This window comes from Pezoporus flaviventris, unplaced genomic scaffold (genome assembly GCF_033815535.1).
Source record: "Pezoporus flaviventris isolate CSIRO_AGI_PZ_B2104156 unplaced genomic scaffold, CSIRO_AGI_Pfla_v1 ptg000031l, whole genome shotgun sequence".
NCBI lineage: Eukaryota > Metazoa > Chordata > Aves > Psittaciformes > Psittacidae > Pezoporus > Pezoporus flaviventris.
The window spans coordinates 51,163,424-51,224,371 of NW_026892579.1; the positions used below are offsets into that span (position 1 = coordinate 51,163,424).

The 60,948-nt window shown below is 41.5% G+C and overlaps 2 protein-coding genes and 1 long non-coding RNA gene across 4 annotated transcripts in view; 1 reads left to right on the forward strand and 2 right to left on the reverse strand.

Annotated features, from left to right (window-relative positions):
* LOC133273472 (uncharacterized) overlaps positions 1 to 2,733 on the forward strand; it is a 6,272-nt gene extending 3,539 nt beyond the window's left edge. Inside the window, exons 2-3 of the long non-coding RNA XR_009744829.1 lie at positions 1,340 to 1,386; positions 2,553 to 2,733. This is a non-coding gene — a long non-coding RNA (uncharacterized LOC133273472). The remainder of the gene's footprint in view (positions 1 to 1,339; positions 1,387 to 2,552) is intronic.
* Positions 2,734 to 18,631: 15,898 nt separating this feature from the next.
* CDC5L (cell division cycle 5 like) lies at positions 18,632 to 52,704 on the reverse strand. 2 transcript variants are annotated; one of them, XM_061460977.1, is made up of 16 exons: positions 52,520 to 52,704; positions 49,959 to 50,062; positions 48,739 to 48,900; positions 47,825 to 47,952; positions 45,912 to 46,011; positions 45,438 to 45,656; positions 44,122 to 44,266; positions 43,809 to 43,997; positions 42,042 to 42,190; positions 39,699 to 39,858; positions 38,166 to 38,330; positions 36,528 to 36,608; positions 35,928 to 36,173; positions 33,142 to 33,339; positions 20,772 to 20,984; positions 18,632 to 19,099 (listed from the first exon to the last, which is right to left on the reverse strand). In XM_061460977.1, exons 1-16 carry the CDS (start codon positions 52,562 to 52,564, stop codon positions 18,995 to 18,997), a joined length of 2,409 nt encoding a protein of 802 aa, XP_061316961.1. In that variant the 5' UTR covers positions 52,565 to 52,704; the 3' UTR covers positions 18,632 to 18,994. The 2 variants fall into 2 exon arrangements, with proteins under 2 accessions (XP_061316961.1, XP_061316962.1); XM_061460978.1 differs by lacking the exon at positions 33,142 to 33,339.
* A 2,653-nt stretch (positions 52,705 to 55,357) lies between these two features.
* Positions 55,358 to 60,563, reverse strand: LOC133273395 (zinc finger protein 493-like). Its single transcript, XM_061461789.1, has 3 exons — positions 60,521 to 60,563; positions 59,196 to 59,801; positions 55,358 to 58,201 (listed from the first exon to the last, which is right to left on the reverse strand). The coding sequence occupies exons 1-3, from the start codon at positions 60,561 to 60,563 to the stop codon at positions 55,557 to 55,559; spliced, it is 3,294 nt and encodes a 1,097-aa protein (XP_061317773.1). The 3' UTR covers positions 55,358 to 55,556.
* Positions 60,564 to 60,948: the final 385 nt, after the last annotated feature.

Below are 60,948 nucleotides of genomic sequence, written 5' to 3' on the forward strand. Positions count from 1 at the left end.
GCTACCAAACCATTATGCTGACTGCTTTCCAGATTGAATCTTTCTTTTTTTTCTCTTTCTTTTGGTTGCTTTAATTTAGTAGAGGAAGTGAAGGCAAATAGTTTAATCATAACCATCCCTAGGGGCAATTTAGAATCATTTTCTCATTAGTGCATATAATACGCAGTATAAGTAATGTTCAATCAGATGGTTGCTACAAAGGCCTGTGCAGACACTGAAATGAAATGCAGTCCAATGCTATGAATAGTTGAATAAGAATAATCTCATCTTCTTGTATCTTGCTTCTTTGTTGGTGGGTGAATAGGACTTTCCCCCCTCCTTTCTTCTCTCTCTTTTTTTTTGTGGGGGGGGAAGGGATAATCAAACTTTCTTCTAAATAGTAAAATCACGTTATAAAAGTGGAGGGATTCCAGGACTGTAAAGGCTCCAGGGAATTCAATCACAGACAGCCAAAGCCAGGAAGTATTTGAAGAGGGAGAAGAAAACTAAAACACGAGCAGGAAATATGTGCTCCATAAAGTTGACTTAACTGGAAGACATGTGTCACACATTGGAACTAGATGATCTTAAGGTCCTTTCCACCCTAACTATTCCACGATTCTGTGATCTACAAGAGGGTCCAACAGTAGTACCCGTGGGTATTTTGGGAGAGGCAGTAGCTCCAAGGGCTTCTTCATCCCAAAAAGCCGCTCAACTTATGATGCATTTAACTGCTCCCCAGTTTCATCACACAAGCTTGTATGGGTCAGGCTTAAAGTCAGATCACTGAAATTACATCAGTTAAAAAGCAAGCTATGAAGATCCAAGATGGTGGAGCAGGAAGTTCTTGCACCATCTCTTCTGCGAGAGCTGGCACACATTGGATTACACCCCAGGGTGTAGATGGGTAGATAATTAAAAGTAAAATACCTAGTGTTTGGATGGCCAGGCAGCTCAGTGACTGCCGTCGCGCTCCCATCAGCTAGAGTGGGCTGCTCAGTGACAGCTATGACAGCTGGCATATCATGGATCATCCTGATTACGATGGGAAGCACAGAGACCACTGCTTGTGATTTCAGCACAAGCTGGGAACTGAGGAAGGTGACACTTTTGTATTGGTAGAGAAAGAAGTTAGCAGGACCTCTAGTTGTCTGCGTTTCTCTGTATTTCTCAGTAGGCTCATGGCATGCTCAGAGTGGTACCCACTGGTTTTGATGGATCCTATCTGGGAGAATGGTGAACTCCAGGATTTCCTACTTTCCAGTTGGCCCCAGGGTGGTGACTGGGATTGGATGTTGTCTCTTGGATATCTAAGTCTCTGCATAAAAATGCAGTGGCTTCACTTGCCTTTTTTTTATAGGTTGGAAGAGATGCGAATGCTGCTCCCAGCATCCACAGAGATCAAAGGTATGAAATACTACTCCATAGCAAGGGGTTTTGCAGATCATTTTTCAGGATCATTTAATGAGGGCTTGAACCTCCCAAGTTTCACTTAATTCTTCATAACTGAATAAACCCAAAAATTCAAAGTGAAACTCAACCCAGAAATCCACGTTCAGCTTGGTTTTGGATGGAAACCAAAGGAAATCATTTAATCCCAACATGGTTTCCACCAGAAGCTCTGTATTGGTTTGGGTTTGGTTGAAACTCAGCTTTTGCTTCCCTTTGCTGAACAGCTCATGTAAACTATGGGGTAAGAAGAAACAAATTCAGGAAATACTTGTGTATTTTCCTGTAACAGTTCAAAAATATCTTCTGAACTCTATCAAACACATCAGTTCCATGAAACTCCAGGAAACACACCAGTCCAAATTCTCTGTAAATTGGAAATAAGATAAATTTGTCACTGTTTATCTTCAACACAAACACAGATATCCCAGCACTGGAAGAACTCTGAATATGTGGCATGAAAGCTTTTCCCATAGGTAGAAAGAAAAAGGCAACTCAAAAATAGATTCTTTGTTTTGATAGACAAAAATGAAAGGCCTGGACAATGCTATAAACTAGTTTTTCCTCTCACTTTTACAAAGTTTGACAGAAGCAAAAGCATCACACTTACTGCTGTAACAGACTTGGAGGATTTTTTTCTGAGATCTTAAAAATCATGGAGTTATACTAATGTCCTGTTGTGCAACAGACTTTGAGCAATTAAGGACAAGTCTACTTATTGATTTATGGGTCCTTGCAAGAAAAGCTTAATAATAAGGATAAAGGTGACAGGATAGTTCAGATAGTATCTTAGTTGTGAGCAGTGGGTATTGAAAATGGACATTTCTTATTTTAGGATATGCTTGTAGAAGTCCCATGAGAGACTGTCATAAAATATCAAGTTTACTAGACAGGCTTGTCTAACTCATATCCGTTAGACCATGAGAACATGGTGTTTCATATGAAGGGACAAGAAACCATAATTTATGCTTATGGGATGAGCAGTTCTGTGCAGAAGTATTTTGCTACCCCAACAATTAGGGGTAACCTGAACTCAAAGGATGAAGTACTTGGTCCTTTCAGCTTACAGATGAGTTGCCATCAGTAGCTCTGGACTGCTACTGTAAATTGGTATTTCCCTTTAGGCATGCTGGGTGGCAAAAATACTTGTTTCCAGAGTTTCTGGTACGGTCATTACTCCATAGGGAGCTCTGGGCATCTGCAAGCTGTGTACAAGGCAAACACACACCCTGGAGATATTTCATGGAAATCCCACTCACTGACTTTTTGGTTGTTTCTCCTCAAATGCCTCATTAATATATTCTCCACTAATAAATCTTTAAATTGCTCAACCAGTTCTGTAGAAAAACAAAAGTACAGTTGGGGGAGTGCTTGCTTGCAACATATTTTTCTGTAGAAATAATTATTAGCTAATAAAGTTGGAAGGATCTTGGCAGAGTTAAATCCTCCACTGGGATTGGGTGCTTCCTCTTTGGATCCTCTTGAAAAGACTCAAATTAATTTTGCTTTTGTTATAATTTGATTAGTCCTTGTTTCACAAGTGGTTGAGCTTCAAAACAAAGATTTATATCTGTGCAGCTAACCTGCGTAATAGCGCTTGTTGCTTCTTTTGACTTTCTTTAATACATTCAGTACAGTACATAAGCATATTTTAAAGACATGTGGAAATACAAACATAAAGAAAAGACTCGAATACCAAACCGCATGCATGATGTTGTTGTGCTTCTCTCCTTACTTCGTCTGTATTCAAGAACATAATGTGTTTCGGCCAGGCCATTGTCAAAACAGACAGAGATTAATTGCTGCAGCCATTTGTTCTGTTACAAGAAAGATAAAAATAACTCATGACTCATGACAACAGTGAATATTGTGGAGCCAAACCCTGCATCCTATTTGCCATTTTCTAGCCTCAGCGTAGAAGCAAAAATGTGATTTTGAGAAATGATCTGATGCTATATTTAGTACCTCTGCAGTATTTATGCAGCTAGGGAAGTAGGTGTCTGGCATTGTCTTAAAGGACACACAGATGTGGTTCAGGAGGCTGTGGATATGGGGCTTGAAATGGCTTGTGTATATTGGTAGGTATGGCTGCAGGGCAGAGACATAATCTTACAACACATCAGGAATCAGAAATCAGGGAAACCCCATAGTTTTGCTCAAGCTGTCCTTCAGCATGCACATGGCATTTACTAACGTGTTCACGGGACATTGACCATGTGCTTAGGCTCTATGTGGAGGGGACCCTCAGTCTTAGAGTGAGGCTTGGAAGCTTGAATTTCACTGCACCGTGTGGGACATGTTCCCCATGTAAGGGGCATGCACATGAGTATCTTTGCCCATTTCCTCATATACCCTTAGCATTCTGAGGTTTCCAGCCCTTGGATTATTAGCTTGGACAAAGAGATGAACTTCACCTCTGAAGCATTTTCATGGCTTTAGATGACCAGTCAATCTCACCTCTGTGCCTGGCAAAATCTTGGAGCAGATTCTCCTGGAAGGCATGCTAAGGCACATGAAAATCAACAAGGTGCTTGGTGACAGCCAGTACGGCTTCACTAAGGGGAAATCCTGCCTGAGCAATTTGGTGGCCTTTATGATGGGGCTACAGAACTGATGGACAGGGGTAGAGCAGTTGATGTCATCTACCTGGACTTGTGCAAAGCGTTCAACACTGTCCCACACAACATCCTTGTCTCTAAATTGGAGAGACATCAATTTGATGGTGTCGTGGTTTAAACCCAGTCAGGTAACTTGTTTGCTCACTTCCCCCCCTTTCTTGCCCTCCCCCTGCTCTCGAAGGGACAGAGAGGAGAATAGAAAAGAATGCAACTCCCACGGGTTGAGATAAGAACAGTTTAGTAACTAAGGTATAACACAGATCACTACTGCTACCACCAGTGATAATAATGATGAAGGAAATAACAAGGGAAGAGAATACAACACCTCACCACCAGCCGACTGATAACTCGCCTCCCAAGCCCGACCAAGCACCGACCCATACCTCCTCCAACCCTGCAGTCTCCCAGCCCTTCCGGCTCACTCCCAGTTACATCCTGGGCATGATGTGCTGTGGTATGGAATAGCTCTTTGGTCAGTTTGGGTCAGGTGTCCTGTCTCTGCTTCCTCCCGGCTTCCCCGCCTCCCTGGCAGAGCATGAGGCTCACAAAGTCCTTGGCCAAACCAAAACATCTCTATCAGCTCTGTTCCCGAGCCGAAAGTCAAAACACTGCACTGCACCAGCTACCAAGGAGGAGAAACATGACTGCTACTGCTGAACCCAGGACAGATGGATGGACCACTCAGTGAATAAAGAACTGGCTGGATGGCCGCACACAAAGAGTTGTGGTCAATGGCTCAATGTCCGGCTGGAGACCAGTAACAAGTGGTGTCCCTCAGGGATCAGTGTTGGGACCGGTCTTGTTCAACATCTTTGTTGCTGACATGGACAGTGGGATTGAGTGCACCCTCAGCAAGTTTGCCGATGACACCAAGCTGTGTGGTTCGGTTGATACGCTGGAGGGAAGGAATGCCATCCAGAGGGACCTTGACACACTTGTGAGGTGGGCTGATGCCAACCTTATGAAGTTGAACCATGCCAAGTGCAAGGTCCTACACCTGGGTCAGAGCAATCCCAGGCACAGCTACAGGTTGGGCAGAGAAGAGATTCAGAGCAGCCCTGTGCTGAAGGACTTGGGGGTGTTGGTCGATGAGAAACTGAACATGAGTCGGCTTCAGTGTGCACTTGCAGCCCAGAAAGCCAACCCTATCCTGGGCTGCATTAAAAGGAGCATGACCAGCAGGTCAAAGGAGGTGATCCTGCCCCTCTACTCTACTCTTGTGAGACCTCACCTGGAGTATTGTGTGCAGTTCTGGTGTCCTCAACATAAAAAGGACATGGAACTGTTGGAACAAGTCCAGAGAAGGGCCAAGAGGCTGATCAGGAGACTGGAGCACCTCCTCTATGAAGACAGGCTGAGAAAGTTGGAGCTGTTCAGTCTGGAGAAGAGAAGGCTGAGTGGAGACCTCCTAGCAGCCTTCCAGTATCTGAAGGGGGCCTATAGGGATGCTGGAGAGGGACTCTTCATTAGGGACTATAGTGATAGGACAAGGGCTAATGGGTTAAAACTTAAACAGGGGAAGTTTAGATTGGATATAAGGAGGAAATTCTTTCCTGTTAGGGTGGTGAGGCACTGGAATAGGTTGCCCAGGGAAGTTGTGAATGCTCCATCCCTGGCAGTGTTCAAGACCAGATTGGACAGAGCCTTTGGTGGCATGGTTTAGTGTGAGGTGTCCCTGCCCATAGCAGGGGGTTGAAACTAGCTGATTTTAAAGTCCTTTCCAACCCTAAATATTCTATGATTCTATGAACAACTTTGCATGGGAAAGAGGCCACTGTAGTCTCAGAGGAAGTGTTGTCACCATCTTCATGCAGTCTGAGAGCTTCAAATGCAGCAGTGATGCTGGCCACTGGAATACCACAGAAATATCAGCTAACGGGTCTGTGTCCCTGTGCCACAGGCCTCAAATAATGATACAGAAGGAAGGAGGATCTTGAAGCTTAGCCCCAGGGGAGTCCTTGGCAAATGGCGGGCTTACAAAAACTAGCACCGGTAGTTTAAGTAAGTCCCATCTCCACTCCTGCAGGAGAGAAGGAACCTGCTGGTTCCAAATCTTGGAATATTCTATTAATGAAGACTTTGGTGCAGGGGGAAATAAATTAGTCAGCTCTCAGGGTGAGAGTCTTAAGGAAACAGGTTGATAGTATTGAGAGAAAAAAAGGAACATTTTAAAATGTGAGTTAGATATGCTCGAAACCATCTAAAGCCTTTAAACCATGTCAGAAAAATGTCACTGCACTCCTTTGCTTCAACAGTTGCAGCTGTTTCACTATGGTAAAAAATCATCTTTTAAAAGAGATGAGTCTATCATGAATTAATCATGCTATCCTACCTGACAGCATTACGCTGTATCCATGCCAGCATCTGATGAGGTGGTCAGGGACTGCTGATGGCTGTTTCTTCATCAAGGAAGCGCAAGCCAGCCCAGGGAGGATGGGTTTGGGTCTGTACATTCTGGAAGCCATGGCAGTGAGATGTGTAATGTGGTTCTGCATCCCACAGGGTAGGATGTTCAGCCTCAAAAGAGGGTCCCGTCACCTTGTCACTTTTGGGGTGAGAGAGCAGCTCTTTCTTGCCTACTTTCCATTAAGCAGTTGCAGCACAGGGCCACAAGTGCTGGACCCAGTGATCTCTATTGTCCATCTGGTAGGATGCTCCCTTTGAGACATCAATTCTCAAGCTTTCCTCAGATATCAGCAGAGATCAGGACCAATTACTAACATAGTTATCATACTGGGAGAAAGAATTTAATAAGGGCATAGCCATACCCCACCTTAGGGACAAGGACAGGAGTGGTTTAGTTTTCTGGCACCGATGTGGTCATGCACTGCAAGGAGGACTCTGTAACCCCAGTGGGGCAGGCAGCAAGCAGCAAGCAGGTCCAAGGACTGCTCAGATAGTTTTAGTTTATCAGTGAGTGGATATAGTAAACATAGACAAAACCGACCAGAGTCTTCTAACCTCTTCCTTGAAGTGCTCCTGCCTGCCTGGTGTGGAGAAGGGAGAAGAGGATCTGAGTACCTTGTTGCTACAGTGCAAAACTGGGCAGCTCCTGGTCCAGGCATTGCTTCCCAGCAGAGAGCTATGGGGATACTCTCTTTCAGCTGCAGCTGCTCCTCCTCTTGGTTTTTACTGGGCCAAGTACTCTGTTGAGGAGCTTGAGCCAGCAATGGCCAAGGACCAAATACGTCACCCGAGTCCCATCATCTCTGGAGTGCAGTGATGCCAGAGAGAAGGCATTTGAGGTCAGCCCTGCACGTGTGACAGGAGCAGAAAACCATCAGGACACACTTTTTTTTGTTTTTTTTTTTCCTGAATTTTGCTGGCACACATCTCATGTGTCAGGTCATCCCTTCACACATACACATGTGTGCGCTTCATTACAGCTCCTTGTCTCCCTCCTTTCCTTCGCTTTGCCCCACTTCCCTGCTGTATCCTCCTTCCACCCTGGGGCTTGGAAGCTTCTTTGAGCCTCTGCAAGAAAACTGCTTCCAGCTGTGGGCTGTGACAGGCTCTCAGCCGCTATGCAGCTGTTCTCAGGCTTCTGCTCCCTAAACCAGCAGGACCGGTGGGGAAAGACTGATCCTTGCTGCTGACTGTCTTCACAAGCAGTTACATGAGCCTGCGTTAGAAGGTTGCCTTTGGACATTGCCAGCAATAGGCACAGGACCCTTCCAACAAGCTAAATCAACGAGCAGGGCTACAAGAGCTAAAGGAAGATCTCAGCAGGTGGGTCATAGCAATCTGATGTCATCCACACCATTAACGCAGGAAGGGTCTAATGGATTCTTGGGAAATTTAGCCTTCTTGAAGCAAATTTGGCAAAAAAGGATCTTGTATGTGCTGTGGCAGGCAGCTCTGTCTGTGGCATGTGTTTTTCCCCATGTGGTTACCTATCGACCTGTTACTGATTCAGTCTGGTTGGATGTCAAATATCATCAAATTCTGAAGGAAGTTGTTCAAGCCTCCTTAAAGCACTCCCTCTGGCTTTGACCTTGGTTACTTGGGCCACCGAAGATCAGATTTATGAAAGGTTAAAATTCCTGTGAAGCATTTCAGCTAGTTTCCTAAGGTAACTTTCCTTTTGTGCCAAAGGCTCTCCTCAGTAGTGTCCAGACAGATTTCTCCTTGAAACCAATGGGACAGAGGTGCTGAATTTGTGTTCCTGAAGACAGCAGAAATAGCCCATGTACACTGGTTGCTCCAAGAGGAAAACCTAAGTGCTTGCAAATGGACCTTGCAAATAATTTAGCTAGTTTGGCCCCAAAAGCTATCTACAGTCATTAGGCCCCCTCATTTCTTTGTCACAAACATGTCACAGAACTGGCCCAGGCTGGAGGCTCCTTTCTAGTCTAAACAGCCACCATGGCTTGCAGAAGCCAAAGTGTCCCCAGAAGTGCCAGGTACAGTATAACCCAACCCCAGTTTGCAGTGTAAGTGGCTGTGACTACATTCATCCTTATGCTTCAAGACTTTGGAGGTACCACACAGTATCTGTGATCCAAAGGCAAAGTCCTTTAGAGAAATCTGCCTCTTACAATACCAGAGGGCTGGCAACCTGCTGTCCTGCTGGAAAGGACTTCCTAGTAGGTAAGTAGATGCCTCCCAACCAACCGGCATCTCTTGACCTCTCCTGGACAAGTCTTCATCATTATTTGTGATTATCTTTTTCTTGGTGTTCGTAGGACATGTGTCTGCCTGGCTCAAGCTTCGGCTGCAAACCCTTGTTATTCTGTCTGAGTTGGCAGTTTCCTCAATCACTGTCACAACCGCCCCTTGCGTGGCTGCATTGGCTTGGCTGTGCTCCTGGGATCACTCATTGCTGCTGGAACAGGGGAAGGCAGGCAGACGCTTGTGCATTCTCTGGTGATGCACAATCTGTGTCCTGTGGTCACTGGGTAACTGTAAAATTAAAACAGATCCTTGCTGTTAACCAAGAGGCATTTGCCATAAAAGGAAGTTAAATATAGTGCTGGAGGGGTTTGTTTGCTGTCAACAATACTTTACAGGACCTGATAGGAAGCTGGATTCACTGCTCTATCCTCAGTCCCATGATTAAGTTCATCCCCAGTTTAATGTGATTTCGAGTTAGGTGGGATTTTTTTGTGCTAATAGTAGGTTGAAGGACTTTTTTGATTTTTGCCTGGACATTGTTAGCATTGCCATTGTTAAGAATGAGAGAATAAAATCCACAGAATGTGCTACAGCAAGCATGAAATGTACAAAATACAGTCCTTGAGCCTCCTTTTCTCTCTGTACAATCCTTTCATGAGGTAGAGGATGGCCACCTACTCCCACCTTCCTATCTAGAAACCAGGCAAGAGGCCAGGGCCAAAAAATTCTGCCTTCACTGGAATTTGGATGTTTTTCAGGCAATATGGTGATGTCAGATGGTTGATCTCTGTTACCTAAAGTCTGGACCTTCATACTCCTAACGGTGCTGAAGGTTTGGCATGTCCTCTGGAAAGGCACTTCGTCACACAGAAATGACACACTTGTGTGATTAAATATCTGCTACAGGTACAGAAACTGGTTAGGGCCCTCTAAAGCAATGTTTCTGTAACACCAGAAAGCCCAAGGCTGGGTTTAGACGCGAAGATGCACCACAAAGCAATACCTTTGGGATTTAGCCCACAGAACTGGGACCTCAGAGTGATTTCTGAGGCACATGGGATCCATCGAACTCTGAGAGCTGGGCACATAAGTATTAAAGGAACTATCTCCTCTTTTACCACTGCTCTAGGTTTGGGTTGGAAGAGACTTTAAAGCTCATCCAGCTCCAACTCCCTGTCACAGCAGGGGCACCTTCCACTAGACCAGGGTGCTCCAAGCCCTGTCCAGCCTGGCCTTGAACACTGCCAGGGATGGGGCAGCCACAACTTCTCTTGACAACCTGTGCCAGCACCTCAGCACCCTCACAGGGTAGAATTTCTTCCTTACATCAATCTATTATGTACCCTCTGTCAGTTTAAAGCCATTTCACTTTGTCCTGTGTCGTGGTTTAAACCCAGCCAGACAGCTCGTTCACTCACTTCCCCTCTTCTTGCCCTCCCCCTACTCCCGGAGAGACGGAGAGGAGAATCGAAAAGAATGCAACTCCCACGGGTTGAGATAAGAACAGTTTAGTAACTAAGGTATAACACAAATCACTACTGCTACCACCAATGATAATAATGATAAAGGAAATAACAAGGGAAGAAAATACAACACCTCATCACCTCCTGACTGATAACTCGCCCCCCCCAGCCCAACCAAGCACTGACTGATACCTTCTCCAACCCTGCACTGTGCTAGCCCGTCCGGGTAACTCTCAGTTACATCACACAGTATCACAGTATCACAGTATCACAGTATGCTAGAGATTGGAAGGGACCTCAAAAGATCATCTAGTCCAATCCCCCTGCTGGAGCAGGAACACCTAGATAATGTTACACAGGAATGTGTCCAGGCGGGTTTTGAATGTCTCCAGGGAAGGAGACTCCACAACCTCCCTGGGCAGCCTGTTCCAGTGTTCTGTCACCCTCACTGAGAAGAAGTTTCTTCTCAAGTTTGAGTGGAACCTCTTGTGTTCCAGTTTGCACCCATTACCCCTTGTCCTATCATTGTTTGCCACTGAGTAGAGCCTGGCTCCATCCTCGTGACACTCCCCCTTTATATATTTACATACACTAATAAGGTCACCCCTCAGTCTCCTCTTCTCCAAATTATAGAGACCCAGCTCCCTCAGTCTTTCCTCATAAGGGAGATGCTCCACTCCCTTAATCATCTTCGTTGCCCTGCGCTGGACTCTCTCCAGCAGCTCCCTGTCCTTCTTGAACTGAGGGGCCCAGAACTGGACACAATATTCCAGATGGGGTCTCACCAGGGCAGAGCAGAGGGGAAGGAGGACCTCTCTCGACCTACTAACCACCCCCCTTCTAATACACCCCAGGATGCCATTGGCCTTCTTAGCCACAAGGGCACAGTGTTGGCTCATGGTCATCCTGTCGTCCACTAGGACCCCCAGGTCCCTCTCCCCTACACTGCTCTCTAACAGGTCGTTCCCCAACCTATACTGGAACCTGGGGTTGTTCCTGCCCAGATGCAGGACTCTACACTTTCCCTTGTTATATTTCATCAAGTTATTCCCTGCCCATTTCTCCAGCCTGTCCAGGTCTCGCTGGATGGCAGCACAGCCTTCTGGCGTGTCAGCCACTCCTCCCAGCTTAGTGTCATCAGCAAACTTGCTGATAGTACACTCAATTCCCTCATCTAAATCATTGATGAATATATTAAATAATACTGGTCCCAGTACTGACCCTTGAGGCACTCCACTAGTTACAGGGTTCCAACTAGACTCTGCCCCATAGACTACAACTCTCTGGCTTCTCTCCTTCAGCCAGTTCGCAGTCCACCTCACTACCTGATCATCCAGACCACACTTCCTCAATTTAGCTGTGAGGATGCTGTGGGAGACTGTGCATCCTGGCCATGACGTGCTGTGGTATGGGATATCTCTTTGGCTAGCTTGGGTCAGGTGTCCTGTCTCTGCTTCTTACAGCTTGTCACTACAGGCCCTTGTCAAAAGCCCCTCTCCAGCTTTCTTATCAGCCCCTTTAGGCACTGGAAGCTGCTCTCAGGTCTCCCTGGAGCTTTCTCTTCTCCAGGCCGAACAAGCCTAGCTCTCTCACCCTGTCTCCAGAGCAGAGGTGCTCCAGCCCTCAGAACACCTTTTTGGCCCCCTCTGGGTTTACTCCAAGAGCTCCATGTCCTCCTTATGTTGGGTGATCCAGAGCTGTATGCTCTAAATTTAAAACAAGAAGACCAGTATTGTTTCTTTTTAAGTAAAACACCAGCACAAAAGTTAATAAAAGTATCTGAGGTCCCTGTTGTAACCAGGATGAGCTAAGGACATAGAAGCAGCATGATTTGAAGGGAGAACATCATTCAGTAAAACAGCTGGAAAAGGGAGATGAGATTCTAGTTTCAGAGTTCAAGACTTCATGTATAGCTGTGCTCACCTGAATGGTTTAATGAAAGACCCTTCCTTTTCCCAAACCCTTGAAAGCGCTTTGGTAGGAGCACAGACCAAGGAGGAGCTAGCCTGTTCTGTGCTAAAGATTGATTTAGTTGAGCTTGAATTAAGAAAGAAAAGGGAGGGGGCACAATCTATGAAATAATTTAACTTTTATTTATATCATTTTATGGTCTGCCATGCAGATTAATTAATGTGGCCAGCAAACTCACTCTTTTTTTAGGATCCAGCTGCAGCGATGGTCTTGCCCAAGACCTAAGATAATTAATGAACATTAATAGATAAGACGGAGACAGCTTTGAAATCAATGCTTTATACAAGAGCCAGATATAATGAAGATCAGTGCAATAATTAATTAAAATAAAAATCATACAGCTGAATTACTCCAGGGGTGCCTTTGTGTCTGAGGTTCAACCAGTGGATACAGTCCTTTTAATCAGAATTAGTTCTGGAATAGATTTTGCTGGCCATAGAGCTAAAAACATAATCCTGGCTGGCTCATTCAGCTTTATTAAGCATCTCTGACTATTTTTCAAAGGAGGATCTCTTTCTTCTCCTGACAGAAAGGCTCATCAAATGCAGACAGGGGAGGAGAGGAAATCTCAGCTTCATTGAAGTTGAGGCCAAATCTCCCATTGGTTTCACTGGGGCCACAGTCTCACCTAAGCGCCATAACACACTTTAAAATGCTATTGGCATGACAATTATACAAAATAGACCCCACGTTTCTCTTCTGGGAAAGAGAAGTGGGAGGAGAAGAGGGGAACCTAACACACACGTTTGTCTGATCCTATGAGGCATTTACCAGTAGCATGTACTTGGCAAAAGATCTGATGTATGACCTGAATAAGTAATAAAATAGTCTGTGTTTCCTCGCGTCACAATTCGTAAATGCTTTCAATGTACATAAATGATCTTAAAAGAGGTACTTTCATTTCCTCTGAGGAATCTTTGAGGAATCCAAATACATCAGAACCACGGTTGTAACTTGGAAACCAGAAGGTGATCTAATGAGGCAGACCCTGTCTAACCTGATATGTGAAAAACCTTTGACTTTAACTTGAAAGCAAGATTTTTCTAACCCTGACACTAAGGTATCTCTTAATAAATTATATATAAAAATCCCAAACCAGAAAACACCCCCTAACAACTGGCAAACAATCAAACCTACTATGAGTAATCATACCAGCAGCAGAATTGATGCTGTAAAACACTGCTTGCACCCACTTCTTTACCTTTTCACCTACTGTGAGGATAACAGTTATGCCTGAGGCAGCAGGAATTGGTTAAAGCCACCTCATTTAAATACATCAAAAAATTAATGAGCCATAGGCTAGCTGGAGGGGAGAGGAGAGACTCACAGTGCCTGTATGCAACCAAAAAGTGAAGCTCCTTTTTATTCACTGCTACTCCCCTTTGCTGCAGTTATTAACACCCTGATTCAACAAAGAGCTTAGAGACCAGGTTGAACTTCTGAAGCAGTGGGATAATTTTATGTACTCAGAGGAGATAGAGGGACGGATTGGTTTACATACATTTTAAGTACATCTTTTGAGTCCTTTTCTGAATCAGGGTCCGATCTCACTCCCATGCGAGTTAACATGAGTATAAGTCTTCAGGACCAGCAGAACCAGGTGTTCTGTTGTTCATAAGCAAAGGTACGAGCTGGGGTCCTAGAAAGGCAGAAAGTACATGTCTGGAAACAGTTATAAGGACACTTTGCTTTTAGATGTGTATCTGGCTATTTTTCAACATGCACTTCACTCAACTAAGAAAACAGAGGAAATGCTATTTGATACTTCACTTTTAAATCTGGCTTGGAAGACAGGTGCTGCTTTGAACCCACAGTATGGAAGATAACTGCAAGCTGGATTCCCAAGATTAATGTGAGGCGGATTAAGTCCAGACCACAATAATGTCATCTTCTCCAGCAGCATCACTGTCCTGGGATATCGAAGGCAAGCCAAAGTTCACACACTAGTTTAAGATACCGCTAGCTAGTTTGCAGCCAAAGCAAGAAGTTCAGACATGGGTTTGGATGCATTTTATTTAGAAATCTATGTTCAAGCTATGTTTGCAAAAAGCAATGAATCCCCAGAGTTTATCATCAGGGGCTCAGATCCAGCTGAGTCAGTTACAGTGCCTAATTGTGGGTGGTTGCCTCATGTTAGCTGCTTGCCTTGAAGCACTACAGGCCATGTTTCACAGTCACTTTAAGCAGATAATGAAGTGGGACAGCCTCCAACAGAGGCAATTCTGCCCCACTTCCACCTTCTGTTGCACTTCCTACCTTGAAAGCTGGCCCAACTCATCTGTACAGGGAACTGCACAACTAAGGTGGATCAACATAGCTAAAACCAAAGGTGGCTGCCCCAGTGCTTGCACCAGCAAACAAGGGTGCGAAAGCAGAACAAGCAGGAACAGCCAAAAACAAGATGCTACTTCTGCTGGCACTGCTTAAGTCTCTGCTTAAAGAAGCCAGAGAACTAGAGTGTATCTTGGCCATTGCCAGCTGGAGTGACTAATTACAACATCAAAACAGCGCATGTTTCACTGGAGATTTGCTACCTTTTGAAGAGCTGACTCCAGCTCTGCTGGATTTCTCACAGGGAGCCTCCTGTGCCTTAGAAAAGTCTCCCCCTTACCTCCAGCTCACACTTGATTTTTGTTTGTGCATATGGATGAAACACTCAGCTGTTATAATTTAATGCTACTGTACTACTAGCTTCCTCAGGTACCCGTATCCAACTAAATTGAAGCAACGACAGCTCCACAGACTTTGAAGCAGGATCCAGCTACAGAATTGATCCAATATGCAAATGGCGAGTCTGATCCCAAGAAGAGAGGAAAATCATCAGCTGAAATTATTTAAAGACTTGCAGATATATCTTGGCATGATAAATGGAAATGAAGGAGTTTCTCAAAGAGAACGTTAAATAATTCTCAAAATAATGGTTAACACACACAGCACAACCCCCATCCCACCTCTGTCACTCAGTCAGGTTACGGTTTACCCACTGCAGTAAACTGTTAACTAGTTTGCAGTGTTTGTGGTTATATTTGTTATTGTTCTTGGAAACAAAGACCGAATCAGAAGCTTAAAATAAAGATTTGGTATCAAGGTGCGCTGGTCACTCTGGTGTCCACCAAACACCTGCATCAGATTTACAAAGTATTTTAGAAGGAGATTCAGGGAGCATTGTTTTGGACATAAACTGGGCCTAAGTCCAAGAAAGAGATCTAGAAAGCCCAAGCTCCATCACCACCTGCTGTTGGAAGCATTGATATCTACCAGCATTCAAATTTGAACAAATTTCCTAAGCACTCCTGTTTAAGCTACCACACCTGAATTCCTTAATCTGGGGATGTCCTAGCCAGGCTCTGTTGCTCCATTCACATCTCTCTGAATCCAACAGACATATGCACAGACTATCCAGTGTGAAGTTTTAAGAGTGCTTTCAGAAGATCTAAGACTTCAAGTGGGCACTGAGGCTGTGAATGATATCCAGGACTAACCAACCTCAGAAAATATCTCAAGCATCTGACAGTGATGAGCTACTGCCTTGTGGCACTGAAATAGTTCTGGAAAAGGAGGCAGGAGTGGTGACATAGTCACACCTCTGCCAATATTTTGTGTCTGCAAATTAATGGTCCAAGACTCCAGTATTAGTGATAGAATCACAGAATCATAGAATAGTTAGGGTTGGAAAGGACTTTAAGATCATCTAGTTCCAAACCCCCTGCCATGGGCAGGGGCACTTCACACTAATAAATGTCACTCAAGGCTCTGTCCAACCTGGCCTTGAACACCACCAGGGATGGAGCATTCACAACTTCCCTGGGCAACCCATTCCAGTCCCTCACCACCCTAACAGGAAAGAATTTCTTCCTTATATCCAATCTAAACTTCCCCTGTTTTAAGTTTTAACCCATTACCCCTTGTCCTATCACTACAGTCCCTAAGCAATAGTCCATCCCCAGCATCCCTATAGCCCCCCTTCAGGTACTGGAAGGCTGCTATGAGGTCTCCACGCAGCTTTCTCTTCTCCAGGCTGAACAGCCCCAACTTTCTGTCTTCATAGAGGAGGTGCTCCAGTCCCCTGATCATCCTTGTGGCTCTCTTTCAACAGTTCCATGTCCTTTTTATGTTGAGGACACCAGAACTAGGATAAAGTCAAGATGGGGAAGAGGGAGTCTTTATAGCTTAGTATCACCTCTGCATTTTCTGTCCTCTGGTCATTACAGTCCTGATTACAGCAGGGCCCTTTTAGGACCCTCAGCTATACCTGACATCAAGCCTTCTGCAGCACTCTTTCTGAGCTCAAGAAGTACCACAGGGCCTTAAAGCACTTTCTGTACCAAAAGGGTCTGTCCCTGGCTCACAGCAGGATTGGTTGGCAGCCAAGGGCAGGCAAAAAGTCGAACCAAAGTACAATTGAGCTTTAGGTGAGGCAAGAGACATTGTTTTCCTTCACTAGTTTTCTTTCGTTACTGAGATAGGCAGAAACTTCCAATCAAAATTCTGATTACAAACAGGGAAAACAGTGTAAGCATTTTGTAAACAAGCTGAGCTGGAGAAAACACTGAATAAACCTCCTGTAGACACCTTTCAAATATAACCACCTTGTATCTGCTGCTTTGCACGCTAAAAATTCTTATCTGCTACAACTAAAAACTGCTTAATTGTATGGGTTTTAAGAATGAAAAGTCTCTTGTAATCTATCAGTCCTTCTGAATTTTCCATTAAAAACTATTTGCTAAGGCAGAATGTTTGAATACCTGTCTTGCTCCAAAGCTGTCAAAAATACAGGAAACTTCAAAGAGATTTTGCTGCAGCCCTAAAAAGAAAGGAAAGAATTGCAGCTGTGGTATCGGTAAGCCTACCAGGCTTTTCTCTTAATATCTCTAGCTACCACATAACCACAAGAACTGTCATGATGTGCATTTATATGATTTTTCCTTTTGGGTATCACCACCCAGACTAAAATACCCCATACTAAAAGGTCGATGCTTAATACTTCTTTCCAGATGCGCTCTGGTTTAGTTAAATATTTAATTCTGAATATTTCTAGAAGAATGTAGTCTATAATTGCATTAATACTTCAGAAGAATGATGCCCTGGTGAGTAAAGGGAAAGATATTTAAGGCTGGCTCTGTAGCTGCTCCTGCCAGTGACCAGTAGAAATCAGACAGGTCACTTTTAAAAGAATCTGATTACCACTGGTAACATGGATGGCACATAAACAGGACACAGGACCACAAACCTGACAGTGTCCCCCAGGACAGGGCCTAAACAAAGTGACATTCTGTAACATGATAAAATCGCAGACAGCAAAGTCTTCATTTAAATTCAAGTATCTACAAGCAAAATTTGGTGATGCATGCAACTGGATGTATCTAATTGCTGAATTTTTTGTCGTTAAGAACACAGTTTTGCCTTTTTCCCTATGCAGTTCCACAAACAACTACTCAAAGGACCCAAAGTCTAAGAGCTTGAAATAACATGGATCGTTGAAGAAGTGAAAGACATCTCCACAAAGATAAAAATATGAAAACAAACCTCTAATAAGATGCTTGACTCTGGTAAATGCTTGTATCAACAGCATTGGGAGTGGCTGGCAAAATTTTCAACTAACATCAAACTTAAGTGTAGTCTGACTAGACAGTACTTGGAGAAAGATTTTGGATGAGATTTAGAAAAGTACTTAAAAGAATAGGAAATAATGCAGTCACCCCTTTCAATCCCATCCTTACCCTTCAGAACAGTCAAACCAGCAAGAAAATGAAAACCTGTTGAAGTGTAGAGAGGAGCTGTAATCAGGAAGCTTTGCTCCAACCCATTCCACAGCTGTTCTGGGCAACAAAGCATGAGTAACCAGCTCTCAAGGAGCAACAGAAAATACTACCAAGGATCTCAAAAGCATTACATGTTCAGGACGTACTCCACAAACCCCTAAATGATGGCACACAGTGATAACCTTGTGAATGTTCATGTCTGCAGTAGTAAAGTAACTATGTTCCCAGGATGCTCTCAGGCTAATTGGCACAGCACAGACACATGCCATTAAGCTACAGGGGCTGGCCACATCCTCACTGCTGATTGAGCATTCCCAGTGTCCCTGGCCTACACTAATTCACAAACCGTGACCTGGAGGTGCTCTGAAGACACGAGCTGATCAGAGCAGAACAGAGCAAAGGACAAAGCTAAAAACTGAACACAACAAGCAGCTGAGTTCCAGTGCTTGTGGTGTGTAAGAGTACGGATGTAGTCCCTACAACCATCATCCACAAGGTCTGGGCCAAGGTAGATCTGTGATGTTACCCAAGTTCTTCTGCGCACTGTATAAAAGCAGAAAAAGGTTCATCAACCAGATGGAAGGAACATGCACCATGAAAAGATTATTACATGGACTGCAATTATCCCACACAGGTCCTTTCTACTACAAATTACAGCCTTGGGAAATAAAAAGCAGCAGCAAAGAAAGGGAAGAAAGACAATCTACCAGAAACACAAGAGGCCCGGGATAGGGGAGGATTCAATTTTAGTTGAAAGACAGGCATTTTGTATCTCATTTTTTAACATTCCAAATTTATTCCAAAGACATTATTCTGCAGGCATGTATCTTACAAGTTTAAGACTGGTAAAACACTAGGAATAATGTGATAACCCTAGCAAATGAAGACATGGCTAAAATCATAGCAAAATGATTTTTTTTTTCTTTTAATAAAATTTTGGCCATTTCAATTCAATTTTTAATTTTGGCCAAAGACATTCATACATAGAGCATTTTGAATAGTCCACTAAATGAACAAAACTTGACAAGATGCAAAGAGCAGACTACATTTGATTTCTGCAGTACAGTAGTAAGAGCTGCTGGAGAAGCATCTGTACACCTTAAAAATGTTACATCAGCGATGAATGGAATTTTGTGCTTTAATACTTTGCTTGAAATGTCTCTTTATCCAACATGAAGTCAGCAAATCTCTGCTGGAGCTCCTTTTCTCTCTCCTGCTGCCGTTGCACATCTTCCTTCAGACACTGCAAGGAAAACATAATTAAGAAACCAGTCAGTTTTCCCAATGGTCACACGATGAAGATCTTTACCAAGGGTTGTATTTTAGTTCCTTCAGAGGAAGGGGTCAGAACTGAGATAAGACACCACTAAAATTACTTATTTTAAATATAAATGTAAAACTGAGAAGTTGATGAGAGCATCAAGAACCACAGTTACTTTATTTCAAATGTCAGGTATCCTAACCTGTTTTTGACAACAGTTAGTATTAAATGCCTCAAAAGGAGAGATTTCAAATAGGAAACTTGACACAAGTATTGAATTTAACAGTTATCCATGGATTCTTCTTCCATGAGTTTGTTCAAAACATTTTTTGGGTAACCTTCTTAATCAACCCTGCTTCCTGCAACAAGGCCTTCTTCCACTAACTACGTAAGGCATGAAGAACTACTGCTTCTTCTAAAACTGCCAGTTGCCAGTTCATTTCATCTCCCTTCACTTTTGTTTCAGGAGAGGCAGTAAATGTATTCTGAGGATTATCCCCAGGTAAAGTCCCATTTACTAATACCAGGTGCTATTAGTAGCTATCAAGCTATTTAATACATTTTTACTGTTAACTTTCACTAAAACAATCACTTCTGAATTTGCAAACACATCTATGAGCATTTACAGTCTTCGTAAGAACAGTTTTTGGAATTGATATATTTTATCTTTTTTTTAGCAAGTGGTTGGGAAGATCTGAGACTCAAGTTAAAATTACGTTGAGTACTTGTTTCTTGGAAAGCAAGCCTGGCACTGACTCAAGCCTAAGACTGCATCTTGGTTGAGGGCTGCCTTGTTAGCCAAATAAAGCATAGAATATCCAGGAGATCCTTAACTAAGAGCAGTGGGTCTGAGGCACTGTTTTCATGTATCTCAGACTATTTCTGCTAGTTCCTGGCTGAAGTTAAGGCTGCTTAAGAGAAAGTTATCTTGCTTCTTAAAAGCCATGCCAACCAGTTAGAGGCCAGTAAGGCAGGTGGCATTATCAGGAGGTCCACATGCAAACGTTGTTAGTTAGCAACAGGACCACAGGCAAATGGCCTGAACACCGAGGATGGCTCAAAACAATAACTACAGAACAACCGCTCAGCTTCTGAAACAGAGACCCATGTTTAAATCAGTACAATAACTCCATTTCAGTACTGGCTTTCCAGAAGTCCACCCACCTGCAAGTCCAATGACAATGTTAGCTTCAGGGAGTAATATAATTAACATGTGAAAAGAAAGGAGAATCTCCTGTAGTATGTTGGCATTTGGTCCCTTGACTTTTAAGGAAGTAGAAGGCTTTAGACAAGTTTCAGATCTACCTTAAGTTCTGACAGTAATTAAAAACAAGACAAGCCAAATTAAGATAGATACGGAACTTCTGCTGATTTGCATTGCAGAAGATTAATAAAATAAACCACACAAGGAAACAGAATAAAAACAAATTTAAAGAACACAATAGTAGATTAGTCCCAGCTTCTAATATATGTATCAGAAAATCTTTGATATTGAAATGAACAGCAGAGGAGTCGGGTCATAGCCAAAAGTATAATTTTAAAAGATCATTAAAACTTGATACAAACTCAGGCTGTGAACCTCAGAGCCTTGTAAAAACATCTTTTCCACAAAGCGCCTGTATTTGACCTAACATGTTACATTTAGGAATCCCACCTCCAGTCTCCGAGGGATTGCAGCATCTTCATGTTTCTTCAGTTCCTCGAATGTACGTAGTTCCAGATGTGCCTGTTCAATTTGGTCCCACAAATCATTCAACTGTTTGATGAGGCCCATTGCCCGAGACTGATAACCACCAAGCAAGATCTTCAGCTTTTTCTCCATCTTGGCAGCCCTCTTCGCTTCAGTTGTCATGTGACCTCTGTTTATCTGTCAGAAAGAACCCAAGAATAGTTTTATCTACCCAGAATTCAAAAGCCAAACAAAACAAACCAAAAAAGTAGCAAAAATATATCTGTGGAACTCCATCAAGTTGATTGAGTTCTTCGATTTCTATTAACAAATCATACTGCAGATTTTACAACGACCTAAATTTCTGGATTAAAAGCCTTACAATGTAAATAGATTATTCTGGGGGATGAATATTCAAAACAGGGGTGATGACACACGATCTGAGTACCGCTTTACAGACAGGAGTTGCTGCAGTTGCTGAGTTAACTAAGCAGCCGAGTCACATGTCAGCTTGCTATGCCACATCCCGCTTACACAGGAGATGTTCTATGCCTTAGTAAAGTAAAACTAAATCAAGGTATTACATTCCTCCTTTTCCAAATTATATTCTTAGTCTGCAAAAGCAGCTACATCTTTCAATCCCTCTGTCTATTCTAACAACATTCATCTAAATCATATTTCATATAGTAAAAAGACATTCTGTGATTCTATGATGAAACTCAGAACCACAGAGGCTGAATCACCTACCCTGCCTCATTTCTTAAAAAAAATCAAAGATTTGCTGGTGATCGTTCTCATATGCAAAGGACTTACACTGATTAACCAAAACCAAGAAGGTTTCCCTGCTTTGAACTCTACAATTACCCAAGGTATCATCTTTTACCAATTAAACTAAACTGCACTGGGAAGGAACTACTTTCCTATCTGTTCTTTACAGCTGTAACTACAGTCACCCAGCCAACCTCAGCCACTAGGACCAGAGCAGCCATCACAGTCTTATGCTCCAAGCTATTGCAAAACACATTTCATCAACCTTTCAACCATCCCAACTTTAATAACACATGCTCTATCATACAGCTGTATGTTTCTGTGAAATGCCCTACTCCTTAACAATTTATTCACTCACTTGAAACAGTTTTAGTAGGTGGTGCAGAGATAAACAAAGTGAATGGTCAAGGGAGCAAACTGTTAATGGGTGAGTGAAAGAGAAATTTGACTTTCTGAGCTGTCTAGTTTGCTCCTGGGGAGAGAGACCCAGACTGCTATGCCTTTCAGTTTCTGTTTGCAATGTAGACTTAAGCTATGCCCAAGGTGCTTTAAGCATACAGAAAGGCGCCTCTTTTTCAATATTTATATAAATCTAGAGAAAATTAAATAAATAGATTAGGGATTTGTGAGGATACTCTCTAATGGAAAAGTATGAAAGCTTTGAATGTTTCCAGTGGTAAATAATATGCTATTACTGCAACAACAAATACAGCTGTGCAGTAAATTAACTATTTTCCAATTACTATTTCTTGGATGAAAAATGTGTGTTGAGAGCCACTGACATTTAGAGATCGTGGAACAGATGGATGCACAGGCAAACAGAAATTTATTTATAACAGAGGTCTAATGTAACAAAGATCAATTGTCCCATGTTGCTTCACAGCATTATAGACAACATAAAGTATGCTTGGTGTGAAATGAAACTGCAATCAGAATGTCAGTCTCCTAGAACAGGTTAAAAAAGACCATTTAGAAAAGTTCAACTATTCTGTTGTCCTGAGGGATGATCTGTCAATAACCAGATTTTCTAATAAAATGTTAAATACTGAGTACATGAAATACAGTTATAAGCACTATCTCCACCATACAGAAAAGAGACTGGATCAGGGCATTGCAGTTACAAGTCTTGAATTACCTGTATTCTCTAAGCATCACCAGTAGCAGTGGAAGTACTGTCTCATGCTCTGGGATGGTCTCACACTTTTACACACTTGAGCTGGGATTCACTTTTCTCAGCTTTAGACATCAACATCTGAGCTTGCTGCCCAAGATCTTTCCATAACCAGAAGACAAACTGGCAACTCTAAAGCATGTATCATCTGATCCAGGGCCTCGGAATGAGAAGAAGCATGCTACTGAAGTGCTCTTCACTGATGAATATGGGAGGACAGATGGCTTGCTCAGACAGCATTACCTAAGGTCAGGTGGATCAATCCCACTCTAAGTGTGTACTGTTTTAATGTATGAGATATAATAAAGCTTTTTTTCCTCCAAGAAAAAAAAAAAAAATCCAGTTCAACTGTAATACTTATTATAGTATCAGACCCTGACTACTTAAACACTCCTGAAATTTTCAGACAATAAGAACTGGAGTTGATATTTTTAAGTTGATCTGGGTATAGATTCTTACTTTCAACTACTAGAGCTCTGTAGGTTTTATACTGCTATTCAGACCTTGCTTTTCTACTGGCGGGGGCGGAGGTGGGGGTGGGGGGGGTGTGTTACTGGGGGAGAAAAAAGCCTCCCAAGTAGCTATCACAAGAAATAACAGCCCCTTCGTCCTTCTCTGCTTACAGAGAGAAATGCGAACACTCACCACCTTTCCTCCCCCATCCCAACTACAAGATTTTAGGACCTACTATGAAAAGGTCAAAAAGAGGTCTTAGCTTTTGTAACAAATACTATTTATTCAAAATTGCTGACTGCTGCATTAATGCCAACAACTGCATATAATTTTAGCTCAAGCTTCGTAAAATTTTAAGGATCAGATACCAAGCTAAAAATTCCAAGCAGTTATGAAGAGGTGTGTTTAAACAGTAGTCTACATTATTTGCTTAAAGCTAAGAAATAGATTTCAGTAAAATCTGACAACCATTTGAACCTAGCAGAAAACTAAAGACTTTTGAAAGATTTCTCCACTTTGTTATTTATTTTGTGCTGCTCCTTGGCCAGCTTTGGTTCTGCTGACTTCTGTACCAGCTATAGCAAAACAAGAACAGAATGTACAGACACGGGTTAGGATGATATATGATGTTAGGGCAAGCATGAGAGCCTCATCCCATCCCAAATCCCCACAAAAAAGCCTTCCCTCAGGCCTAGTAGAGTTGTGTTCAATTTCCAATACTACACTAGAGATCCAAACAAGAGAAAACAGAACACAGCAATAGACATAATCAGAGGTTTATAAAACATGACCTAGAAAAGGGAGGCTGACTGAAAAAACAGGATAGATCTTTTGTTGTTTTTTTGTTTGGGTTTTTTTCCTCCACCTTACAAAAAATAGCGAAAATTAAGAAAAGACACAACAACATGTTTTAAATATCCCCAAGATCATTGTGAAAAATTAGTCTGTTCTTATGTCCACTGAGAAAGGAAGAGGGATTTAAATTTCGCATGGAATTCTTGGTTACTTGGAAGGTTTCACTAAGGACAACAAAGAACAGGGAAGACTGCTATGAGAACAAACACGCACCAGGAGAGATTTAAGAATAACTGGCCCTGAGGAAGGAATGGCTCAAGTGCACTCAAAACTGAATTTTCACATTCCTTATTTCACTGAGGACGCCCCTCCTCAGTTCAATTCAAAAGCATTGGTTTTCCCTTTACTGACTGTTTGTGTCCATTAAATGTGGAGCTTCTGGTAATCCTTAAACAGCATCAAGCTCTCTTGTCTTCTCATTGATTTTCTTAATCATGCCTGATGGATAAAAAGCATGACAGAAAACTGCTGCATGTTCTTACCAGGGCCATAGTTAAAAGTAAACCAACTTGCTCCTTGACCTTGGAGAATCAACATATTATAAAGCTGCTTAGCTTCTCCAGAGAAATCCTCTGCCAGCTTCAGCTACGCTGGCTGAATAGGTTACTTTCAGAATCTATACAGGACTACTCCAAATGTTACTATAACTTCCTTCCTTACCTCAGACCCACAAGAGGCCCTCCCATACTCAATTCTGCTGGCAGGAGTAGGTTTAACTTTAAGTAGCAGGGTTTGTGAACTTGCCTCATATTGGCTCAGTCAGGCAGAGTAGCTGGAATGAGACAATACACACTCAGATGACAGCCTTCTGCCCAACACCAGGTTACACCAGTACTTCAAACCACCCCAGGGACAACGATGATTGTAACACTGGGGCATCCTCTGTGTATAATCTGTCTTTATAAGCTTGAGTGTGCAGTCTACAATAGCATGTTTTTAAACAAAAATTGCTCTACTAAAATTAAACAAATTGCTCTACTTAAAAATATTTTTCCATTTCCATGCTCTTGGACAGAATTTTCCGTTTTTTGGCTTGAAACACTGCTCTATCTGTCTACAGTTGACCAGTCAACACTCTCTGTAGAGCCTGCCTCTTACCTCTGAGTTAGTAAAAAAATAATAGTGAACTCTGCTGGAAACTGAGGCTTGGGGTTACTATCAAACAAAAAATTGCATTCCCAGAGTAGAACAGCATGGTCTCAAATCTGTCAAACTGACATCAACACTCACATCAGCTCAACTCATCAACTGAAACCACTCCATGGTTTGACACAGCTTCAGTGCGCTGTTGCAACACTGAAGGTGCTTACTTAACACACAAGGGGGTATGAAGATCATTAAGAAAAGGTGCTAATTACTAGCAGAGCAGTCAAAAGAGGACAGAGCATGTAACTTTCAGATGACAACAAATTTTCTCATGGAAAGATCTGGTCACAGGTGATCCTTAAATTAAGGCACTGCCGGTGCGCAACTGCAACTTTGCAATCAAAACTAGACCAAATATTCAAAGCTTGCATGGAAATATAAAGCTACCTTTCCCCATTTTAATAGGGAAGCCTCAACCTAAATTCCTATATTGCACTTTGCTACATAGATTATGTATTACAACCTACTGATCTCATAGTCAAAACAAAACCCAAGAGCAATCTCCATGTGAACTATGTTTCAGAAATTATGGCAATTAGCTTTCAAATGTCATGACATGAATTGGTAGGACTGCTGAGTAAACACAGCACAGGGTACATCAAAAGCAAATGCTCCCACAGGAAGTTCACAGCATCCAACTATCTAGAACTAGAATAATCCAGAAAGTTACCACATTGTTAGCAGTCACTGCTGATCTACAACGATGACGTGAAATCCCACTTTGAATATTTTTATTTCAGAAATGTTTCTAAGACTAGCAATATTATCAGTGATATCACATATAACAATCACAGTAGAAACATGTCTAGAAAAGCACAGTTTAAGAACATCAAACAATTTATTGTTACTAAGCTTTTCTGAAAACTCTTTACAAACAAACCCAAAACCAACCAACAAGCCAAACCAAAAAACCCACAGTACGATCACAGACAGCAACAGCTACCTCGGACTAACAGCTTTGATTAACTGTAATCAACATGGGTTACTACTGTATCTGATGAGATAATATGGCAGTAAGCACAGTGTAGTTACCTTCAAAAACTATCACTGCAAGCCCAGAGTTCTTGTACTGGTCTCTTCCAGAGAAAAGGCTAACAAGTCTTGTCAAGGTCATGCAATAAACAAGTTAACAAACTGCCTCCCTCTCAATACATACCAGAAGTGCCATGAGAAGCCTGCATGATGAGTCACTGGTACTGCAGCTAACAACAGATATAAATGAAGCAAGTTACTTAGTGAGCAGCAACTCACACGGGCCTGACATTCACACATTCTGACACTGCTCATATTAGGACAGGCTGGAAGTAGGAAATCCTGATTTCACCAACCACCACAGAGGAATCTATGGTTTCCATCAAGACATGGAAGGAAAAAACCTCCCACCATACTATGAAAAGTGGACAAAAAAAAAAAAAGTAACTAATATGCAGTCTAAGATTATTTTTAAAGAACTATTTTATTGCTCATTTCCAATGTTTGGGAATACCCTAGACGGAGAACATGTACAAAAAGACTTTTTTTTTTCTATACAAAGTTATCCAGCACCGCAAAAATGATGACTTGGAAGGCTAGCACAACAATCCAATTTGAAGACAAATTTCAGACTCATAGGCAAGATCACAGAAAAAAGAATATGAAGAACCCTCTTACTGACAGTTATCTGCTTTCTTTCAAAGGTCCCAAAGTCAATAATAAGAGAACTGGTATGAAATCAACTAGTAGCGTTTTCCTCAGACTTAGTTTTGTTTCGCTCCTCTGAGGTGCTGTAAATGCCTCTCTAATAAATAAATAAAAAAACAAAACAACAACAACAAAAAAAAAAAGGAAAGAAAACTCGGAGGGAAATTCAACTCTAAAATGGGCCAAGCTGCTCTCAGGAGGTACCTCATCTTTACTGAAGAGAACCTAAGGCAATTGCAACTTTGTTTAGGTAGGAGGCTAAAATAAGGTGTATCAAATCTGAACTCATGGGACTTGCTCAAAAACAGGCAAATAAAATATTCACCTGTGCTAGAAAGAAAACACAAGCTTTTTGGCTAAATCCATTTATCTTCCCTGTCAATTTTTTCTTATTGTAGACATAAGTTATCATTGGCAATACAAAAACTTTTATTACTTTCCTCATTATAGGTTATGCATTACCTCCACTGTAGATCTCACAAATACTCTAAAATTCTGAAAGCAAAGACGTGATGTATATTACAGCTAAGCTGATCCAATATCCAACTCCTCTGGAAAGGGGTCTGCTGCTTAATCTAAAATTACTTTGTTTTCGGCCAATTCAATGAACTGATCCAGATTACCACATAGTTACCAGAGCATGGGTACAAGGTTACCGGGAATGGCAGGTGGCAGCCGGACAAAAATAAGTAGCAGTTTGTTCCAGGGCAAGCCTGTTTCACCATGAGACAACCCTTTCAGTGAAGACAATTTCCTAATACCCAAACTAAACTTTCCCTGGCACAACATGAGGCCACTTCCTCTCACTGCTTGTTACTTGCGAGAAGAAACTGACTACCCCACCTCACTACAACCTCCTTTCAGATACCTGTAGAGGGTGATAAGGTCTCTCCTGAGCTTCCTTTTCTCCAGGGTAAACAACCCCAATTCCCTCAGCTGCTCCTCATAACCTGTGCTCCAGAACCTTCACCAGCTTCGCTGCCCTTCTCTGGACACACTTCAGCAACTCAGTATCATTCCTGCAGTGAGCGGCCCAAAACTAAACAGAGGATTTGAGATGCAGCCTCACCACTGCCGAATACAAGGGGACAATCACCCAGTCCTGGTGGTCACACTATTTCCAATACAGGCCAGGGTGCTGCTGCTCTTCTTTGCCACCTGGGCACAAGCTGGTTCATGTTGAGTAGACTGTTGACTGAACCCCCACATCCTTTTCACTGGTCAGACTGAGCCCTGTTGTTCCCCAGATCCTCCTTCCAGCCCTTCTTGTATATGGGCATCACGTTTGCCAATTTCAAATGAGTCAAATGTTAAAACATCCTAGCTATAGAACAAACCACATGATAACCATTCTTGTATATAGTAAAAGTGTCTTCACACACTGGTAAATTCCTAAGGGATGTGCCATATATCTGCGTTACCCAGGAGAAGTATATACCCTCCAGAACTGCTAAATACACTTACTTTGATGATCAACTGTACATCAAGCAAAGATCAGGCACTGCAACAGTGATCTTGTATAAACAGCCAGCTCTATCAGATTCTGAACAACTTGACAGTGAGGACAACTAACATCCCTCATAGGTGATCCTCTGGTGCCAACTTATGTTTGCAACAGACCTTATAAATAAAAGCATACTCTGCAAGGGCAACACAGGCAACAAACGAATACATGTGACCATAAAAGCAGACTGCTCAGAGATTTCACTGTGTTTTAAAGGGTAACATCCCTATTCCTAATCTTATACATTCTCTTAGTTTCTCCTGGTGTTTTCTCAGTAACAGCACACCCAAAAACTCAAAAGAAACTGAAGCTTTAGAAGCATGTAAACTAAAAAGAAATTAAAACACAGTCTCCAATAAACTAGTAAGCGAGAGTATACCAGGTAATCCCTAAAACTCTAGCTAAGCAACTGGTTTTCATTGTAAATTAATTCAGAGGACTTGGGCTACAAGTAAAAGCAAAAATGGACACTTCGGCCAGGTAGATTACCATCTTGGTGTATCTTGGATACTGCAAAGAGAAGATCATTTACTATGCTCTGTGTATACAGCGTAACTAAACCTTCTTCCCCTGTAGACTTTCAATAGTGTTTATAATTCAGGAAGCAACTGAGATAACGATGTTAACTATCACAGTTTTAATAAAAATATTTTTATGCTGCAAGCCAAGTTTATGAACCTTCTTTAAAGGAAAAGTAATGCTGGAAGGAAGTTTCTACGTTATGAACTAGAAATGGAAGTAACTACCTTGTTAAACAGATATCTCTACTGCCTCATTTCATCTGATAAGGGTCCTAGTTTAATGTACACCTTAGGTAGGAATGTTTTTCTTTATAAATATATTGCTTGGAAGAGAGGGGAGTACAGGTATTGCAAATTACTTTGAGCATCAGAAAACTCCCATTTCTGAAATTACTAGCTCTGTAGTGTAGCCTAGCCTTGAACAAATATACTAGACTTTTAGAACCTACTGGGCAGATCAGAAAATTCCACCAGGATTCAAACAAATCTACGCTGCACCACTGACACATAGTGAGGTCACAGGGATTCACTTGGATGGACCTGAAACTCCCCATTTGTAATGCAAAAAAGTTCACGTACTAATTTGGTAACACTCTTAAGCCACGTTAAGTAACATATTCAGAGTCCAAAACTCTCCAAATAAAGGAGTAGTGAAAACTATTACTAATACAGAGGAGTACATTCCAGTATTAAAACTATTGCCGAGTTGTACGTTACTGCCGCTGAATCCTGGATAGGATATCTAGCCAAACAGAAGCTCTCCACAACTGTTCCACTTTGCCTCCTCAAGTTCATCAGAAACAGCACAAATCTGTTTGTGATATCACCATCAATCTCAGAAAAGATAAATGTCATGTCAACATATACAAGGCTGCCATCACTAAATCACTCAGGCAGTGAAAACAGGCCAATTAGAGAAAAAATGACTGTTTGTCCACGCCATCAATCCACACAGAAATCTCTGAGCAATGAAGACAGCAGTAGAAATAGCTGGCTTTTTAGCACAGGATCTGCAGGGTGCAAGCAGTCCCATATGGAAGTATTAGACAGTGACTACCCAATGTGCAGCTGTCTCCAGCAAATGTCACTAAACTGTCATTTTTTTTTCCTAATGATCTTAGTACAATATGAAAGGGAAAAAGCAGCCCCAAAAGCTGACCAACATCAGTTCCTGTTGCTGGCAAACTCTGTTTTATAGTTTCTACTCTTCTCTCAAAGGAAGTTAAAGAGTACAAGCAAGTATCTTGGGGTATTGAAAGCTGAGCTAATATTCCTGGTTTTCATTAGGGTTGCTTGATACTTCCCATTAAAATATCTATTTCAACTGATAGTGCTTTCAATTTTCTTTGGAAAAGCATTAAAACAAAGGTGGGTTTTACCATTGCTGAGAATGGGTTAGGAAAAAAAATAATTGCTGTGCTTGTCTCATTGTATATTCATTTGTTCATTAAACTGCTATGCTTTTTATTTTAAAAATGATCCAGCTGGTGACCTATACTTACAAAACCGTGTATCTTGCTTTTAGGAAGGGCCTTCTAAATAGGTCAAGCAACAGAGCTGCACTAAACTCCATTTTGCGCACACTTGGGAGAGATTTTCAGCTCAAATTTAGCTTCGCAGAGTCCACCTGCACTCAACAGTGAGTTGTGAAAGGCAGTGCACCTGCAGCTGCAGGGCACAGCCAGCTCTGCTGGCCCTAGGTGCCTGACTGAATTAAGGTATGTGGTATTTTGAACACATACACAAGCTTCTTCTCTCACTTTACAGTACGTGCAACACATAATTAGCCTGGTCTAGAGGCACGCCAAGCTCTCAGCTAACCTGAGGAGATGTAGCTGCATTAGTGACACATGTAGTCTCCTGACTGCAGCAACTGAACATAGGCACAGCTAGCTGGATTTTTTTAGCTGTTTCCCACGGAGTACCACGCAACACTGGTGGCAAATGAAACAATATTTTTTTCTCAGCAAGACCTTGGATTTGTATTTTGCTTCCTGAGTAACTGCCTTCTGACTACAGAGCAGAGCGAGCACTTACAGCACGAACAAATACAACAGGAGTCAGATGAATGGATGACTTGAACTTTCTTCTCTTCAATATCCTTAATAAACACACTACTACCAACTACTCATTCAAATATTGGGAGGACATGAACCAAAACCAATAGCACAAGAAAGCCCACACAGAAGTAACCACTGCAAGAAATAGTGTGCAGCGTAAAAGCACAGGGCCACACACTGAACAATAAAGAGAAAACAAAATATTCAATAGCTACTCACTAAGCAAATACCATCCACCCTGTGCAGTAAATGACTCTGTGGAAAAACTAGGCTGTAATAATGAAATTAAAGCCTGTCTCATAATGCATGTGCATAGGCAAATTAAGGCTGTTTGTGCATCTCCTGACTTTGACTATTTGACTTTGCAACTTTAATAATGCACTTCTAAAGCAGTTTTGGGCGTGAGGTATTTAAATTTCAAAAAGCATTTGTACACAAATGAGGTACAGCCCTCCGATCGCTGGCCTGACGCCAGCACAGCCCCTGCTGCCGTGCAGGCTGGCTGCTGCTGCGCTCAGACACTGTTTTGGTGAGACGAAAAGTTGAGCAGAGCAGAGCGTTCAAGCAGGGGGCAGCGTTGGGCAGGGCAATGGTGCTCTCTGCTGGTGAACAGAAGCAACACAAGCGCACCGGGATCAACACCCTCCGGCTACTGAGCTACCTGTCGGTGAGCGCCTCCTGGACCGAGGGGGTGACTAACAATGGTGGAGTTTGTACCAGGACGACATTCTTGACAGATAAACTTTACAAAACACACATTCACGCTTTATTTCACGTGTATGAATCAAGTGAAAATTCAGTGTTTCTGGCCTCTCATATTATTTCTGTGGTAGTAGCTGTTTGAGCAGAGTTTTCCTTCTAGCAACAGTAGCTATGTTGATGTCAAATACAGAGTAACTTTTAAGTTTCCTTTCACCATGGAAATGATAATATGTTTGTATTTTATATATATAATAATCTGATGCTGCATAATTTAGGGGAGCTTTGGGGCTAAAAAGGTATTTTGGAAAGTAGTTAATATGAATTCCTGCAAGTCTGAACAAACGCATTCTGTGGTAAGAAACCATTCAAAACCACCTTACTTCTTATCATGAAAGCACTATATTTGTGTGCTTTGGGTGAAGTGTTTGGGTGGAACTCTAGAGAGGGCACACAGGGCAAAGGAATTCAGCATCAAAGTGTTTGAACTTTCACCTTCCACTTAAGTGCCCCATACTTCAAATTATTTCCTCTCCACATCCAACTCCCTCAATCCCAGGGCACCAAATCTTAACAGCTTGTTAAGATCTGTGACAGTTGCATTTTGAATAAACTGATGCAAGTATGTTGACACTGGAGAACACTACTCCGTAACTCAACAGAGGAGGATGGTCAGTTCTTGGTCCCTTAGTACCAGTGCCCTGCACAGAGGACTCAGACTGTAAGGCGACACACTGGCAAGATGTTGCTACCTGAAGTCTGGCATTTAGTACTTGCAGAATAAATTAGTTACAAAAACATACAACAGCAAACTCAAAATTTGAGTTTAAGATGCATTCAAAAGGAAGCCTGTTATTATTTCCTGATTAACTGAAATTGGATGACAAACATCCACTGTACAACTGTTGTTGGAGGGAATCACTGGAATCGGCAGAGGATGCCAGTCTGGTGAGAATTCAGAACTATCTGGACCTATACAGAAGAGTCAATCAGAAACCAAATCTGAAGTCTGAAAGAGAAGTTAAAAGTGGTCTGGCGACAGAGATGTTGGGTTTAAGCATCTTTCTCTGAAGTATCTCAGACTGGTCACTAAGAGGGACAAGGCATGAAACTAGACAGATCAGGTGTTTGTTCCGCTAATAGCGGAGATTAAGAAAACAGCAAAAAATCCACATGGAATTATGAGAGAGCAGAACCTGACCTGCTCTCCAGTTGAGAATCAAGTGGGTGAGACGAACTGTGTTACAGCTAATAGTGCAAAGAGAAACTGTGTGGGAATACTCTGGGGATATTTTAAGAAAAGGAGGAGGGTGAGAAAATGCGATTTGAACACCTCAAGGGCATCTATGAACTCCCTCAGAAAACTCCTCAACAAAGGATCCGAATGATTTATAGAGTAATCTGTAACTCTTATGTAGAAAAAAAGAAAACACATGGGGAGAAACTTAGAAAAAAAAAAGGGGGGGGTGTGCAAAAAGCAAAAAAAAGTGACACTGACCTCAAGCCTCTTTTCAAGAGACTCTATCCTGTCTTTTTTGCTGGCCAAGTTAGCTCTTGTGTAGCGGCTCTGTCCAGGCAGGTATAACACTTGACTGTAACATTCTTCCCACACCTGGTTATAAGCTTCACTTGAGAGCTCTCCGTGCCCCATTCCTTGCTTTACCACTTCCATCTCTTGTGCCAGTAGATCCTGTGCCTGTTGGAAATTACGAGAAATAAACCAGTTACAATACAAGATACAGGAAAATTCCTCTTCAGTGAGCAATTCATGGGGATAGTTTCTTTTTTCATACTAAAAGCTCACCATCAGGTTAAGCTAACTATGAAATCTAACACAGATGCTGTGGATTATAAATGAAACCCAGGCTAGAAGGCTATTCACAGCACAACTATCTCTCATTTTATATAATTTGGCCAAACTTGACATCACACTGCTGTAGCTAATGAACCCTGTGTCACAGCTAGATCCTTCATCCTGTGGCAGAAGACAAGAGATAAAAGCAAAGATCTTTAGGGGAGGGAGAACTGTACAGACAGAAGCAGCTGTTCTACGAAACAAAAAATTACTTCTCATTTCCTTTTCCTTGCCCTTTTCCACAGAACCTGGAAAATCAACTTCAAAAATAATGGAGCTGCATAAGCTCCACTGCAAGAAATATCTGACTTTAACACAGATTATGTGTCTGAAGAACTACTAGTGAGATGAGCATTCTGCAGTTTCCAGTTTAGTTTACAAAATTAACTTACAGTCAAATAAAAAGATTCACGTTGTTCTCATAACCTTCAAGATTTCTGAGAAAGAGCCCGGCCCATGAAACTACAGAGACACCCAGGTCCTTTGCATTTTATTTGTAACTAAAAACCTAAACTATCTTCACCAGTCTGGACTTCATTGATTATAAATGCAAGTCCTCTCTTTCAACAGCATTTACATGTGCATCACAAATTTTCGGATCAAGCAATTCAGGTATCACCAGATAGGATGATTCCAGAGATACGGAAGAAAGGAAAATAAATCAGTTGTCCCTGATGGTGGAGACAAATAAAACAGGAGCTCTCTAACCACACTTGACAGAGCTGAACCTTGGAAAGGTTCACTTTCAATCAGCTTCTATTTGTACACTGCGAGAACTACTTAAGGCTATTTAATTGTGGCACCACAACTGTTCTATAGCTCTAACAGCTCAGTACACCATGCTCAGCAACACTGCTAATCCTTTCGAAACAAGCACTACATATCAGAAAAGAAAGGAACACTTTATTAAAGGATTTTAGTGGGAAGATGTTCTAAAAACAAATGAAGAAGTAAAGCAAAATAAGCAAGCCTCAGATGAGAGCTCGAAGACAGGAAAACTTTCTGGTTTGAATTTGATTTTAGACAAAGAGGAACTATGCTGAAAGTCAGAGAGCAAGCAGGAGCAAGGATGCAAAAAACTTCTGCCCATCAGGCAGAGATTCTGAAGAAAGTTTCCATACAAAAACTACTGGACTGTGTAATAGTCTTCAAGGGAAGTGACAGAAAACCAAACTCTCATTGCACTTCAAAACAAGCAAACACTCAGAGAATGCTACTAAGGGAACAATCTGACACTGGCAGGACAGTGAAATTCATGATCTAACCGTATTTTCCAATCTTTAACTTCTCCTGCTCAGAAATCTTCAAGTATAATTTTCCATTTAACAGCAAACTGAAAGTACATACTGTTCAGTGTTTCTCATTTTAGGCTCTTGATTCCTTGGTCTGATATGGTCAGACTTAAAATCTGCTTGTATAACTTTACAGTACTACGGGATTTAGGTGTAAAGGTACCACAGCTATTGTCAGAATCCAAGTCTTGGATAGCAGGAGTCTGCATGAAATAGATGACTTGGTGGCATATGATTTTGTCCTTTTCATTTTCATTCTTGTAAGCATATGGTCAAAGGTTACTGGCACAACTTCACAGGTGAAACTCTTTGAAAGAACTAAGCACAGCACTGTGCGTCTGAACTGTCCATCTGTCACTTGGCAACAAAAGGCAACATCTGTAGCTGCTTAAATATAAATGAACAACCCAAACCAGAACCCTTGGTGCAGGACTACTATTTAACTCAGCATTACAATGCTAAACAGACTGAGTGCCCAGACAGCCTACTCATCTCATACAGCAAAAACCTATTCCGCCTATTCACCCGCTTTTTAACGAGGTATGTTCCAAGATCAGTTGCCGTAGCCCAGCAGGCTCTGCACTAGCAAAGATCTGTTGGATCAAGCTTGACAAGCACAATTAAACAACTGGTTTTGCTGCTTCAAGTTATAAACTGGCCATCACTGCCATATTTAGTTTGCACTGACAAAAAAACACTTAGGAATTCTGGATTAACAAACTACACAGGCAGCAGAAGGTGGGCATCACACTTAATTAAAGTCTCAATGATTTAGTAATCATTAATAATGGTTTTAGTAATTTCCAGGAATAGTAAAGTAAATTGGATAACTATTGGGCCATTACAGCTCCTACCCTTACTTAAAATGACAAGCAATCACACAACACATCCAAATTTGTATCAAAAAGACAATGTCTCTGGACAAATACAGCATCCTCATCACTCTGTTAAGTGCCTAGACTAACAGAAGATCACAGAAAAGAAAATGTGCACTTAAATTATCCTTACAGCTCTTCATACAATACTCTGGAGATCTCCAATTTAAATTCTGTGCAGGCTCACCTTTATTTGCAAGATTACATGACCATGGCATAAGGAGAGATTACGTCACTGGTAATTAGGCCATACAGTTCTCACCTTCTTGAGGTCCTCTTTGGAGAACTTCTCATAAGGATTTTGTTCCAAGTAAGCCATATGTTCTGCATTGTTGCTTCCAAATCCCGGGCCTTTTCCCTTCTTACCACTAGGCTGTTCTCCAAATGGGTGGTGTAAAAGATCAAAATGAAGCATAGTAATCATCTCTTTCTTTATTAGCTCTTCACTTTTCTGCAAGTCTGTTAGAGGTGGTTCCACATTTAAGGGTCTCAGTATTGTTTCATTAACCTGCCCAGGAATTAAAAAAGTTCACAAATATCATATACACCAAAGATCACATTAAATTCATACACCTCCACCTGAATACGAGTTTTATATATGAGCTAATCCATGCAGAAGAGGTGCCAAAATCCCTTGCAGTGTGACACACATACAGCAACCCAAACACCCAACTGTGGTTTCATTTGTGAATATGAAATACCTCAGACAATTCTGCTGCAAAAGTTTCCCATAATGCTGAAATCAGCATAATCAAATAGAGATTTCATTTTCTCATGATCTACTTAGACTGTATTTCCTCCTATAATAGTTAAAACCTCTGTATTTTTTTTCTCCTTAAAAGTATATTTTGTTTCCACTTACTTCAGAAGGTCGCGGTAGATTCTTCTGAACAGCTTTGTGCATTCTTTTCAGTTCTTTCACACGTTCTGCCTCTCGGAGAGCCTAGACAAACAAGCTAAATGTTAATCCAGCTACTGGAGTACAATCAGATGCTTCCTAGAAATATACGTGATATAAAAACTAATTAATTACCACAGCAAAGATTCCTTAAAGACTTCATGTTAAAAAGCCAGAGCTAAATAATGTGATGACATCATAATTTAGTGCCTCTAAACAGGAAGAGCGTAGCAGACTGAGAGATATCCTAAAATGTAATTTCCGGCCATCACATTCTCCTTCATCCTCAAGCCCAGCAGACTTCATTCTTCACAGATTTCTCTACCATCAGGTCTGACAGCTGCTTGAACTCTCCAGACACAAAATCCACCAGGAAAAGACAGACACTTAAATTTGCAGCCAGGATTGCGTTTGTTCTCTTCGATGACTTGGAGTAACTATTCATTAATGCAATACACGTGAAAGTGTAAAAACGTAAGATTTCTCCTTATGTTCAATTTTCAGTCAATAATTAACATGAAAAGGCAGTGCCACCTAAAACTTCAGGAAAAATAACCAAGATCCTCCATGTTCTAATTCTAGACATGTCAAACCTTCATTCTCTTGCATGATATTACAACTCAAATTCTTTTCTCTATTCTACGTGCGTAAATTATCCATATTTATTCAAACTTTTTATTAAGGGATGTATGCATAAGACATGCATATATATGCACGTAATGTGATCTTCCCCAATTGGGACAAGCTAGAAACTCAACTCTGGGAAATGCTTAGCAGATATCAAGGCATAGGATTTTTTTTTTTTAAATATTTTGTTAACTTGTCAAGTGCATTGATCGGCAAAAACCCCTCTGAACTAAAAATTGCCATTTATTTGAAGATATATAACAAAATTAGATTTGTATCATAAAAATCAGGATAAGCAATAAATGGAAAAGATACTGTTCTTATAAACATAAAAATTTAAGGTGTCTCTAATTACATGCCAGTGCAGTTATTTAACCTGCAGAATTTAAGGCATCACTTTATCAAGCCTTCCTTGATTCTGAAAATAAACCAAAAGGGACCCATTCACGGCTCAGCTGCCTGGTAATCCTTTGGTGCAAGTCATACAAAAGGAACCAATTCACTGCCTGGAAGATGTGTGCTACCAGCCTGCTGAATTTGTATGTTACCTATCTTACATTTCATAACCAGTAACTTTTAACTTGAGAGAATATGAAACTGAAAAAGAAAAAAGGCACAACAGTACAATTCTCATGCTCTTACAGTGAAGTGTGTGCCTCTGCAGAGAAATGCTTTTAATTATATTTTTACCTTTTCGGGGAGAAATTCAGGACTTGGGGCATAAACACTCACGAATTCATCGTAGAAAATGACAAACGAAATGTGATACATAACATTAACAAATTAAGAAAACAATTCTGAGAGAAAACTGATTTAGCCTATGTGTGTGTGTACACTGAAGTCAGCAGAGAAAACACGTACATTTTACTTTGTAGAAGCTGTACCACTTCCACTGAACAGGTATGAAACTATGGGAACCATACAAGAAATATTTTATTATAAACCAAAGGCACTATCTGCCTCATATACACCCACCTGCTTGCGGGCATCTATATCAGCAGTGTCTTCTACAAAGGTTTCATCTATTTCATGTTCCTCAAGTTCTTTTTCTGCATTTTCAGGTAAAACAATCTCAAAGTCATTCTTTGGAGCAGGAAGGGCCATGAGTCCAAGCCGCAGGTGTTCACGAGACTCTCTCTCCTGTTGAAATAAACAGTAAGATATAATGCTTCTGGATTCATGAATTAAGGTGCAATTCAATAACGTTCCATTCATCTGCATTAATAGACATGAACAATACACAGCTGATATAATCCAGCTATCTTTGATTGCTACAAAGTCAACAGAAACAAGATCTTTTGAAGTCTGACAAGAGGCATGTTACTAATCCAGCCTAGCTACAGACCACCATACCAGAGTTCATGCACTTTTCATCACAGAAACTCTTTGATACTAAAAAAAACATCAGGCAGATTTCTTACAGACAGCTAATGAAATCTTCAAACAGGCTGAAATACACTCAAGTAAAACAACAGCACAGCACCTTTGCCTCACAGTAGCTTCAGTACAACAGCAGAAACTCACATAAACACTTTCCAAGAAACTGAAAATATGTGGAAATGTGATGATGGACACAGAGGTTATCTGCAAGCCTAATGGGAACTTTCTTCCTTGAAGTTGCTCACAAATCTGAGGAATGTTTGCCTCATTTTCGTACTCTGTCACAATACCAGATCTGGGAACCAGTGGAGTCCATCAGGAAACTGAAGCCCCAGTTTTCCTTCTAGCAGCAAAAAGCCTTTTTACTATAAAAAGGCTAAGACAGAACCAAAGTAAGTAAACAGACAACAAATAATCCTTGCCCTGCAAGCTAGGAGGAAACCTGAAATTCTGAACTTGAAGAGCTGTTTTCGTGAGCAGAACGTGCCAAACACTTGAAGTGGATATCCTTAGCTAGCCCAAAAAGAAAAATGTCAATAGCTCTGGTGGGAGATATCCAAGCCACAGTTAAGGCTGCAGAATCAGCCACATAAAAGGAGTTCCCAAGGTGCTACCTATTAGGTATATGCCGTTTTATACCATGGCTAATTGGCAGGGTACATCTGGCTCACTCTCCAAGAATAGAAACATCTGTTGAAAAGGCGATGAAAGAATCTGGATGGGACTCGGATTACTGGACATCTCAAAACCAAGTGCTCCTAATGGCAAAAATTAAACTCCTTTAGCTCAATGCTGTCAACACGACAGACTGATGAAAAGGTCCTGTAGGTAAACTGGGAAGCCAAGATGATGAGGGATTTGAGGGCTGTGTGGAACAGCAAGAAAAATGAATCTTTGCTTGATATATTTCCTGCTCAGCTTCAAAGATACAAGTAGGACTGAAACTTAAGCATGTCTTCCTTGACAAACAGCTTGAGCGTGCTTTCACTGAGCACACTGAAATCCATTCTAAGTGGCAAGATTTCTGTTCTTTCAAATAAAGATTTGATTTTATCAGGTGATGAGTACAGACCTGCAGACAAGTGGTAGAAATAACACTTGCTTTTTCCCTTCTTAAGTGTTTCTTACCATTTGTTTTGCATAAGATGGGTCACTGTAATCTGCCATTCCCTCTTCTGGGTTGATGTTCAATTTATCACGTAGTGGAGTTCTACCAGGAGTTGTACCAAGCACAGGTTTAGGAGTTAGTCCTCCACGAGGAGTTAAGCCTTCTTGTCCATGAGGTGTCCTAGAGGAAATGCAGAGACAGATAATTATTTTTTCCCTTAAGAGCTCTACTTACCAAAGTCTGAATGCTGGATAAAGTTACGTAAATACCATTAACAAATTCAATCTAGATTTTTTTTCTTGGGAGGAGGTAAAACTATAACATGCAATTAGAAGAATCCAAAAAAATAAATTGTTTAAACCTGTCAAGGTGTGACCAAAGGACCTGTCAGTCTGAAATCTAGACACATCATTAGGTGAAGAGACATTTCAGGAACTACATCAACACAACCTCCCACTGCTACGTTTGAAAGAAGAAATTACCCAGTCACCAGGCACTATTTTGGGATACAGTAACCAGGATTTGATTGCAAGCTCTGATTTCCTTACCACCTGTGGCAAGTCGTTCACTCTGAATTCATCTGGCCTAGCAGCTGTCCCAACTTAGAATTCCATTAATCACTCTGAAGATGCCTTTCTGCTTTCACTGATTATTCAGGAGTAATTACATTACAATAATTACTTTTAGGAATCTAAGGTTAGGCAAGTTAGATTAAGCCTTAGATTCTGTGCGGCTCAGCTGCTTTTCTTCTAGACTGGGAAGAAATTTTGTTCTCTATCCCAGTAACCTACTATATGAAAATCTTGCAGATATGGTCTTGGATATAGTAAAAAGTTTTCTGTTGCCAGTTTATAATGAGGTTTCACATAGTGGCGATGATGGCAGTAACAATGAACTGATAAGATACCGTTAACTGTCTCAAACAAAGTAAGTTCAGGATGGGCAAAACTTTTAGAAAAAAGCCTACACTGTGGTACTCACCTGTGCTTACGTGATTATTTTCAGACAGTAATGATAAGTACGTGTACTGTAGAGAATCATGCTGGCAGAGACAGCTGGACCAGACGATTTAATACATAATTTTCACCACTAGATATTATAATTCTGTAGTGCAAGGAAGATACCATAATGGTGGACAAACACAACTGGACTGACACACACTACTGGTCCTCTTCTAAATGATACAACAGCTCCTTATTTACTGGGTATGTGTTTGAGAGGCAAGTGATACCATCCTCTTGCTTGACATTGCTCACAGATGTTTTAATGAACTCTCATTTAGGATAACAAATAGAAGCAATAGCATTTGCAGGATGACACCCACAACAACCCAGCAAAATTAATGTTTCGTAGAATATACTGAGATTTACTGCAAGGCGGTGTGACAGTGGCCCAAGTTGCCCTGAGAAGCTGTGGGCGCCCCATCCCTGGAAGTGTTTAAGGCCAGGCTGGATGGGGCTTGGAGCAACCTCGTCTAGTGGAAGGTGTCCCTTGTTTTTACATTTTTTAATATAAAATCACCCAAATAGCAGCCAGACCACTCCAGGCCAAACTCTACATTCATTCTGCACTGAACTAATGTTACTAGATCTCCAGAAAGGTATTTATGTAGATCCGATTAAAAAGAGCAGGGCTTTTGCACACAGCTTTAAAACACCAAAATAAAGCTTCTTTTGAAAAGCTGCCATAAAGGCTTTTTTATTCCTTTCTCCACTTTTCCTACTAGCATGATACAAGTAAAATTAAAACTTAAGTGGAAAAAAATTGACAGACAAAATGTACCAAGTGTAGTATTTGGTAGTAGTTGAACCATATTTGGCATTTGTTGGATATATACTTATTCAGGACCCACTGCAATAGTTTAACCACCAATTCCATGCTATTTAGGTTGGCAATATAAGAAATATTTTATTTTGCATATATACAGCTTATAAAATATTTACTCCAGCTTTAAAAAAATTCAGTGTGGGTTTGGCTAAGGGACCTCCTACACTTTTGACTCAGAGGTAATACTTTGGAAAGGTTAAGATCCACAGACTGACACTCTATCTTACTATTTATACCCCTGTATTACTCCAGTATAATTTATATTGCTACAAAGCAGAGAAGGCCTCATTTTTGGACAAAAAACTCCAGTGAGCTATACACTGTACAAATACAGCCAATGATGTGGCAGAGCTAGCAAAAGACACGGAGAAGGAGAAAAGTGTACAACAAGGGCCTGAAATAAAAAAGTGTGTTAAAACTTGTTTCAAAGCACTGATCATGACCTATTATTTCACACATTGAAATCCACTCTGCTCACCCATCTCCAACAGATACGTGCCCATCCCAGCGCCCATTAGAAAAGGAGTCTGCTTTACCTGAACGGTGTGGAAAGCACAGTATTTGGAGTCTGGATAACCTGTTTCTGTGGTGTTACCCCTGAAAAGTCACTTTCATGCAAGGGAGTGTTAAGTCCTCCTTTCAGGGGGGTATCCACATTTGTGAGAGCCATCAGATTCTGGGCTTCCTGTAAAACAGACAATACATGCAGTACATCACTAAGACTTTTCATTGCCACACTCTACTCTGTACAACAGATTCACTAGCAGTAACAACAGCTGAAGAATTATTTAAATACCAGTGAGTTTGTGGGAAACATTTAACACTTCTTAACACCCATACACAGGTATTTACAAACCTGACTGTTCCACTGAAAGGGATTTTAAAACTTTATTTTCAGCAGAATATGTTATCAACTGGAGTTGCAAAAATGAGTGGGTTACTTAATGTTTCAGCTTTCTTCAGTTTGCCAGACTCCATAAATTTGCAAAATTTATTACTGAGTGAATACTCAAGTCATCCTAAGGATCTCAATTTTCAGGGAGCAGCACAGCTGCACTCTGAAATGCAACATCAATGAAGTTTATCCAAGCTGTACTTCAAAGGGAATGTTCCAACAGAGAGGGTCACTATCCAGAGTTTTTGTCCATGATTCAGTTGGGCTTTTTAGGAATACCCCCCTATTTTTTCTTTTTTCTTCTACAGTGAAGAATTAGGTCACTGAAAATGAGCTGACATAATGAAACTACTGCATATAGCCATTATCTTGAGAGAAGACTTCCACTGCAACTGCTGACCTGTGTATACACATAATACTGCAACATACATGATGTGAGATTACTCCACCTGAAGGTGAATGTGACCCCTCCGGCAAGCACTGCATAGAGACTTAGGTCATGATCTGTAGAGTCAGGAGCTTTCTCTTTTCTACTATCATGAAACTGTTAGAATACAGCTAATTATCAACATAAGTTGGGGATTTTTGTTTCAGGGTGGGTTTTTTGGGGTGGACTTTTGTTCATTTTGCACACTAGCAACACTGATTTTATTTAGCCATGTCCCCACAGTCAGCAAAACATTACCCAACACTACCAGGTTTTGCAAGAACCCAGACACTCATACAATCAGTATAACACAAATATAACTTGCAGGTTTTTGACAACCTTTCTCTTCAGTGGTTTTAAGCCAATAAAGTGCTAGAAAACTATCCCTGTATTGTTGCAGTTAATTACTTCTTGTTAACTGAACTAAAAACTGAAGAGCAGAACATAATTAGGAACAACATAAAAGACTGCTTTAAGGACATCAACATGATATACATCTTCAATGCTGAGAGGAACCCAGTACTAGAGGAAATTATCAAAAAACACCAGGAGAATGGTTAATGCTAGAAGTTGCCCACAGTATGTAATACAAAAAAAAAAAAAAAAAAAAAAAATCATAGTATTTAACAGATAGAAGTGGATCTGCTTCTACGCTTTTCAGTGTGCCCTGGAGATCACGTCTGTTCAAACCCGAGTACCACACACAGCCTAATGAATGTTTCTATGATACTTACACCTTCACTAAAAATACAAGACCATAGAGTAAACTTAAGTTAGACATTAGGAAGAAGTTCTTTACTGTGAGGCACCAGAACAGGCTGCCCCATCCATGGCAGGTTGGATGGGGCTTTAAGCAACACAGTCTGGTGGAAGGTGGCCCAGCCCATGGCAGGGGGGTTGAATGTGATGGTCTTTAAGGTCTCTTCCAACCCAAACCATTCTGTAATTCTATGATTCTGATTTTATACATTTATACTCTACCTGCAGGATCCTGTCTTGCGCTGCAGGAGTTCTGGGAGTCCTCAGTGCTATGTTGTTGTTGGTCACGCTATATTCAGACAGAAGAGTGCTGGAAGCTGAATTTGTAATTCCTGATTCCTCAGCAGTTTGGCGTGCAATCTCACTTGCCTGGCCTACTTTCACGACTTCTTCAAGTTCCGTATCAGATATCTTTAAAAGAGAAAATCCCAAGACATAGTAAAATAAAATACAACCACAAGATCCACTTGATAAAACAGAACTCACTGACTGGCATTGGTCTTTTATGTCATTTATTGATCAATGAACAGCTTACCTGAGGAGCTGGAAGAACCAGCTTACTTCTTTTTTTGGTAAATTCTGACACTCCACTGGTCTGTAGAATAGCTGAAGGCAAGTCTGACTCTTTTTTCCGTTTCATATGTTGTTTGTCTTTTTTGCGCTCTCTTCCCTCCCTTTCACTGTCATTACAGATAACAGAATCATTTCAGAACATTCAGAACAGCTACAAAGTAAACCAAACAAGCAGTGAGCAAAAATGCTGTATGTTATCTAAAATACTGTATGTTAACTATCAAAAGTTGGATATGCTGAAATAAAACATGTTGCAGGAAGAGTGAACCACCTTGTGGAGCAGAAGTTAAGTGATTAAATATGGTCTACAGATCTTGCAGCAGAACCTACAAGGCAGTGTAATGCTTCTAAATTCTGGACTTAGGCAACAGGTGGTTGCTTCAGCTACAATCAACAGCATCACTGGAACAAGAAAAAAATGTCAATCCAAGAATACAGATAGCAAGAATCAGAGGATGTGAACAGTCCCTTTTCTTCAGCAGCAGCTAAGGGAACACAAACATCTTCTGTGGGATATGGGAACCAGTTCCTCTTCAGTATGTAATAAAAATGGTATTTTCTTCAAACAGCAGTGAAGTCAGTCTGTGAAATCATAAGCTTCGGTTTGAAGGTCCTGCCAGCCCCTCTGAACTAAGAGCCATACAGAAAGAATCGATCTCATCACAAGCTAATGAACCAAATCATACGTAGTACTGGACCTACTCTCTCAGTAAAAAGCAGTTGGCAGAAGTAGTGGGAAATGCAAGTGTATAATTAAACATGTAACGTGCTGATCATGATGAAGATGGGCATCTTACTTCTCAACTGCGTTTTTTGTGGAGGGGGAGAAATTAACCATTTCAGGAAATTCTACTTAAGAACGATTCCATCAGAAGTGATACTAAACCAAGCAACATATACTCCTGTAAGCAATCTTATTAATGTTATTACTTCAAGAAAGGACTGCAAAGGTACTGCTTACAGAAAATGAACCTCGAAAAAAATCCTAAGATTTCCATTTAAAGAGCAAGAACATGCATGAGGAACTTTATTCTCATGGATAAAAAAGGTCAACTATGCCTTTTAGAAAGATAAAAAGACTGAAAAGGTAAAAGCAACCTTTCTGTCCTACAGAAAATACAACTCCTGCCCATATTATACTTCAGGCATTTTCAGGACCTAACATATCTGCATATGTACACATATATATGCACACACAGATACACACACACATATACATATGAAGTTTGGGGTTTTTTTCAAATACACTATTTTCTCCTTGGTATAATACACACTTACGATCTTAATTCTCCATCCAGGTCTTGCTGACGTAGCTTTCTGAAATCTGCATCCAGAGATTGGTAGTTTTCCTCTGATGTGTCGTAAAAACCAGGGGCAGGCTTCTTTTCAAATGGAATTTCTGCATTATAATCCACACCTCTCTTCTTTTTTCTTTTCTTCTGAATTTCAATTCCAGCAGCCCGAAGTTCTCGTCTTTTCTGGAGAGCAGCAAGCCGTCTATAGAAACAGTAACACCATGTGATTTAAAGTGCATACCATAGGCGTATCCTGTATCCTAAGATCTGGTACTACCTGGTACTTAACAGGTTGCTGCTGAGATAGGGCTACATATATTTCCACAAGAATGAAGCTATTGTGGCAAATAACAAAAAATATCTGATTCTGCAATGGCTTAAGGCTGTGACTGACTTTATGCATTGTAAATGCTCCAGAGACAGCAAAAGCAGTCCCAATATATAAAACTAAGTTTACCTAGCTTCCTCCAGCTGCTTCTCTCTTGCTTTCCTTTTGGCCTTCTTTCCCTGTGTATTAGCCAGACGAGCTCTAGCTTCAGACAGCATTTCAAGTTCATCTAAAATAGTACAGACAAATACAAGGAAAAAATTACATTAAGATCAGAAAGCAATTTTTAAAAACTGAATCAGTGCTTTTACAGGCACTCTAAATGACTGGGCTGCCCAAGGAAGTTGTGAATGCTCCATCCCTGGCGGTGTTCCAAGGCCAGGTTGGACAAAGCCTTGAGTGACACAGCTTAGTGTAAGGTGTCCCTGCCCATGGCAAGGGTGTTGGAACTTTGTGGCTCTTCTCTGGACTTGTTCCAACAGTTCCATGTCCTTTTTATGTTGAGGACACCAGAACTGCACACAATACTCCAGGTGAGGTCTCACAAGAGCAGAGTAGAGGGGCAGGATCACCTCCTTCGACCTGCTGGTCACGCTCCTTTTGACGCAGCCCAGGACACGGTTGGCTTTCTGGACTGCAAGCACACACTGCCGGCCCATGTTCATTTTCTCATCAACCAACACTCCCAAGTCCTTCTCCACAGAGCTGCTCTGAATCTCTTTTCTGCCCAACCTGTAGCTGTGCCTGGGATTGCTCCAACTCAGGTGTAGGACCTTGCACTTGGCATGGTTAAACTTCATGAGGTTGGCATCAGCCCACCTCACAAGTGTGTCGAAGTCCCTCTGGATGGCATTCCTTCCCTCCAGGGTATCAAACGAACCACACAGCTTGGTGTCATCAGCAAACTTGCTGAGGGCGCACTCAATCCCACTGTCCGTGTCAGCAATGAAGATATTAAACAAGACCGGTCCCAACACTGATCCCTGAGGGACACCACTCATTACTGGTCTCCAGCCGGACATTGAGCCATTGACCACAACTCTTTGTGTGCGGCCAGCCAGCCAGTTCTTTATCCACAAAGTGGTCCATCCATCAAATTGATGTTGCTCCGATTTAGAGGCAAGGATGTCATGTGGGACAGTGTCGAACGCTTTACACAAGTCCAGGTAGATGACATCAACTGCTCTACCCCTGTTCATCAGTTCTGTAGCCCCACCATAGAAGGCCACCAAATTGGTCAGGCAGGATTTCCCCTCAGCAAAGCCATGCTGGCTGTCACCAAGCACCTTGTTGATTTTCATTGCCTTAGCATGCCATCCTGGAGAATCTGCTCCAAGATTTTGCCAGGCACAGAGGTGAGACTGACTGGTCTGTAATTCCCCAGCTCATCCATTTTCCCCTTCTTGAAAATGGGGGTTATATTTCCCTTTTTCCAGTCATCAGGAACTTCACCTGACTGCCATGATTTCTCAAATATGATAGCCATAAAATGTCTACATAAAGAGGCAAACTGACCACACCAATGAAATTATATTTCAATTACATCTTCAGCTAAGAGGACTGTTGCTGGAGACCTTGTCAATTTTATTTATATTCAGATCCAAGATTGCTACATATGTGATCCTGTGACTCTTGAAAACCACTGTTAGTCCATTAATGGAATTTTAGCAACATTCATCTTTTAGTTTATAACACTGCTATGTGCAAGGAAAACAATAGTCATGTACTCCTTCTGCATGGATTCACCTGGAAGGTACGAGCTGATGGGAAAAGATGAAGATACAGAAACAAGAATGGCAAATGAGCAGAGCATTTGTCAAAGCAAAGAACAGTCAGTCATGGTTAAGAAAACTTCAACAGCAGAAAACACACCAAGGAGAAGGAAACTGGAAAAGTACAGCTGACTGGCCAGATACAGAAATAAGACAAGACCTGTAAGAAAAAAATACAAGAGAAACCCAGGGTACAGAGGCTGTGTAAAAAGATAAAATGAAAAAGAGATCACATTTCTATCAGAAATGGCAAACAAACTCCTATCTTACCCTCATCCATGTCAATAGGATCTGGCCTGGCTGGTTTAGTTTCTGGATTTGGATCAATTTCTCCAGGTTTAAGTTTCCGAGGATCATCAGCAGTTTCTTCCTCATTGTCTCTCTGAGCAGCTTTGTCCCTAAAAATGCATTTTATGAATGTGACAACCAGCTCTTTGTTTCCCCCAGGCTCATAATAACCATTAGGCCCCCAAAGACTGATCAAAAAAGGGTCACCTTGTACTACTTACCAGACATTAAGCTTGTTATACAACTACTGCAGAAAAAAATCATGAACATGGTACAGTTACATAATCTTTAATCAGAAAGAAGACAATGTAGTATGACATTATAATAAAATACTGTATAAAACACAATATTAATAAAGCTAATAGAAAGAACTCTCCTCGAGCAGTGTGACAAAAAAAAATAATTGAGTTTCCCATTACATATTACACTAAACCAATCACACTAGAATTAAGCAAGATCATGAGGGAAAAGAGCAGTTTCCTTCTCTTCTCACAGCCTAAAGAAACCCTCTGTATCATACAGAGATGAGAGATGCACATTCAGTCATTTCAACAACATATGGTTTATGTCTTTTTTTTTCTTCTGTCACACACCCGCACGTGCTAATCAACCAGTCAAAAAATACCCAAATAAACCTCAAATATAAGCCCATAAAAAACATCAATCTTGACACTCCTCTAGCACACCTTTCTCTATTCAAGCCTGTTCTCTGGGTTCCAAAAGCTGCGTCTTTCAAGCCAGGCATGCTCACTGAAAAGAAATGGTCCTTAACGACTTGCTTACAAAAGGACTGTCAGCTTGAAACCATCAGCATCATGGTAGAAGGGAACGACACACTGCTACAACAAATTCAACAGATTTTCTTGGTATGCACCTCTAGCAAAACAGTAACTCACAGCAGAAATTCATAGTGCTCCAAACACTGTGCAGCAGTTCTCCCAATAATTGGGGCAATGGTTCTCCACTGGGTTGGCATTAGCTTGGCCAGGTGCAAGAGTTTCTCCTCCTCTTCCCGTGACCACTCTGTCTTTTTGATGCTTGGGTCTAGCCATTCATACCTGTTAAAAACAGAAAAAAATCAGGATGACAGATCCAAGCCATCCATTGATTTGTCTTGAATTAATTCATAACAGTGTCCACCCAAAAAACTACAATGAAATCTCAAAATTTTGTCATACAAACTTCACAGAAGCTTTGTCTGTGCAAGAGGATGTCACTCCAGAGTATTTTTATGACAAATGTATTCGAGCTTTAAAGTGTACTGTCCATCAGTTTTTATACACATGGCCTCTTCTTTCTTCTGACATCTCTAGTCTAGCAAAGTAAGGAGTCACAGAATCCAGAAAAACAAAAGTAAAAACTGCAGCAACTAAAGGTTCCGTAAGTAGTAGATTTGTTTGGTCTGGATCCTTTAACGGTCATCTTACCGATCTCAAACTCTGCCAGTACTGTTACCTTTATATACAAGTACTGTAATAAATATGTGAAACACTGGCACATGTTGTCCACAGAAGCTGCTGCTCCCCCATCCTTGGCAGTGTTCAAGACCAGGTTGGATAGGACTTGGAGCAAACCCCCCCCCCATGGCAGGGGGGTTGGAACGAGATGACCTTTAAGGTCTCTTCCAACCCAAACCATTTTGTGATTCTATGTGCAGTTCAACAGTCAAGAAACTAAGTCTAATTTTCAAACAGTCTGAATTAGTTTTACGCTTCTGTTTTTTTAATATGAAGTTAAATTCCATTGTGCAATATCTAAACATTTATCCTCAAGCCAAACTACTGTTCTGAAAAACTAGGAAATTACCTTTAAGAGCAATTAATATCCTACAGTTTTACTTCCTTGGTGATTCTGATTAAAAATGTCCAAACAGAGGGGGGGAAAAAGCATGTGCACAATTTTAAGTGATCCTGCATTTGCTAACACTGCAGGCACTGGCAAAGAGAACTTTTGTTCAATTACTTTCAAGCAACAGGAATTTGAAATATCCACAAGAGCAGAAATCACACAAACTTAAAACTATTGTTGCTTCATGGACATAAATTTATCTGTGGTAATTTCTCAATTCCCACTAATTATAAATCTCTCATTCCCAGTCATGGCACTTCTCACTTACCATCTAGCTTTGCACTGCTTTGCTGATTTTCTATGCAATAAAGATGCAATACGAGACCACTGGTTTTTGCCATATTTCATCACAGCTGCTTTCAAAATTTCATCCTTAAAAAACATAATAATAGTTACAGATCACAAGAAATTGCAAACCAGAAAGTCTGAGCTCAAGCAGAGAAGATCACCGTGGCTGTCATCCAACAGGCTGACCCAGTTCTTATCCACATTTTATTCTCAAGATGAATGAGGATTTGTATTTCACAGGCCAATTAAATTAATAAAGATTACATGAAAAAGACACATGATGATGATTATGGCCAGCTTTACAGACCCAACAGATCTTCCAAAACAACGCCTTTCAATGCTCTCTAATGCTCAGTTTTTAAAGGTTCTGTATGTCTTCCCTGAAGGACAGCAGCAAAGAGGTAGGGAAGTGCTTCTCTGGCAATGACACAACATTTGGAAAGAAAAATACAGAACTAACAGTTACCTCTGGGTGTCTTTTTTCAAACAATACCATAAAATCATAACCTTTTTGCATATTTTAATGCAAATAGAATATTTACCTACTAATGAAATATGCTGTTAAAAAAGATATTAATACTTGATAATAAATTCCTCTTTTACATGTAAACATCTTAAAATAAATCACCTGAATGTTCAGAATGCAACATTCAGAAGTTCTGATCTCAAAGCCTATAAACTTAGGGGGGAAAAAAAGTAAAAATCTAATGGATTCAGCTTGGGAGCCAGATGGCTCATACACATCAAAGAGCACATTGAGATTTGATCAAAAGCTAGAAGCCCTATCAGTTGTCTGTCAATCCATCTACCAGTCTCTCCCCTCCTGTCACTCTGATAAATGGGTTCATTATTTCTGGTTTCCTCACAGGTCAGAAAGTGGTATTTTAAACACATCAAAGCTATTCTGCAGCCTTGTCAAGCACAGATGCTCCTCTTCTGTACCCAGTAAGTACTTGTAGCTGTGTTCAGAATCCGTTCAGCTGTACCATGCAGATGCTAGTCATCACGGGCAGATACTGTAGCCCAGCACAGACATCTCTCAGAGCATACAGCAGCTTTATCTGTAAGATGATGATTAGCTCTGGTTTGAACTGCTACAGGACGCAATTAATGTAATTTCTATTAAAAAATAATAATAAATCCTCTTGGGTTTAGGTTGTTTTTTATTTACTTGGTGCTATGTAGCATACAGTAGCCATACTGATGACATTAGCAGGTGGTTTTGCAAGAAATGAGCCATTTTACAAATGATCTGATATCAACTGGTTCCACGTTCTATATTTTTAGTCTTGTATGTATAATCAAAGTGTTAATTAAAAAAATATAATATAGTACCAAAAGAGAGCAATTTCATCGCTGGTACACAAAGCAGCGAAAAAAATGATATGTTTAACACACTGCTGTATCTCTTAACAGCCACCAAAATAAGTCAATTTTGGAAGACCATGAGAATGGTGTCAGCATACAACAGGTCTTCCTGTCCCCTGCTGACCCCCAATTTAGCTGCTTCCTGGCACATAGCTGGTAACATCACAAGTGGTTAAAAACACATACAGCACTCTGTACATTATTAAAGGCTAGACCTTTATCTAGATGCTTTGAGCAACATGGGCTAGTGGAAGGTGTCCCTGCCTATGACAGAGGGTTGGAACTAGATAAGATTTAAGGTCCCTTCCAACACATTCTGTGATCTATTATTTTTCTCACTGCTTTTTGGAACTAGCGTTCCAAACTGTACATGTCTAGTGTTCAGGGTATACAGCGGCAGTTCTGCACCTCAGTGTCAGGTAAAACCTTTTACTTTAAACATGCATCTAATAAAGCCGACATTCTTGACTTCTCATGTTGTTATTTTCCTTTTCATGACCAACTGCAGTTTTGAAAGCACGTGGTGGCAAAGGTGAGAAAAGGGTGTGGGTTTTTTTTTTTTCTTTGTGAACAACACATAGATTTGTGTGTACAACACACATTGGCCTGCAGATGAAGAGGGTGTACCCACCCTCATTCTCGCATCTGGCATGGTCTTGAAGGGCAAAACATTCCAGTTGCCTCATACCCACGGAGACGAAGAACCCTAACTGTACAAGACACACTCCAGCCTGCAAAAGGGGCATCTCCAAGAACAACCTGACCAACACACCCCCTACAGCTGCCGAGGGGACGGTTCCTCGGCGGGGGGGGGGGGGGGGGGGGAAGAGACACGACACACGCATGCCTGAGCTGCGTGTCCTCCCCAACGCGCAGCCTTCAGGAGAAACAACACGGACCTGACGAGAGGGGACAAGCAGAAAGGCAGGCTGCCGAGGAGCCAAGCCACCAGAGACATGTGCCTGCAGACACCTAACGATCTAAATCCCCTCTCCACCCCGGAGAGACCCAGTATCTCCCGCAACTCCACGCTGTTACAGCACACAACACACAAATGCCCCGCGCATGCGCGCCACGACAACTGAATGAGCGCCTGCGCACTAGTGCAGGACAGGCCGTCCCCCCACAAACCGCTAAGACTACCCCCCGGGATTAAAGCGAGCAGAGACCTACCTCAGTGTTCCGCCACACACCGCCTTTTATCATAATCCGCGGCATCTTGGCGGCGAAGGGGCTGGCAGTGCCGCACAGACAAAGCAGCGAGGGAAAGGAACGGAACACCGCCCGCCTCACAGGAACCAGCCGACACTCTGCCCAGGCGCCCTCCGCGGGGAAGCGCCGTCCTCTGCGCAGGCGCACAGGGGAGAAGGAAGCGGGGGAAGCTGGCTGCTCATGCGTAGTCAGGGTGGACCTGTGCCTTCTCTGCTGGTGCAGTGTGGAGGCGCTTTGCTGCTAGCGCCCCCCTGCGGGCCGGAGGTGTGCACAGCGCGGGGGGGCAGACAAATGGAGAAGGAAGAGGAACAAAAGTAGATGCTGCACTTCAGGTGCGTTTTCTTAATTTGAAAAAAATAAAAACCAACCCACATGCATTTTCTGCAGCCCAAATGGCAACTGAGAGCAGCATCCAGCGATGTAAAAAACCATGCTGTTATTCCCTTCCTTCCACTGTAGATACATCTGGGTGGTGGTGAACAATATAGCAGCATGGTCCGATTCACCTGTGCTGATTTACTTACTGTGCTTAACTGTTATCCACTAATCTAGTAGACGTATAGCAGATAAAATAACACCCATTTGCTCAAGTTCTCATTAAGTGTGATTTCCTGGTATATGTCATTGCTTTATCTGAATTCAAGGTGCGTCCATAAAGAAAATAAAGCAATTTCTTTTTCTGCTGAAATACAAAACAGGATTTAGGAAAGGCTTTGAGTTTTGTTAAAACTCTGCAAGAATAAAAGATTATACTTTAAATTAGCAATAATAATAATAAAAATGTCAAGAACAGCCTATGTCCTTATTTAAAAAGGATTATGCCCTTACATTTAAATTTCTCCACCTTGGCAGACTAAGAATCACTTTTCATCCCCAAAAGTGCAGTTCGTTGCACAAGAAACACAGAGGAACCTCAGAAGTCAAATATTTTATTTTTATTAGAGGCAACCACCTGGAATAATCATTTTTACAAACTTAACAAGCTTCATGTGAAAGTATCCCCTCTTGTTCTTTATTACAACTAAAAGAAACTTATGCTGTTTACAAAGTCTTTAAAAAAAATTCTTCAATGAATTTAACTGCCTTAAATTGGGGTCCCTTCATTGCTGTATACCAAACTTTCAAAGAATCATTCTCTACCATATTTAGCTTTCCTAATCACATCAGATACATGGGCTTACAATTCTCTCCACCGTTTTTGTTTCCTCTTAGTACCTGTTCTTTTGAATTTTTCTTCAAATAAATGACTGGTATTGCACAGTAAGGTAAAAATTCCTCCACACTTGTGTAAGTGTTAATATTTCTCAGAAATGCTTTTCTTTATTCATGTCAGGATAATGTTGTTCTTTCTTACAACTGTATTAGGTGGTCAACTCAGGTGTTCCAAGATCTGAATCACTCATTCCTGGCTTGTAGTAAAAATATGTGTAACCATCAGGGCTCAGAGTCACTGATATTTACTTGTCTGATTTACTACAAAGAACTAGATCATTTAAATAGCTTTGCTGATCTGGCCTTAACTACATGCTTCCATTCATGAATTTTGATCCACACTTGGAAAATTGCATTCCAAATTACAAAATGGCTGTGAGTCCTCTGGAGTTAACCTGGTTCAAGGCCTGGTCCAGCAGGGACACACAGTATTGGCTGCCCAGGCCTCCCTTCCAGGTGGCTTCCAAGGATATTTGAAGAGGGGGACTCCACTACCTCTCAGCAACTGCTTCCAACCTGTCTTCTACATTACCAGAAAGCCTCTGCAAAATACTATCTATATTTATAAAGAAAAACATACATTTGAGAGCACTAAAAACATAGTGGTAGCTTCATGTTTCCATTCTCTAAATTAAGCTGTACATTTACTCTGCTGCTTCATGGACTGAACTGTAACATGAGGGGCGATTTGAACCAGTCCTCTGCTACTGCCTTTCCTTGGATAACACCCCTGTTATCAATACCTCTGAACATGTTACAGCCAGTGATGTCCACACAGAGCTTCTTAGAACATGCAACTCTATAAAGCAATGAAAGATTCATCTATATTTGAATATAAAGTGGAAGAAGCATCTGTCTTCACCATGGTAACAACTGCTGTTCAGCACAAGTGATCCTTACACATGGTGCTGTAGATGCACAGGAAAGCTCTTTAACAAAATAAATTTTATAGTTAAAGATATTGCTAATTCTCAATACATCAGCAAGAGCTTAAATTAACAGAAGTTCTTTGAAAAGTATTGTCTATTTTAAAAAACAAGAGTGCAGTAACTATCACCCTGAGAAAAGAAGAGGCATTACATATCCACAAAAAATTGAAGATCAGTTTAAGGATTCCCAGTATCATAAAATATCTGATTAAGGACAATATCACCATATCTGTCAGACTACTCAAAGGAATTACCAGAAGTACAGTCAAGATAATGGTTTTATCAACCTTTCATGTATACATACATACAGCAAACATAACCCTGTAATTGAGTGATGACACAAATCTTTTTTCTGTAATTTTGTGAGATACTTTTTTTCTTGCAACACTTGCAAGAGAATCTGAAAGTAGTAAATGAATCTTTCAGCAGATGGGATGCAGCACTAAGCCTTGAAACACAATGACAATTTTTAAATGCAAAGCTTTTACTAGAAAATATAATGCGCACTTCCTTTCCCCCTTTAAGCATTCTTTCAGTTAGTAAAGTTTTGGGGGTCTTTTAAGTAAAAAAGGGGCACAGAATAACTGTTTTAAACTGATGGACATATAAAGTCATAATTGACCTCATAACCTTAAGTTATGCAACTCCAAGATCTTTAGCACAGCCTGTGCTAGAAACAGAGCTGTTGCAAGAACCTGGAGCAAGTCAGTACCTCAAGTTTCACCCTCTGGACCACACCACCAGATGCATCCATTACCAGTCACTGTTATGGGGACAGCAGAGGAATGTAAAGCAAAGAACAAACTCAGGACATGCAAATCTCTTTAGAACCAGGTGCCAACTTGCAATTCCCGAGATTATATCTCAAGCTTATGTTGCCGCTTATGCTGCTCCAGAAGTTTTTTGGTAGGCAGCATCACATTACACTTCCCACAGTTGTGCTTTCTTTTGTGTGTTTTCACATGCTTTTGGAAAGCACATTTATCAAACGTTGAAAATTTACACCTTCTGCAGTGCAACTTTAAATGAGTCACCAAGTGGCGCTTCAGGTGGCTTGATGTGCGGAAAGCGACAGCACACTGACTGCATTTGTATGGCTTCTCCCCTGTGTGAATCCTCATGTGTAGCTTCAGGTTTCCGTTGTGGAGTGTGCAATAGCCACACTCCTTGCAAGTGTATGCTTTGACAGGTAGCTGCTTTTGTTCATAGAGACAGCCAGTAGATGAGCTTTCTTCATAAGAGTGTGAAGCCAGATGCCGTTTCAAGGACAGCCATTTGTTTGTGGAATAGTCACACTTCCTGCACTTGAGATAATCTGAATTATAATGCATGACTCTGTGTCTTTTAAGGTGACTGGAAGTACGAAACTTCTTCTGACAAACACTGCAGCTGTAAGGTCTCTCACCTGTGTGAGTTCTTACATGTAGTTTAAGATTACTTAAAATGTAAGTAGCATATTCACACTCTGCACACTGATAGTATTGTGGCTGACTTTGTCCTAGCAAATCATTCCCTTTGCCCCCCTGGACATCTGGCTGTAGTCCAGAGAGTTCTGAACCAAGCAAGGAATGGAAACTTTTTGAACCTTCCAAGGAACCAAAATCTCTTTCTGGACACATAACTACAGGTGTGTCACGATGCCATTCAACATCCTCTAAACAACTATTTACATAGAAGCAACGGCCAAACTCATATCCATTCTTTACATGAATTAGACTGTGTTTCTGCAAATCATCTGCTGTTTTAAATGCCTTATTGCATTCTTCACACACAAACTGTCTTTCACTTGTATGACATTTCAAATGCAGCCTAAAGTTGCTATGAACAGTGGTAGCATAACTGCAGTGTTGGCACCTGTATGTTTTGAATGCAGACAAACTGGAAGGCCACGTCACCTTTAGGTTTTCCACGTATTTACGATACGCATCAACATCTTGAACTTGTGAATGAGAGCCCTTGGAGTTGAAGAGAGGCTCCGCTTTACAAATGACAGCTTCCATATGGTGTGAATTCAGAGGAACTTCAGATCTATTCCCAACAGGTAAGCTGCTGCTTCCACGGCTTTTTTCAGAGAATTTCTTTCTAGAGCGCATTTTCTTATTGTCCCGCACATTACCTTCCTGCTTGGAGTCTACTGCTGAAGCTAGCATTCTCCCACCAAGACAATCATTTTCTTCACCACCAGGAAGAGACAGAGAAACAGTCTCCTGGGAATCACTGTTAGCTTTGCATATTTTTCTTTTATGATATTCATTGCTCTGATTCACATAACCACTAGCCTTAAACTGTTCATGAAATTTCCGATGAAAGCTGAGATGTCCTTTAGTGTAAAACACCATGTTACACTCATCACATGTGTAACTCTTTACAGGTCTTCGAGTTCTCTTTCTTCTAGTTGCTGAGTCAACCTGCTGCCCTCGGCAAGTTTCTTTGCCTGCATGTAATCTTCTGTGTCTCTTTAATGCTGTAGTGCTTGTGAAATTTGACTGGCAGAACTCACAGGAATACAGTCTAGCCCCTGTGTGTATGTAGCTGTGCCTTACCATGCTTGCAAAATACAGTGAAAAAAAGGTGCAAAACCTGCACTGGTACAGCTTATATCCAGCATGCCAGTAGATGTGATTCAACAAATAGGATAAGCTAATGCAGGAATAATCACATTGAGGACACTGGTAGGGTGGTCTCTCTTTATGTCCCTTCATGTGATTAATAAAAACCCTAGGATCTGATGAAGCAAAGAAACAAATTCTGCAGGAAAACCTAACTGGTCTACTCAGAGGTGTGAAGTCCCTTTCTATTTTGCTGAAAAGTTTATTATATTTACTTTCTTTTTTCTTGGTCTCAGATTGTCTTTCTTCAGATCTTCTCTGACCAACTTTTCTCACATTCTTTCTATTTTTTCTTGCATTTTTCAACCTAGTTATTTTCTTATGAAGCTTAAGGTGGTTCTTAAGGTTGACAAAAAAGAAAAAGGTTCTTTTACAAAAGCAGCATTTATACATTTTCTTACCTTTATGAGCTGAATAAAGATGTTTCTTTAGATGTGCACTGCATTTATATACAGAATTACAAAATCTGCACTTCAATCTTTCATGCTTATTTGTAGAAGACGCTTTAGGAAGGGTTTTGATGGTGATAACATTACTTAGGCAAGCTAAACCTTCTTGCTGGTTTGGGGATTCTTTTCGGCTTGCATGAAGAGAAATTACTTTTTCCTGCCGACATCTTTTTTTAGGAAATGGTGATAATGTCTCACAAAGATAATCTCCAGGAGTATTTGATTCAGCAGAAGTGGAGGCACTCATCTCCGATTTCCCTGCCTCTTGTAGCAATTCTTCTGAAGTAGAAGAACATCCATTAGCAAACGGAGCAGAACAATTATAGGTAAATTTTGGTTCTTCTTTCAAGCCACGCTTCAAAAGAGAACCCAGAGTTTCATCTTCAAATTTGCTTCTCTTATTGTTACTGGCTTTATTATCTCCATTCTCTGAAGAGTCAGGATCTACAGGGGAATAAAAAGTCACATGCATGACAGGTCATACAATCACCTATGTTCATGATTAATTGGTAGTAATAATCCTGAATTATCTAATGACTTGATTGCTCTGCACTCCTTTTGCTTCCTTAATACTTTCCCATCTCCACTCTTTTAATGTCTCTCTTCCAGTACCTAAAGGGGCTGACAAGAAATTTGGAGAGGGGTATTTTACAAGGGCCTGCAGCAATACAACATGGGGGAATGGCTTTAAACTGACAGAGGGGAAATTTAAATTAAATATTAGGAAGAAGTTCTTCCCTCTGAGGGTGGCGAGGCCCTGGTACAGGTTGCCCAGAGAAGCTGTGGCTGCCCCATCCATGGCAGTGTTCAAGGCCAGGTTGGACAGGGCTTGGAGCAACCTGGTCTAGTGGAAGGTGTCCCTGCCCATGGCCGAGGATTGGAATAAAATCACCTTTAAGGTCCCTTCCAAATCAAACCACTCGGTGACTGTGTTCTCTGTATGTTTCCGCATCCCATCCCCACCCCCACCCCCACATTTAGTGTCTTAAGATAAAAAATCCTAAATAGAAGCCTTCTTTCCACTTAAAGCTCCAAATTCCACTGGACAACACTACATCCCCTATACTTTTTAGGGAACAGCTTTATGCCAAAATTCCTATAAAAGTACCATCACAAACTTTGCTAGGGTTCCATTCTCACAAATATGACACCTGTTTTGCTTCTTATTTTCAGATACTTTTTCCTAATGAAAGGATGCCTTGCAAACTGCAGCAAAATGCAACAGTACCAACTTATTTTAGTTTCATTTTCACATGAGTCTGTGAAAGAACTAAGCATACTCCAGCCAGTATTCTCTTTCTGCTGCATTTGATATTAATCCATGTTGAAATGCTTACTCTAAAAAAAATGAGTCTCGCATTCTTCCTATACACTTTCCTACCTATTTCAAAACCTTGAGATTTCTGAAGCTCTTGCACTAGGTTTACTAACAACTTACTTTTCATTTCAACAATAGTTTCAATCTCCTTGGGGATTTCTGGTTGTTTCTCTTGACTGCTACCATTTGCAGCACTGACAGGCTCCTCTTCATGTTTGGGTATCACTGTCAATGTCACCTGGCTGTTTGTTCTGATGGTATCATACCTACCCTCGATGCCAGCAGAGAAGAGAGGAGGAATTTTCTGAGAGCTGTCATCACCATCACATTCTTCTCTGCAACTGGCTTCATTTCTCTCTGTAAGCTGTGTTTTGCAAGATGATGTAGGCAACATGTAATTCTGACATTCATCCATGAATGCACCACTCCCATCAGTTAATTCGTATTCATTACACACACTCTTGGCAACTTGTTTTTTTTCAGTGTATGTTATACTATTATCCTCATTTGAAGCAGTCTTGTTTTCTTCCCAAATGCTCACACTGTTACTGTCATTTGAAGCTGTTCCATTACTTTGTAAGAGAATGCTGCTGTTCAAGGTCACTTCCAGCTCATCCTCCTCCTTTGACTTGGGAACTGACTCTGCTTGCTCCTCAGAGTCATCTGGGAGAAAATCATCATCACTCAGCTCAAGCACGGTGATAGGGAGAACAATTTCAAAAACATCTGAGGACAAAAAAAAAAAAAAGTATTAATACTATTTCCAAAATGCTGCATACATTTCTGGTGTCCCCAACACAAAAAGGACACAGAACTGTTGAAGCAAGTCGAGAGGAGTGCCACAAGGATGATCAGGGGGCTGGGGCACCTCCCATATGAAAACAGGCTGAGAAAGTTGGGGCTGCTCAGCGTGGAGAAGAGAGAGCTGTGTGGAGACTTCATAGCAGCCTTCCAGTACCTGAAGGGAGCCTACAAGGATGCCAGAGAGGGACTCTCCATCAGGAGCTGTAGTGATAGGACAAGGGGTAACAGGCTAAAACTTAAACAGGAGAAGTTTAGATTAGATAAAAGGAAGAAGTTCTTCCCTGTGAGGGTGGTGAGGCTGCCCCGAGAAGCTGTGGCTGCCCCATCCATGGCAGTGCTCAAGGCCAGGTCGGGCGGGGCTTGAAGCAACCTGCTCTAGTGGAAGGTGTCCCTGTCCGTGGCAGGGGGTTGGAGCTTGATGAGTTTTAAGGTGCCTTCCAACACAAACCACTCTCTAATTCTACGGCCGCCACTGTGCCGCGCACCTCCCACGGTGCAGGCCCAGGCTCAGGCCCAGGCCCAGGCCCAGGCCCAAGACCAAGACCAAGCCGCCGCCGCCGCACAGGCCCCGCGCACGGTTGCGATCGGGAGAAGCGTTTTCCAGCCCCCGCTGGATCTTTACCAGGGAAGCAGGCACCTACCGCTGTCGTCCGCCAGCTCCGAGCTCCCCTGAGTCACCGACATTCTGCTGCCCTCTCCAGTCCACTCCTCCTGTCACCCACACAGGCTTACGCACAAGGCCGCAACGGCACACCACATACCCCGGCCCTGCGCGGGCCCACGGGCACGTAACAGGGCGGTAGACAGCGCGACCCGGAGAGCAATTTCCCAGCGGCCAGCGGGAGGAGATGGGCGGGGCGTGCGCAGCTGCCGCTTCCTGATTGGAGGAAGCGGCCAGGAGGCGTGGCCTGAGCCGGGGTGGGGTGTCCGCTTCCTTGAGGGTGTTGCGTGGCAGTAGTTGGGGTCTTGGTGGGGATTGTTTATGTTGGTTTAAAGTTTGGTTTACTCACCCGGTGCCTGGACTGGAATACCCCAGCCGTGAGCAGGGAGGGGTTTTCGAAAGCTCTGC

What these genes read in the sequence shown, in the direction of transcription:
- CDC5L (XM_061460977.1), bottom strand. Translation starts at nt 52,564, where the DNA reads ATGCCGCGGATTATGATAAAAGGCGGTGTGTGGCGGAACACTGAG. An exon ending in AAGCAGTGCAAAGCTAGATG is followed by an intron (nt 48,901 to 49,958) that starts GTAAGTGAGAAG and finishes TGTTTTTAACAG; the next exon opens with GTATGAATGGCTAGACCCAA. An exon ending in CAATCCCTCGGAGACTGGAG is followed by an intron (nt 19,100 to 20,771) that starts GTGGGATTCCTA and finishes TTTTCCTTGCAG; the next exon opens with TGTCTGAAGGAAGATGTGCA.
- LOC133273395 (XM_061461789.1), bottom strand. Translation starts at nt 60,563, where the DNA reads ATGTCGGTGACTCAGGGGAGCTCGGAGCTGGCGGACGACAGCG. An exon ending in GGAGCTGGCGGACGACAGCG is followed by an intron (nt 59,802 to 60,520) that starts GTAGGTGCCTGC and finishes TTTTGTCCTCAG; the next exon opens with ATGTTTTTGAAATTGTTCTC. An exon ending in AACTATTGTTGAAATGAAAA is followed by an intron (nt 58,202 to 59,195) that starts GTAAGTTGTTAG and finishes ATTCCCCTGTAG; the next exon opens with ATCCTGACTCTTCAGAGAAT.